The sequence below is a fragment of the Lepidochelys kempii genome, chromosome 8, assembly GCF_965140265.1.
Source record: "Lepidochelys kempii isolate rLepKem1 chromosome 8, rLepKem1.hap2, whole genome shotgun sequence".
Taxonomy (NCBI): Eukaryota; Metazoa; Chordata; order Testudines; family Cheloniidae; genus Lepidochelys; species Lepidochelys kempii.
This window is the reverse complement of record NC_133263.1, coordinates 46,468,175-46,539,078: the sequence shown is the minus strand read 5'-3', so window position 1 is coordinate 46,539,078 and position 70,904 is coordinate 46,468,175. Positions and strand designations below refer to the sequence as shown.

The window sequence follows — 70,904 nt, the reverse complement described above, 5'->3', positions numbered from 1 at the left end:
AGCGAAACAATGTTAAGCGAATCCAATTTCCCCATAAGAATTAGTGTAAATGTGGGGGTTAGGTTCCAGGGAAATTTTTTTTGCCAGACAAAAGGCATTATATACATATACAGTATAAGTTTTAAATCATAGAATCATAGACTATCAGGGTTGGAAGGGACCTCAGGAGGTCATCTAGTCCAACCCCCTGCTCAAAGCAGGACCAATCCCCAACTAAATCATCCCAGCCAAGGCTTTGTCAAGCCTGACCTTAAAAACTTCTAAGGAAGGAGATTCCACCACCTCCCTAGGTAATGCATTCCAGTGTTTCACCACCCTCCTAGTGAAAAACTTTTTCCTAATATCCAACCTAAACCTCACCCACTGCAACTTGAGACCCTTACTCCTTGTTCTGTCATCTGCTACCACTGAGAAGAGTCTAGAGCCATCCTCTTTTGAACCCCCTTTCAGGTAGTTGAAAGCAGCTATCAAATCCCCCCTCATTCTTCTCTTCCGCAGACTAAACAATCCCAGTTCCCTCAGCCTCTCCTCATAAATCATATGTTCCAGTCTCCTAATCATTTTTGTTGCCCTCCGCTGGACTCTTTCCAATTTTTCCACATCCTTCTTGTGGTGTGGGGCCTAAAACTGGACACCGTACTCCAGATGAGGCCTCACCAATGTCGAATAGAGGGGAACGATCACGTCCCTCGATCTGCTGGCAATGCCCCTACTTATACATCCCAAAATGCCATTGGCCTTCTTGGCAACAAGGGCACACTGCTGACTCATATCCAGCTTCTCGTCCACTGTCACCCCTAGGTCCTTTTCTGCAGAACTGCTGCCGAGCCATTTGCTCCCTAGTCTGTAGCGGTGCATGGGATTCTTCCGTCCCAAGTGCAGGACTCTGCACTTGTCCTTGTTAAACCTCATCGGATTTCTTTTGGCCCAATCCTCTAATTTGTCTAGGGCCCTCTGTATCCTATCCCTACCCTCCAACATATCTACCTCTCCTCCCATTTAGTGTCATCTGCAAACTTGCTGAGAGTGCAATCCACACCATCCTCCAGATCATTTATGAAGATATTAAACAAAACCGGCCCGAGGACCAACCCTTGAGGCACTCCACTTGATACCGGCTGCCAACTAGACATGGAACCATTGATCACTACCTGTTGAGCCTGACAATCTAGCCAGCTTTCTATCCACCTTATAGTCCTTATAGCATGTCTACTTGTTGCCATTCCTCCTGAGCTTACTTTGTTCCCTTCCGGAGTTCCCGTTTCTCATGCAGCGACAATGAGTTGCTGCCTTGCGCTGCCCAGGCATTGCAGCTAATTTGTTAAGCATGCCAGCTGAGATTGCCACTTTCCTTGCCGGTATGAACGAATTGAAAGGCACCTACTTTCACGGCCAGGGATGCAAGAACCCAGAAGGGTTTCTGGGGAAGAAAGGCCTTGTGGTTGGAGAGGGGAACCCTGGAGCAGATATTGCTGTAGAGCTAAGTCAGAGAGGTGAGCAGATACAATTCCTGACATTGCTTACGAATTACTGGAGAGAGGTAATGTTTATATGCTGGTGCATTCATCTATTGCCAAACCAAGCACCAAAACATCATTATACTGGGAGAGCTTTTATTGAGGCTGGGACTAATGACCCAACAGGTCTTTCCCATAGTTTTTCTGACCGCAGCCCAGATTTGGGATCAGGAGTTGCCATCATCAAACAGCCAGCAGATCTATATGACGTAGTTGGTGGTCTCAGTCCATATTTTAATGGTCAGATGTCCGACTCCCATAAACCATCACCATGTTTGGCCCCCTCCCAAAGCAATCTGCGGAAGCGTGGCCAAATGGGCATGGAAAATCAGCTACCCAGTTGTCTCCTGTCTTCCCTTCCCCTTCCATTCAGGATTGACACACCATGACAGAGCAGGGAGGGTTACACTTGGACAGGCTGTTCCTGTGCTGTGCCTGTCTTCAGGGCTGTCATTCCAGAACCCTCTGGGGACTCCAAATTCACTCTAAAAATTGAACCCTAAGAATACAATCATAGAATATCAGGGTTGGAAGGGACCCCAGAAGGCCATCTAGTCCAACCCCCTGCTCAAAGCAGGACCAATTCCCAGTTAAATCATCCCAGCCAGGGCTTTGTCAAGCCTGACCTTAAAAACCTCTAAGGAAGGAGATTCTACCACCTCCCTAGGTAACGCATTCCAGTGTTTCACCACCCTCTTAGTGAAAAAGTTTTTCCTAATATCCAATCTAAACCTCCCCCACTGCAACTTGAGACCATTACTCCTCGTTCTGTCATCTGCTACCATTGAGAACACTCTAGAGCCATCCTCTTTGGAACCCCTTTCAGGTAGTTGAAAGCAGCTATCAAATCCCCCCTCATTCTTCTCTTCTGCAGGCTAAACAATCCCAGCTCCCTCAGCCTCTCCTCATAACTCATGTGTTCCAGTCCCCTAATCATTTTTGTTGCCCTTCGCTGGACTCTCTCCAATTTATCCACATCCTTCTTGAAGTGTGGGGCCCAAAACTGGACACAGTACTCCAGATGAGGCCTCACCAATGTCGAATAGAGGGGAACGATCACGTCCCTCGATCTGCTCGCTATGCCCCTACTTATACAGCCCAAAATGCCATTGGCCTTCTTGGCAACAAGGGCACACTGCTGACTCATATCCAGCTTCTCGTCCACTGTCACCCCTAGGTCCTTTTCCGCAGAACTGCTGCCTAGCCATTCGGTCCCTAGTCTGTAGCTGTTCATTGGGTTCTTCCGTCCCAAGTGCAGGACCCTGCACTTATCCTTATTGAACCTCATCAGATTTCTTTTGGCCCAATCCTCCAATTTGTCTAGGTCCTTCTGTATCCTATCCCTCCCCTCCAGCGTATCTACCACTCCTCCTAGTTTAGTATCATCCGCAAATTTGCTGAGAGTGCAATCCACACCATCCTCCAGATCATTTATGAAGATATTGAACAAAACTGGCCCCAGGACCGACCCTTGGGGTACTCCACTTGATACTGGCTGCCAACTAGATATGGAGCCATTGATCACTACCCGTTGAGCCCGACAATCTAGCCAGCTTTCTACCCACCTTGTAGTGCATTCATCCAGCCCATACTTCCTTAACTTGCTGACAAGAATACTGTGGGAGACCGTGTCAAAAGCTTTGCTAAAGTCAAGAAACAATACATCCACTGCTTTCCCTTCATCCACAGAACCAGTAATCTCATCATAAAAGGCGATTAGATTAGTCAGGCATGACCTTCCCTTGGTGAATCCATGCTGGCTGTTCCTGATCACTTTCCTCTCATGCAAGTGCTTCAGGATTGATTCTTTGAGGACCTGCTCCATGATTTTTCCAGGGACTGAAGTGAGGCTGACTGGCCTGTAGTTCCCAGGATCCTCCTTCTTCCCTTTTTTAAAGATTGGCACTACATTAGCCTTTTTCCAGTCATCCGGGACCTCCCCGGTTCGCCACAAGTTTTCAAAGATAATGGCCAATGGCTCTGCAATCACAGCCGCCAATTCCTTCAGCACTCTCGGATGCAACTCGTCCGGCCCCATGGACTTGTGCACGTCCAGCTTTTCTAAATAGTCCCTAACCACCTCTATCTCCACAGAGGGCTGGCCATCTCTTCCCCATTTTGTGATGCCCAGCGCAGCAGTCTGGGAGCTGACCTTGTTAGTGAAAACAGAGGCAAAAAAAGCATTGAGTACATTAGCTTTTTCCACATCCTCTGTCACTAGGTTGCCTCCCTCATTCAGTAAGGGGCCCACACGTTCCTTGGCTTTCTTCTTGTTGCCAACATACCTGAAGAAACCCTTCTTGTTACTCTTAACATCTCTGGCTAGCTGCAGCTCCAGGTGCGATTTGGCCCTCCTGATAACATTCCTACATGCCCGAGCAATATTTTTATACTCTTCCCTGGTCATATGTCCAACCTTCCACTTCTTGTAAACTTCTTTTTTATGTTTAAGATCCGCTAGGATTTCACCATTAAGCCAAGCTGGTCGCCTGCCATATTTACTATTCTTTCGACTCATCGGGATGGTTTGTCCCTGTAACCTCAACAGGGATTCCTTGAAATACAGCCAGCTCTCCTGGACTCCTTTCCCCTTCAAGTTAGTCCCCCAGGGGATCCTGGCCATCCGTTCCCTGAGGGAGTCGAAGTCTGCTTTCCTGAAGTCCAGGGTCCGTATCCTGCTGCTTATCTTTCTTCCCTGCGTCAGGATCCTGAACTCAACCAACTCATGGTCACTGCCTCCCAGATTCCCATCCACTTTTGCTTCCCCCACTAATTCTACCCGGTTTGTGAGCAGCAGGTCAAGAAAAGCGCCCCCCCTAGTTGGCTCCTCTAGCACTTGCGCCAGGAAATTGTCCCCTACGCTTTCCAAAAACTTCCTGGATTGTCTATGCACCGCTGTATTGCTCTCCCAGCAGATATCAGGAAAATTAAAGTCACCCATGAGAATCAGGGCATGCGATCTAGTAGCTTCCGTGAGCTGCCGGAAGAAAGTCTCATCTACCTCATCCCCCTGGTCCGGTGGTCTATAGCAGACTCCCACCACTACATCACTCTTGTTGCACACACTTCTAAACTTAATCCAGAGACACTCAGGTTTTTCTGCAGTTTCGTACCGGAGCTCTGAGCAGTCATACTGCTCCCTTACATACAGTGCTACTCCCCCACCTTTTCTGCCCTGCCTGTCCTTCCTGAACAGTTTATAACCATCCATGACAGTACTCCAGTCATGTGAGTTATCCCACCAAGTCTCTGTTATTCCGATCACGTCATAGTTCCTTGACATCACCAGGACCTCCAGTATACCTCAAAGTATAACCGGAGGGCAGCTTCTGAACAGAGACAGCAACAGGTGCAAGCGGAGCATGAGCTCGGACCAGATGTTGCCAGCCCAGTAGGGGTGGTGTCTTCTTTTGTCAGTCTCATCCATAAGTCTCCAAACAGCATCATCAAAGATCCGAAGAGCGGCATTGTCCTCTGAGAGGAGCGTTTGGAGATGACAGAGGTTTGCTTCCTTTCACTTAGTTTCACATTGGGGTGAATCTGGGTGAGAGAATTACACTCACTGTTGGAAGCTGAATTCTAGCTTGGCTTTCAGGTGTTTCTCAGCACCACCAGGGGCTCTGGAGTGATGAGCCACATTTCTGAGCATGGCAACCCCACAGAGATGATGTACAATACCCACCTGACTGATGTCATCAGGAATACTCTCTCTTTCCCCCCTTTCAGCTGGATGAATGAGAAGATGAATCAATGATTTAGCCATGGAAACTTACAGCTTGGTGCCCCAAGACAGCTATTTTCCACAAGCCTGGCCAGCAGGCCCACTGGGCAACTGGGGAAGGGCTAGATAATGGACTGTGCCAAATATTGGGCCATTTCTGCAATATGTTTATGTTCAGTTTTTCATAACCTAATCTTTGGCCAAAGGATATTTTGGTGGAGCCGTGCAGAGGTGAATCTGAAGGTGGAAGACCTCTTTCTCCAAGTACAGTGTTCTCCCTGTAACTTGGCCTTCTGAATCGGAAATTACAAGGCAGAGAGTGGGGGGAAATCATAACTAAATATCCAGAAGGGGACCTGTTGCTTCCCACATAATGGGAGTACATTCTACAAAGCACTGTTTCCGGTGGCTAGAGCATTGGCCTGAGCCTCAGAAAAGCCAGGTTCTAATCCCAGGTCTGCCATTGTCCTGCTGGGTGACCTTCAGCAAGTCTCTGTGCCTCAGTTTCTCCATCTGTAAAATGGGGGGTGATGATCCTGGCCCCTTTTGAGATCTAATGGCTGACAAGTGCAATGTAAGAGCTAGGGATGATGATTAACATCATCATCCTTTAGGCTTCACTTTAGTAAAGCTCCTTCACTACAGCCATTTGTGCAGCCTGTGTACACAGCAGGATTTTTCCAGCAACCATGGGTAGTCTCTCTGCAAAGTACTTCCTTCAGGATGCCCCCTTCACCAGCCATCAAGCAGCCTGGTGGACTAAAGAATGCCTGCAGATGACTGCTCGGTTTGGAATTCATGATCCTGGCAATAGCTGGATGCCATTTACTCTGCTCCCTCTTCAAAGAAAAATGATTGCAGGGAATAGACCTGTTTCGTGACTTGTTCTGTCCAACTCCCATTGGCTAACGGGTTGTCCTCTTGTCTCACTTTGCCTCTGTACTGCAGAACCAAGAGCCAAGGGTCAGCAATGACCGTCCCAGCCATATCCTCTGTGGTGGCATGGTGGTGGAGCCCAATGTGAAGGAGTTCACCGGAACTTCCGCCATCTTAGAAGATGGGACTGTGGAGGAGAAGGTGGATATTGCCATCTTCACCACAGGACACCACTCCTCTTTGCCCTTGCTGGAGGAGACAACAACACCAGGTCTCACTGTATAAATACCTCTTCCCTCAAATTGGAGAAATCAACACTGGCAGTTGTTGGCCTCACACAGCCAATCGGTCTATCCTGTGGGGACAGGAGACTATGAACCTTACCTCTTTGAGAGCACAGAGAGCCCCAGTCACTTGAAGTATTGTGGGGGGTAATCCCTGAGCCCAGTTTCACTCCCACCTCTGAAAAAGCATCAGACGTGCAAATATGCAAAGGGGCAGAGAAAAGATTATCATCCCCTGTTTCTCCCTCAGGGAGTGCAGCATGGTGGCTAAATCCAGAAAAGCTAAGTCATGAGAAGGCTAGGGGATAGGGATAAGGATCTGAGGAGAGATGGGGAAGGAGGGAGAATGGGTCAAGGAAAGGGAATTGGTGGGGACAGGAAGTAGGAGACAAAAGGATGGAGCTGTGCTGAAATGATGGGAGAGGGAGACTGGGACTGGGTCAAGGAGATAGGGACTAGGCTGGAGCAGAAAGGGTCAGTCTTGGGTGGGGCAGGAGCAGAAAGGTCTGTAACATGCTTTGTTCAGAGCCTGAACTAGAACCCAGGATTCCTGGGCAGGCAGCACATAGCTGTGCAACCCACATGATGACAACTTACTATTGCTACCAGTTAACTCTGTTAGCTCATGGCAGAGGCATGTGCAGTGAAGCTAAAGATTCTAACCCCACTGTTGAAATAGGTAGCAGTCAATATGGTTCCATGTGATGGAATTTCTGTTTGTATGCTCAGATATTGCATAAAACAAACCACATTAAAAGAAAATAAAGACTTCATAATCAAGCATTCAAGAGTTAGGAAATGCCAGAATTATGGTTGCCCATGCCAATAAAATTTCTCTTCAGAATGAGTTACAGTGAGTTTACACTAGATTGCATCACAGCTTAGGGACGAGTTAATTTTATTTTTCAGGGTTATGTACGTTGCCTTCCAAGCACAGCATGATGGCTGCCATTCTCAAGAAAAAGGAAACCAAGATGACATCTTACAGAATGGAATGTATATTCCTGTTTTTGTGTCTTTTTATAACTTAAGGTTTTGACTAGAGGGATTCTCTATGTTTTGACTCTGATTACGCTGTAAGGTATTTACCATCCTGATTTTATGGAGGTGATTCTTTTACTTTTTCTTCAATTAAAATTCTTCCTTTAAGATGCTGATTGCTTTTTCATTGTTCTGAAGATCCAAGGGTTTGGGTCTGTGTTCACCTATGCAAATTGGTGAGGATTTTTATCAAGCCTTCCCCAGGAAAGGGGGTGTAAGGTTTGGGAGGATTTGGGGGCGAAAGACGTTTCCAAGCGGGCTCTTTCCCTGTTATATATTTGTTAGACGCTTAGTGGTGGCAGCAATAAAGTCTAAGGGCAAAAGGTAAAATAGTTTGTACCTTGGGGAAGCTTTAACCTATGCTGGTAAAAATAAGCTTAGGGGGGGTTTCATGCAGGTCCCCACATCTGTACCCTAGAGTTCAGAGTGGGGAAGGAACCTTGACAGGGTCAAACGAAGGGAACCTGATGGGGGCACCGAGCAGAGAACCCTGGACAGCGCCCACTGCTCCTCGAAAGCATAAAGGGAGCCAGTGGACACCGCCCAGAGGAACTCTGCCCGGATGCATGAACAGACAGAGGATCGGAAATAGGCCCCACAGTCAAAGGAGACCCCCTCGGCCAACCTCCTCTCCCTGGGTTTATAGATGGCCATTTTAGCCAGGGCTAGGAGGAGTTTGAGGAGGAGGTCCTGTGACTTTGTGGAGCCATGGATAGCGAGTGCATAGATAAGAAGGTGAGGAGGAAAGTGCAACCAAAAATGTAACAGGATGTCTAAGAGCAGCCAGCATAGGGGCTGCAACCTGGCGTACTCCAGGTAAATGTGAGCCAGGGTCTCCCTCACGCCGCAAAAGGAGCAGGTGTCCGGGACGCCCGTGCACACAGCTCATTGAAGGAGCCGCCAACTGATATCCCCGGCAGGCCTCAGGACCAGGGTGGAATATAGGCTGGCCCACCGGGACTCCTCACCCTCCAGAGGTGGCAGGAGGTCCCGCCACTTTGTGTCAGCGTGGAATGCGAGGGTGAGGATGTGAAGGGTGTGGAGCACAAGCGCGTATAGATGTTTTCTCGGCGCAGTCTGGAAACAAACCGGCTGCAAATCATGCAGCCGACTCACGGAGAAGGGGCTCGGGGTGGGGCTGGTCAGGTCCACGGGGTAGGGGCCCGATGAAAAGGTCCGGAGGGTCTGGGGTGGAGGGTGGGTGGGGCGTGCCCTCTCGCAGGACCCAGTCGAGGTAGGCCCAAACAGCAGGCGGTAAAGCGGCCCACATCTGAAGTACGCACCGGGGAGTACGAGATCTGGAGAGCCCCACGCGCCAAGCAAGCATCAGGGGATCCAGGCAGTCTCCCCGGACATAGTCCAGGAGGTCTCCGACTCTGGTGACTTCTGCCAGGACCAACCTCTGGTGCACTGAGGGGGACTCTGCCACCTGCACACAGAGCTGGGAGTTGTGTATCAGGGGCTCCTCGAGGAGATCTCCCCCCTCAGTAGCCACCACGGACCTGGTCACTGAAAACAGTTTCCAGGTAATGAGGAGGTCCTGGTAGAAGATCGGCAGCCTGGAGAGGTCTCACAGAAGACCTCTTGGATGGAGATAAAGGAGCTGCTGGTCGTATCGGAGCACTCAGAAGTGGCACAGGAAGGCATGCGCCAGTACTCTCCACGCCAGACTACGGGCACCATAAAGGAGCCTCTGCAGGGCCTGGAGGTGGAATACATGGACCTGAGTGCGTAGGCACTTCAGGCCCTGCCTTCCCTCCTCCAGGGGCAGGTGGAGGACCCCTGCAGAGACCCAGTGCACTCTTGGCCAAAGGAACTCCAGAATCGTCGTCCGGAGGTTGGTCAGGAAGCCCGGGGCTGGGACCAGGGTGTTGAGCCAGTACCAGAGCATGGACAGGACTAGTTGATTGAGCACCAGTGCCCTCCCTCGAATGGAGAGGCACTGGAGTAGTCCTGTCCATTTCCGGAGCCGCTCTGTCACCCTGCCCTCTAAACCATGCCAGTTCTCCAGCAGAGACAGATGCATGGCAGAAAGGTAAACGCCGAGATAGAACAGCGGACCTGCACTCCACCAGATGGCCTGAAACACAGGTGGGAGGGAAGAAGAAAAGGAGTACTTGTGGCACCTTGCCTGCTACCCGTCCCCGACCACCAGGCCAGAGTTCTTGACCCAGTTGTCAGGACGGAGGAGGCTGCCAAGTAGACGACCTGGCAAGCCTCCACACACGCCAAGTCGCCCGGGTCCTGGACCACGAGGAGCACATCATCGGTGTACACCAACAGGACCAGCCACAGCACCAACCCCATCAGCATCCAACAGAGGAGACAGAGGAAGGGCTCGATCGCCAGAGCGTACAGCTGGCCTGAGAACGGGCACCCCTGCCTTACTCCCCGCCCGAAGCTGAACGGTTCAGTCAGGGTCCAGTTGAGCCTGACCAGACACTCTGAGGAAGCGTACAGCACCTGGAGAAAGCCCACAAACTGGGTTCCAAAGCTTAACGTTTGCAGAGTGCCCACGAGGTACCCATGGTCTACCCTGTCGAACACCTTCTCCTGATCCAGGGACAGGAGGGCGAACGACAAACCATCCCTACACCCAAGCTCCAGGAGATCCTGGACCAGATACAGGTTATCAAAGATGGTACAGCCTGGGACAGTGTAGGTCTGGTCCAGATGGACCACGTTCACCAGCACGGACCCCAGCCGCAACGAGATGGCCTTCACTATGACTTTGTAGTCCATGCTGAGGAGCGAGACGGGACACCAATTCCGTAAGTCGTGGAGGTCCCCCTTCTTCGGCGAAAAGGCGAGCATGGCTTGCCTGCAGGAGAGAGGGAGGACCCCACTCACCAAAGACTCGGCCCAGATGGTGACTTCTGGGCTGAGGACGTCCTAGAACACGCGGTAGAACTCCACGGTCAGCCCATCCATGCCCGGAGATTTATTGGTGGGCATGCAGCGGAGGGCTTCCGAGAACTTGACCAGAGTGAGAGGCAGCTCTAGCCGGTCTCAGTTGCCCACACTGACCATCAGGAGTCCATCCCAGAGCACTCTGCAATCGTTAGGATCGGTCGGATCCAAGGAGAAAAGGCCTGCGTAGAAGGTCCTGGCCCTCCCGCACATCTCTGCCGGATCCGTGATGGGGGTGCTGCCCTCTGCCAGAAGGCAGGTGACGTGCTTCTTGGCCCCCCTCCTTTTCTCCAGGGCGTAGAAGAAGCAGGAGCCACGATCCATCTCCCGAAGGAGGCGGATGCGGGATCGAACAAAGGCACCCCGGGCCCAATGGTCTTCGAGAGCCCGGAGCTCCTCCTGCTTCTCCCGGCACGCTCCGCAGAGGGATGGATCCTCAGGGCTGGCAGGCAGACACCTCTCCAGTGCTAAGACCTCCCATTTCAACTGCTCTATCACCGCATCCCTCCATTGGCTGGCGCCCCAGGTCTAGTCGCGGCAGAAGAGCAGGGCGCGCACCTTCCCCACGTCCCACCACTGCTGTGCCAAGGGAAAGGCACATCTCTGCCCTCGCCAGGCCAGCCAGAACTCCCGGAAGGACACCACGAAGCCCACATCCTCCAACAAGCTGTCATTGAAATGCCAATAGGCTGGCCCCGGCCTCTCCACACAGAGAGAAGCTGTCGCAGGGCTAGATCATGATCCAAAAACAGGGCCAGCCGGATGCTGGAGGAGTGGGCCTGTGAAAGGTGGAAACACGACAAGTAGATGCGGTCCAACCAGGAGTGGTGCGACTGATGGGCCTCCACCCAGACAAAGGTGAACTTTGAGACATCGTCCGGGTGGTGGTCGCGCCAGACGTCCACCAGGTAGTGATGGTCGACTATCTCCCGAAGGACGTCCGCAGCGGCTGGGCACTGCTCGGTCCCTGAGCGGTCCCGCTCCTCGAGGGTGGTGTTAAAGTCCCCGCCCAGGACCAGGCACTCACGAGGATCCAAGGAAGGCGGACGCCTGCTGAGGAAGGCGGACGCCTGCTGATAGAAATGCAGCCACTCCGGGCCCAATGTCGGGGCATAAACATTAATGAGGTTGACCACAAGCCCCTCCATGTGGACCCGGAAGTGCAGCAGGCAGCCCGGCACAGCCTCAGCCAGCCCCAGCACCTCGGGGGAGAACAGAGTAACCACTCCAGCTGTACGAACTGTGAGATGGCTAAAGTAGACCCTGTCCCGCCACCCCAGCTGCCAGCTGTCTTCGGTGGCGGGATCCGTATGGGTCTCCTGCAGGAAAACCACAGAGGAAGGAGAGCACCTGGCACCTGCACAGACCATCCTACAGCCTCAGGTGTTCAATGTTGCAAAGATGATGGGTGCCATGAGGAGGGCTGGGAGGGATCCTCACCGGCAGGGTCGCTCACAGTCCCCATTGGGCCACGCAGCAAAGCGTGACCTACCCCGTAGGTGAGCAATAAGTCACGGAAGCCGCGGACCCGCTGGTAGGAAGTAGCGGCCTGCTTCCTGGTCCTTTCACCCTCCCCCATAAGGGCCCTCACGGCCCGGAGGATTTGATGAAAATCCCCCCATCGCTGGAGAGCGAGCTGCACCATGTTGCGGGAGCCACGGACGTCTTCTAGAAACTCCCACAGCTCTTCTCTCAGCGTATGGGGTGCCAGGGTCACTGGCCTCTGGCCTCCCTCTGGAGGGGCTCCTGGCACAGCCCGTGGCCCACCAAAATGGGCAAGCAAAGGGCAGACCCCCGACATGGCGCCCAATAGGCTGGCGCCACATGGCCCACCTCAGACCCTGGCTCATTGCTGAGCAGTGGAGGTAAGATAGCAGCCCCTAGTGGGTCGGGACAGGGGAACATGAAGGCCGCTCCCTGGGGGCCATCCTCTGGGAAAGGGAAGGAGACAGCCTCAGGGGCGGCAATGGCATCACAGGAGGTGGAGGGGATAGGGACAGGGTTGGCATCAGGGGCAGGGAAGGTGTCAGGAGTAGGGCCAGGGCAAGGGTCAGGAACAGGGTCGGGGAGGGGGCAGAGGCGGGATCCTGGGTCCCAGTAGCCGGGCCACTGGGAGGTGGCCCCTCTGGGTCTGGCTCAGAGGTCTGGGGGGTGGGAAGGGGCCCTCCGTGATGCCGGGCTCAGGCTCTATGGCGGGTGTGACAGCCATGGCATCAGGAGGTGGACGATCTGCGGTGGGGCCACTGCCCGGGAAGGAGGTCAGTTGCCCCACACCATTGAGGGATGCCCCTGGTGACTCAGGTCCCGGCCGCGAGGCACCAGCCGTCACCTCAGTAGGCTCGGCGGCTGTCAGCGGGATGCCACCTGTGGCCGGGCAGATGGAAGAATCCAGGGGACCCTCAGAGGCGGGAGCGGAAGAAGGGTTAGGGGGAGGAAGCATGGAGAAAGGGGGGCAGGGGTGAGATCGCGCAGATCAAGGCCCGCTGGCAGAGGGTCGTCCTCCCCCCGAGTGACCGGGGTCAGTCCCAGGGCCTCGATCTCCTCGTAGATGGAAGGGAGATTGCCTTCCACCACCCCGGAGTTCTCCCCGCCAGCACCCAAAGCATCGCTCGCCTCGGGGCTTGCAGGGGCTTCAGATGGTACCGGGGCAGGAGGGGCTCCATTGGAGGCCTCCATGGGAAGGGACTCCAGTGGAGGGGTGGCGCTTCTCTCCGGTGCTGCCACGTCTTCCCCAGCCGGCACCGGTGGATGGAATAAACCCGTGGGCAAGGCAGAAGGCTCAGCATCAGTGCCCCCCTTCCTGGTCGTCCAGGGGGCTTCCGCATCGGATGGAAGGAGCGGAGCTCGAGCCTTCCGCTTGCCCTGCCTCCCCTGTACTAGGGCCCAGCCCTCCATGGTATCATCTGGGGGCTGGCTAACAGGGGTCAGGTTGGAGGGCAGGGGCGATGGCTCAGGGATTCGGGGCAGTAATGGTGGGGCAGCACGAGGGAGGGAAGATTCCTTCTGGGGCGGGCCCTCTCCTATGCCCAGCGGTATCCCTGCCGCACCCTCCTCAACAGGTCCTGCCAGATTGCAGGCAGCTGGCAATCAAAGGGAGAGATATTGGTCCCAGGTTAAGCAGGTCACTTTTCCCTGGGTAAGGTAACAGGCGCAGTTTTTTGTTTTTTTTTTGTTTTTTGTTTTTTTTTTTAAACAGAAAGGAAATTTATTTGTAACAATTACAGAGAATACAAAAGGAGAAAAAAAAACTTAGTAACAAAACAACGCAATCAAGAGGTATAACACAACAGCTTTCAGGAGGGAGAGGTGTTCAGGTTAGCCCGTGCCCAGAGCGGGGGGGCTTCCTCGGCACTCGTGGTCTTCCACCCTCCTGAGTTACCTGGTGGCCTAGAGCGGGGGGGCTTCCTCGACACTCGTGGTCTTCCACCCTCTCGAGGTACCTAGTGCCGCGCCCAGGGTCACCGACCCTCCCTCTCCTGAGAGTGCCCAACAAAATGGGCACGGCTGCGGGGTGGGTGGTTGGGAGGGAGGGGGGGTACACCCATGTATTATAGGACCCCTCCTAGAAAACAATAATGATGGTATTCACAGCAACTAACGGCTGTGACTGGCGGCTCTCGCTCTTTCCCTCAATCAGAGGGTCAGACGGAGAGAACCGGACGGGGTCACCGAGCAGAGAACCCCGGACAGCGCCCACCGCTCCTCGAAGGTGTCAAGGGAGTCGGTGGACGCTGCCCAGAGGAACTCCGCCCGGATACGTGAATGTACTGAGAGCCGGAAAACGGCCTCGCAATTAACAGGCGCAGTTTTGTTTTTTTTTTTTTTGTTTTGTTTTTTTTTTTGAAACAGAAAGGAAATTTATTTGTAACAATTACAAAGAATACAAAAGGATAAAGAAAAACTTAGCAACAAAACAACGCAATCAGAAGGTATACAACAGCTTTCAGGAGGGAGAGGTGTTCAGGTTAGCCCAGGCCCAGAGCGGGGGGGCTTCCTCGACACTCGTGGTCTTCCACCCTCCTGAGTTACCTGGTGGCCTAGAGCGGGGGGGCTTCCTCGACACTCGTGGTCTTCCACCCTCTCGAGGTACCTAGTGCCGCGCCCAGGGTCACCGACCCTCCCTCTCCTGAGAGTGCCCAACAAAATGGGCACGGCTGCGGGGTGGGTGGTTGGGAGGGAGGGGGGGTACACCCATGTATTATAGGACCCCTCCTAGAAAACAATAATGATGGTATTCACAGCAACTAACGGCTGTGACTGGCGGCTCTCGCTCTTTCCCTCAATCAGAGGGTCAGACGGAGAGAACCGGACGGGGTCACCGAGCAGAGAACCCCGGACAGCGCCCACCGCTCCTCGAAGGTGTCAAGGGAGTCGGTGGACGCTGCCCAGAGGAACTCCGCCCGGATACGTGAATGTACTGAGAGCCGGAAAACGGCCTCGCAATTAACAGGCGCAGTTTTGTTTTTTTTTTTTTTTTTTTTTTTTTTTTTTGAAACAGAAAGGAAATTTATTTGTAACAATTACAAAGAATACAAAAGGATAAAGAAAAACTTAGCAACAAAACAACGCAATCAGAAGGTATACAACAGCTTTCAGGAGGGAGAGGTGTTCAGGTTAGCCCAGGCCCAGAGCGGGGGGGCTTCCTCGACACTCGTGGTCTTCCACCCTCCTGAGTTACCTGGTGGCCTAGAGCGGGGGGGCTTCCTCGACACTCGTGGTCTTCCACCCTCTCGAGGTACCTAGTGCCGCGCCCAGGGTCACCGACCCTCCCTCTCCTGAGAGTGCCCAACAAAATGGGCACGGCTGCGGGGTGGGTGGTTGGGAGGGAGGGGGGGTACACCCATGTATTATAGGACCCCTCCTAGAAAACAATAATGATGGTATTCACAGCAACTAACGGCTGTGACTGGCGGCTCTCGCTCTTTCCCTCAATCAGAGGGTCAGACGGAGAGAACCGGACGGGGTCACCGAGCAGAGAACCCCGGACAGCGCCCACCGCTCCTCGAAGGTGTCAAGGGAGTCGGTGGACGCTGCCCAGAGGAACTCCGCCCGGATACGTGAATGTACTGAGAGCCGGAAAACGGCCTCGCAATTAACAGGCGCAGTTCCAGAACGATCAGGAAGTTGCTGGAACCAATTAAGGCAGGCTAATTAGGACACCTGGAGCCAATTAAGAAGTTACCAGAATCATTTAGGACAGGCAGGTTAATCAGGGCACCTGGTTTAAAAAGGACCTCACTTCAGTTAGTGAGGTTTGTGCGAGGAGCTGGGAGCAAGAGGTGTGAGAAGGTGTACTGCTGGAGGACTGAGGCGTACAAGTGTTATCAGACATCAGGAGGAAGGTCCTGTGGTGAGGATAAAGAAGGAGTTGGGAGGAAGCCATAGGGAAGTAGCCCAAGGAGTTGTAGCTGTCACGTAGCTGTTACAAGAGCCACTGTAGACAGCTGCAATCCACAGGGCCCTGGGCTGGAATCCGGAGTAGAGGGCGGGCCCGGGTTCCCCCCATCCCCCCTCATCTCCCTATTTGATACAAGAGGAGGTGACCTGGACTGTGGGTCCCACAAGAGGGGAAGGTCCCTGGCCTATCCCCTGACCCACTAGGTGGGTCAGCAGAGACTGCGGGGATTGTTCTTCTCCCTTTCCCCACGCTGGCCAACAATGAGGTTAGCTGAGTGAACGGCAGGTTTGAGCCACTAGCAAAAGTGGCCAAACTGAGGGCTGCCATGAATCTCTGAGGCGAGCAAATCCGCGAATAGGTGCAGGACCCACCAAGGCACAGGAGGAACTTTGTCACAGTGGCTACTGTGCAGAACCATCCAATTCTCCAGCCAGCAGCCATGGTCCTGTTGCCCCTTCAGTTCTGGCTGACCGCTGCAGATCCAGCAGAGATCACGCATTGGAAAGTTGCTTCCCCAGATTATGCTAAAATAGGCAAGTTTCTCCCACTGTCGCTACCACAGCTAGCAATGGTGGGAATGCTAGAGGAGCTCAGCTGCCAGCAATGTTATCACTTTGTCTAACCCTGTTGAGAGTAGGTCTAGATGACATGTGATGGCTAAAATGCTAGCATCCTTCAGGAGCCCACCTCCAGGGGCTCAGGGAAGGGAACTATTGTAATGCTCTTCAAACTCAGAGCCTGTTCTTTGAAGGCACAGGATTCTGTATTACTTCTGAGAGTACAAACACCTGTAGTGCAGAGCAGAGAGAGGCTCAGGGGGCCTGGATGAAAGAGTTCAAACTAAAATCTCTCAAACACAGTTTAACACGGCTCAACAACTCGACTCAGTAGCACCACAGTGGGCAACATGGTTTAAACTCTTCTACTCCTGTACAGTACGTAGTGGTCAAGACCAGGCCTAACACAGAGTAAAACAGTTGCAACTTATTTTCTGTAATCACCATATTCCAAGTACTTTGAACTATTTTATATTTAAGCAATAGACGTTTTAGACCTCTGTGCCGGGGTGTCCACCCACACAAGACTGGGAAGGGTTATGGTGGCCAGGGGTGGGCAGGGAAGAGGAGCCAGGGAGCGGGGATTGGTTAAATGAGGCTCAGGTGGACAGGAACAAGAGGGGCCTGTATAAAGCCAGGGAGCTGATAGCAGAGAGGGGTTGCAGGGAAGGAGTCTGCAGTCACTTCCTGGGAGAAGGGAGATGTGTTCAGGCTATAGAGACAAGTACCTGACAGTTGCCCTCTGGGAGGAGGGAGTTGTAGGGCTGGCAAACCCAGAGCGAGGGAGAGCCAGAAAAGTAGGAAAGGCTCAGGGGAAAGCAGCAAGGCATAAGATAGTGCAGACCTAGGCTGCTGATCAGCAAGCCCCTGGGCTGGAACCCAGAGTAGAGGGTGGGCCTGGGTTCCCTTACCTGCCACTGGGGAAGTGGCACAGACCAGGCAGTGGAGAGTGGACTGCCTGGGACAGTTTGCCCCAAAAGACTGCCCTACCCCAGAAGGGGAAACCACAGAGTGATCTGGCCGGAGGGCCAAATCACAAAGAAGGAGGTTGCAATTCCTGGTGCACGAGAAGGCCTGCAGAGGGAGAAAGTGATGGAGTGTGACCACAGGAAGGGGTGTTGGCCTGACGGAGCTAATCCCCAGAACTGCCAGGAGGTGGTGCTGTCCAGCGGTGAGTAGAGCACCCTATCACAACCTCTTTAAAGACTCAGGGGTCTGGATGGACCAGGGCTCAACTTAACTGCCTGCCCCATACTATGACAACCCCAGCCAGCCAGGGTCTCAAACTGACAATCTGAGGGAACACAGCAGGGGAGGGGAGTCCAAAAAGTTCAACCGTTGTGAAAACGTCAGTTATGAATTTGAGATCCTAGCACTTCCTTTTGTGTACGCTGTACACTGTGCCTTACAGTGAAAATGGGACTTAAGCATATAAGTCATTTTGGTGCTTTTGAGAATTATACACTGAATATAACATGCTGGCATGCAACCAATTGACATAAATAGCGCCAAGACCAGCCAGAGCAATGCAAATCATCAAGATTTCTTATTACATTTCCTTGTAATCGTCAATTATCAGTCCTTTAGCATCTATATCATCACACTTCCAGTACTTCTGCAAGGCGTGAGGCTGCACTTACCTTAAGGCGCTCTTAGGAATGTGATCCCTGCTTGTTCTAATGTTTGGTATGGAAGAAACAAGTTTAAAACATCAAAAACAATTGCTTAAAGTTATTGTTCCCAGTTCTCTTGTGCCAATGTACTTGGACTTACGAAGGAGAAGATGCAGATAGCAGTAGTCCATTAAAATCCGTAATATGTTTTCTTGGTCTCTTGCTAGAAAGACAGCTGATTCTACAAGGGGACTTTCCTATACTGATTTGAATTAACAGAGAGAAATACAGTCCCTGAAATGAGTCTTGCCACCTCTCAGGCCTAGAAGCTCTTGGAGAGTCTGTCCACATGTCTGGTGGCATTTCTGGGTTCTGCAGCTTTTGTGGTTCAGCAAATTCTTCTGAGCCTGTGGCCCTGAAGGTGGCAAGAGACTGTCCATGTGGGTTAAGCACACTCTGACCCTCACCATGCTGACCTCGGTTTATATACCCTGTTTGGGGTCCGGTGGAAGAGGTCAATCCTCTTGTTTCTATTGCCAACTTGCTGAATGTGCTCTCAGATTTCCACGCTCCTGGTTTCTCAGTGGCTTTTGTTGATAGTGTTGACGTGTAACAAATTTCTTCGATGCTTTTCATATCTTTGCATTTTAAGAATTGTATTTCTCTATTAATGTCTGCTATTAACTGGAATTCCTCCCCTTCCTGCTTGTCAAGCAATTTCATTTAATATTTCAAAAGTTGCTTATGTCTTTCAATGGTCTTTTTTCCTCCTTCTGTTAAAGAAGTCCAATAATTTTAAGAGTGCAGCAATCATTTAGAAAGAAAATCAGCAAGAATCCATTATAGAGGACCTAGTTCATACATTTATATAACCAAAGAATGTATAAAGCATTGCACATCCTTTAGGGCTTGCAATAAAATAAGAGACACATCCTGTTTTTATGTTCTGTTTCCTATCTGAGGATTTGGAGGTTTCTTCGACAATATGTCTTGTAGTTTGGGAAGTGGGTGTTGATCTCTCATTGTCTTAAGTTCCTTTAGCAGGAGATAACGTGGAATAGGCAAAGAGGTGATTACTGAAACCCTCCTTGTGGACAGGAGAATAGAGGGATTGCTTCCTGATGGAAGGGGCAGAGAGAGAGAGACATAAGCCCAGAACTTCAATGAGAGTTAGATGCCTAGTTCTCATTGATTTCAATGGGAGTTAGGTGCCTAAATACACATGAGGAACTAGGCCCTAGTAATTCACTACCAAAATATTCAATGCATATTAGACATCTGTACATCTGTGACAAACATGGGAATTGTCTGTAATATTTTAATGAACTATCTGCGTAACTAGTCTGGACTTATCACTGGTGTCACTACCCAGTGAGGGGCAAGAATTGATTTCCTCCCTAGGGCCATGTCTACAAACTGTGGTCAACCCAAGTTATCACAACACATAGTCACCAAAGCTTGGACGTTGCTCAAGCACGTGCATACTTGGCTGCTTGCATCAGCACTGCAGGTAGTCCCGAGAAGTGCCTCTATTGATATGAAGTGTGGTGCACCACGAATAGGTATACTGTATGCCATGCGTTGCCATCGGTGCAATGTCTTTTGGGAAATTTTCTCAGTGGGCTGGGGGCTAGAAGGGACTAGCCCAGGGATCTCTGACTGCGGGGCCAAGTTCCCACCATGCAACTTTTTCCATCCCATAATGCCATCCATATCCCATAATTTTGGCACCTCTTTTTAAGAATCCCACAAACCCAGGTAGCGTGCACACACACAGACACGCATGCACAGAGAGAACGACACATCGTGATTGGAACTGGCTGAAGGACATCAAACAAAGAACTGAGGATGGGATAAAGTGACCAGCCTGGCAGAGAAGAGGGGTCACTCTTCCCCGCTCCAAGGCCTGATATGCTACAGTGACCAAGAGAGACTGTGATGGAGCACCTGCCCCACTCTGGGCTCTAAGGGAAGAGCTCTAGCGAAGCTGCACAGGATGCAGCCAATCAGGGCCAAGCAAGCCCATTTTAACAGGGAGCTGCAGAGCAGAGGAAGGCAGTTCTCTGCTGGGAGCCCAGGGAGGAAGGACTGTGTCTCTGGAGGGCAGAGAACTGCCAGCACCCTGGACAGAGCCGTGCTGCTAGCCGGGATCAGGAGAGTGAGAGACAATTCCTGGCTGGCTGCTGGTGTTTTCAGGCTGAGACCCTGACGCAAGAACAAAGAGGATGCTAGGGCCATGAAGAAGTGGTCAGACAATTCGCTGCAGTAGCCACTAAGGGAAGTGGCTGAATAGCGGACTGCAGGTCCCCCGGAAGCGGGGAGCACAGTGTGTGGCGTGGCCAGAGGGCTGTGTCGCTGAAGTGGACGCTGCGGTCCTTCGAGAGACGTGGGTCCTAGCGCAGGAGTGATGGCAGTGAGGAACCACTAACACAGGGCTAATTCCTAAGACAGCCAGCAGGAGGAGCTAAAGTGGTGAGTGAACCCCATTACAGGGACATATTCTGCAGCAAGGGTTTCAAGGACTTTGGAGCTTGCCAAGGTGTCCATGTGGCAGATGAGTGACACGTGGTCAGATAGCTTTGCATGGAAGCTGTTTATTGTTTCCAATATATGTTCTCTCCATTGTGCTTTTGTCCTGACTAAATAATACCTTTCATCATGAGAGCTGGTTAACCCTGTCCTTGCCCCTGCGACAACAGGACAGCAGGTGCTGAACTACACTCTGACTTGATCACGGTAAATTGCAGCATAAGTCACCAGTCTGGAGGAACCTGAGAAAGGTGATGACTAGCAGCTGGACACCTTAGTGGGGTGCCCTCAGAGGCCAAGAAGGAGGGCCAGTGCAGTTACCTCGGGAACCACGTGCAACAGAGATGACTATTTTCTGCAGTGTCTTTGTGAGATCTTACTGCATTAGCTTTATGTACCATGGGCCAGGGATTGCATATAATTCCATAGGGGAGAGGAACTGAGAATGGTGGAGGTGATTAGGCAAATTCACACAGGTTGTAACACCTCCAAGGAGATGTCACCATGCAGAGAATCTCACCTAAACTGGTTCAACTGGATTCTCCAGAGACTAACGGGCAAAGACAAGACTTTTACAATAATAGCCTGAGTTTAAACTGACGCCAGTGCAGATCCTGCAAACAGACAGGACCTTCTGGCCAAGGGGGCACCCAATCCTTCTTGGGAAGTGTTGGAAGGACTTTTGTCTGAGACTCCATAAGACTGAGGGGTGACTTCTGGTAACCTTTGCATATATATGTGTGTATAGCACATGTATAGTAACTCTTAATGTTTTTGTATGTTTTCTCTGTCATGCTTTCACCTTAAGGATAAAAGTGCTTGCTTAGAGTTGGGTGGGAACTTGTGACTGCTGGCGATTACAGCCATTCAGAGCCCACAGAGAGAAAGCAACGTGAAGATGCTGGCCTCGTCAGGCAGTCTGGCTTACAGGGGATATTGCACTGTAGGCAGGGAACTGTACAACATGGGAAAGACCCCTGTCGGAATGGGGAGAGATGCAAGTCTCTGCACAAGAGGTGACGGCTGAGGAGTCAGGGGGCTAGAGTAGGTGCCCTCAAGGGATCAGGGAGGGGAAACACAGGGGCAATTGCCCTGAACTGTGATACCATGACAATAGGGTTTCATTTGGGGGGCTGCCTTAGACAGGCAAAAGGGCTAGAGACTTAGGGGCTGTATTGTGATGGAAAATCCAACCACTTCATCCACTCCAGTAGTGGCACACAGTCAACATAAGGGATCTGGGCCTCCTGTTACACCCCACGGCATAGCAAACACACAGGGACATGATCTGCTGTAGCCAGGCTCCTGTCAGCTGCCCAGATGGCCTCTTGGGGCCATAGGCAGCCCTGTGTAAGTTACAGCGGCCCTGAAGGTGCTGTAATGTAAACCAGGGGCCTGGTCTGCAATCCGGGAGGCACAAGGTGAGTCTCCTCAGCCTTCTACTGCTGCCCCACATTTCGTACCCTGAGCAGGCTCAGCCAAAACAGAAAATCAGAACCTCTCTTCCTTTTGGAAACAAAAGCCCAGCTTCTCCTTTGCAGGGCCCAGTGTCATCAGTAGCACGGAGCTTGCCCAAAGCCCTTTAGCTCCTCAATGCAATGCAGGCTGTGGAACCAGTTTGCAAGTCAGCATCCCTTCCTGCCAAATTCATGTCTTGCTGTGATTAGGGAACTATTTACCTATTTCCACCTAACAGCAATAAGCCCTTGCTGTCTCTGGGTCTCCATCTAGTCCCACAGCTCAGATTGCATGGGTCCCTTGTTTGCTGGTTTTGAAAAGCAATCAGACAGCCTCCCACATCTGAGAACTTTGCTCCTGCCAATGCCAGCAAGGATCAGTTATGTAACTGCCAAGGGAAAGGGGGCAGTTCCACATTAAGAGAACTCCCCGCACATATTGTTGTGTGTCCAATATTCTTCCAGTGCTGTGGAAGTTGAATTACTGCGAGTGATGCTTTCCCTAGCTGCCCAGACACCCTTGTGAAGGGACGTGGCTTCCACAAACAAGACACATATGTGAGGTAAGGGAACTAAATCAATCTATGCACACAGAAGGTAAAGTGGGACCACATGATAGGGACACAGTTAATAGGCACAGCTCTTTAACTAGTACAGATGACTGGGGATGGTTTTCCCGCAATGCATTTGGTTTACTTTAGAATCACCTCTGCAACTTTACGTTGACTAATAGACCAGCTGGAAGCAGATATAGATAGATTAGATATAGAATTATATAGATATAGATTTTCATGCACAGCTGAACTTCTATGACAGGCAAGCCGAAAAGCACTTGAGACAATAGAAGCTAGGATGTGCCTTATGCAAACTTTGTTCAGTTTTGACACGTGTGTATTCGTTTCATAGCAGATGGCTTTAGAGAGTCCTTAATAAATACAAATGGATGCAAAAAGGTGCAATTACTGGGCAGAAAAAGTGCTAATTTAATAAACAAGAGCAGGTAAACAGGATGTGTTTCTGTAGTGTACGCTCCAACTTCTGTGCTAGGAGGTAGGAACCGAAGCAACAGAGCTGGTCAGGAAATGATCTTTTTTTCCTAAAAAAAGTCAGTGAAAACAAGCAAAATCCCCCCAAACCTCATGGCTGTTGAAATTTTTCCATGAAAAAATTGGGTTTTCACCAAAAATTGAAAACGTGAACGGGAAAAAAATCCGTTTTCTCCTAAAACTTGAACTTATTAACAGAAAACTCATCGTCAGAGAAAGACGTAAGACATTCCAGTGGCTGGGAGCTGATGCTAGAAACATTCAAACTGGCAATAAGTTGCACATTTTTAACAGTGAGGGTAATTAACTATTGGAATAACTTACCAAACTGTGTGCTGGAGGCTTTATCACTTGAATTCTTTCAATGAAGCCTCCATGTCCTTCTAAAAGAGAGGTCCTGGATCAGCCACAAGATATTGGGCACAATGCAGAGGAATTATTGGATAAAATTATAAATTCTGTGTTTATGCAGGAGGTCAGGCTAGATCATGATAGTGATCACTTCTGGCCTTAAATGTTTGTTAGCTATTTTTATGCAGGGTAATTCTGTTGAAAAACACATATTCTTGTTGCAATATTCGATTTAATAGGACCATGTCTCTGTCTTTGGAGGAGAACTCTATCACTGCAATGTTCAGTGATCACTTAGTACTTGCAAGAGGGACTTGAGGCTGTGTCTCTTGCCAATTTCGGTTGGACATATTCCTGGAGATTTAATCACGTGACTTAATCTTTAAAGATTAATGTTTAGTTCCTGGAGGCTCCCGGACAATCCTGGAGGGTTGGCAACCTTTAGTCTGGCCCCAAATGGCTGTGCATAACAACAAGAGATTCACAGTGCCCCCGCTCAAGCTCTCTGTCTGGGAAGCTCAGCCCATAAAGGCACAGTCCCCAGTATCACAAATACTAACTGAATTCTGTTGCTCTTTAACCACACATGAGCATCTGCTACTTAAGATCATCCAACCCCCTTTGTATAATGAACAGGAATGGCAGATGTGCCTGTTGAATCTGAGAGGCAAACTGGTAATTACTTTCTCCATAACACTGTCCTCTTTGTTTATAATATAAATTGCTGATTCTTTTCACTGAAGTGATACCAACTCTATGCCCTGAATTCTACCCACCAGCAAGACTGCATGATCTCCCCCCAGTAAAGGGCAGCCACGGTGAAGAGAGTTGCAATTATCGGAGCTGGTGTGAGTGGACTGACCTCCATTAAGTGCTGCCTGGATGAGGAGCTGGAGCCCACCTGCTTTGAGAGAAGCGACGACATCGGAGGTATCTGGAGATTCACAGTAAGTGGGGCGGTTCATTGCCTGTGGAGTAAGCTGTTTACATGTCACTAGCTACACCTGTGCGTCCCAGGCCAGTAACCAGAAGACACTTTTCATTAACCAAGAAATGAAGTCAATCTAGCTCAACAGCCTTAAACAGAACTAGTTTGTTCAAAGAATGGCAGTGTCCCATTCGAACACTGGGGTGTGGCAGTCACAAGCCTCTGTATTGGATGCAACGTTTGGATCCCGCATGCTCCCCAGGCCCCTAGGTTTGAGCAGCGTTCAGACACAGTGCCAGGATGCAAACTCTCTGGCTGGCACCCTCCATGCTGCCCTCAGCCTCAAGACCAGTGCTGGCCCCCCTCAAGTAGCTTATGCCCACTCTCACCAGAGCTCCACACACATGGGCACTTGGAGTTTAATCCTTCGGGGACACGTAACAGATAAAGCGAGGAATTCAGCCCTTGCGAAGGAACACCTTAAGCACGTACACTTTACTCTCAGGGTATCTCTACACTGGAGCTGGAACTGTTATTTCCAGCTTGGGCAGACATACCTGCCCTCGCTCTGGGAGAGCTGGCATACTAAAAATAGCAATGGAGAGATGGTGGCATGAGCCATGAGCAGAGCTAGTCACCTAAGTACGTACCTAGGGTCATGGATGGTTTCATACTTGGGGTGGCTAGCCCCTGTCCTCACTTCTGCCACCATGGCTAGACTGCTGTAATTCATGTGCTAGCTCAATCTAAGCTAGCATGGGTATGGGGATTACGTTCCCTGCCCCAGTGTAGACATACTTTTCGAACACATATGAGATACAGATCTATGGGAAAACAAGGAACACCTGAATGTAAGACCCTGCCTTGGCGACCAAACCCCAAAGGGAGTGGCGAGATCAGTGTCCTTCAGGGCATAGAGCCCTCCAGCCTGCCCCTCCTCCTGCTCAGTTTTCTGCTTCTAGCAATGGGCTCTTGCTTTCTTGTTAGGGAACGTGTCTCTTTTAAAAGCAGGGTCTAACACTTCTTCCTGCTTCTCTTCTCACCCTGGGGCTTTTGCATTCCCTCTTTCAGATCTGTATTGTACCACAACAAAAGTTTTATTCCACACTGAGGGTTAGAGTAGAAAATGGAGTTCATAGAATCAAATGGAATTCTGAAACTTACACAGACATATTCCCAGCACTGTCGGGGGGGGGGGGGGAGAGAGGTATTACATTAAGTAGGTCCTAAGTCCCTGCATCCCAGTCTATCCCTATTGTACAATGATACTTAGCATCTTCAAACTGCTGTACTGGTAACTAATTAATCCTCAGAAGCCCCTGCGAGTTAGACGCCACAGCTGATGTCGGTCATTAGCAACTACTCATTTACCAGCAAAAAGCAGTTTATTGGCAACCTTTGAATAATGGCCAAAGTCCCATGCAAGCTGTGACAGCAGAAGCTGGGGCTTTCTGCAAGGGTGGGGCTGCACAGTACTTCCTCCTTCTCTCTTTGCCCTGCACCCTGCCCTGGCATCAGGGACCTGGGCTCAGCATGTCCCAGTGCTTCCTTCCCTGGCTGCAGCCCACAAATCTGCCTGCAGCCAGGGTTTTCCATGGACAGTAGGAGGCCGTGGGGGTCCACAGGGCTGCACAGTTTCTCCCACCAGCTGTCTGGGCTGCAGACTCAAAGCCAGCAAATTCATTACAAGGGGAATGTCTCTTCCAAAAGAATAGTCAATAAGCAACAAGCCAGTTGCTAATATCTGAAAGCCGTTAACATTAAGGTCAAGGGGATGGGATCAGTTCTCAGGGAAAATGTTGCTAATAACCACAAGTTGCCTTTATTAAGCTTGCTAATGATTGGCATCCACTATATTATTAACCCCACCTGATGGGTGGAGAAACTGAGGCACAGAGAAGTCAAAATGTGCCCAAGGTCATACCAGTAAATTAGTTGGCAGCTGAGGAACAGAATTTTAAGAGCCCTGACTCCCTTGTCCCATGTCTGTTCTTCTAATCCACACCCCGTCCTGGAAGTTCTTCCTAAAAAATGACTGGAGTTGGCAAAATATCTTCAGAGCGGCCTAGTAATTGGCCTGAGCAGCTCATGTGACAAAGTGCCACGCAATGCATAAGAATTCAGCTGTGCAAGCCTAAGTGAAAACATCAGCAACAAATTCCCCAGTATTTGAGTCCATTGTCTTTCACGCTGTCCCTGTGTGAGAAGGGGAAAATCAGTGCTTTAATTCACAGGGAGTGCAGAAAACACTTCAGATCCTGGCAGACTCCTCTCTGTCTGGTGAAGCCGCCTCCTTGAAAGCCCATGGGGACAAGAAAGGGAAGGTGGGAAGGACAGGAGTCACAGATGTCCGTCCCTCACATAGTCTCAGGGACTTGATTATGTGGAACATGCTCAAATGCTCCCTCAGGATGTGTCTATGCTGCAGTCACACACTGGTGGCTGGCCAGTGTCATCTGACTCTGGCTCACGGGGCTCAAGCTAAGGGGCTGTTTGATTGCAGTGTAGACAGGCTCAGGCTGGAGCCCACGCTCTGGAACCCTCCCCTCTCATGGGGCCCCAGAGCCCGATCTTGAGCCCAAAGATCTACACACCCCCTTAGCCAGAGCCCCCCCCAAGTCCAAATCAGCTGGCACGGGCCAGCCATGGGTTTTCAATTGCAGTGTAGACATACCCTCGGTGCCCCAGAGAAAGGGGAAACGGCCCTAAAGGTTGCTGCCAATGTGCCACGATGGAACGTTCCTTCCCAACATCAAGGCTCGGGTGGTAGATGCTGCAGCCACAGCGGCAGTAGGACGGCGGGGACATGCATTCTGGAGGAGGCATTCCGCCCACGGAGTGGTGACGCAGGCAGAGTGCTGCCATGGACACAGCTATCATAAAAGGCTGTAGAATGGCCTCCTATCAGAGTGCTAGCTGATGTGGAGGGGAAGAGGGCCCTGGCCTCAGATGACTCCTGAGGCAGTGCTCCCTCTGGAGTGTCTAGTGCTTCCCTCCACACTGGATCCTTAGGGAATGCCAGTGTGGACATTCCCCCTGCCCTCTTTGCGGCTGCACACGGCAGAGGAAAGGGGCCCTGCTGTTCCCCCTCCGTGACATTTGTGCAGAGATCAGCGGTGATCAGTTTAATTCTGTTGTGAGTGCAACAGCCTGGGCCAAATTCTAATTCCTAATCTCGTCTGTGTCCCGCCTTGAGTGGAAACCAAACGCTGTGAACAAAAAGGGGTTGGTAGGCGTATGCTCTCCCGGGCTGCATGCATAGAATGCATTCACCCTTCCCTGTGACACTGTGCCGATAGGAACATGTTGAAGATGGGAGGCCCAGCCTTTATAAATCCATGGTCAGTAACACCTGCAAGGAGATGTCGGCCTTCACAGACTTCCTGTATCCTGAGGATTTTCCAGTCTTTCTGTCCAACTCCCAAGTCCTGGAGTATCTCAGGATGTGTGCCAAGCAGTTTGGCCTTCTGAAGCACAGCCAGTTCAAGATGAGTTATAAAATGTAGCGGCTGGTCCACATGAGAAGATAACAATCTACCAGAACTGCCAGCTGACGGAGGAACTTCTTCAGGTAAGCAGTCTAGGCTCATGCCTTTGGCGCCGAAAGTGCTGAGCTTGGATGGGGTCAGACAAGGATCACAGGAATCAGACACCTCTCTGAGTCAGGCTATTTATTATGTATAACTTGTATTGTGGTGCTTATGAGCCCCCATCCAGACCAGGGGCCAGATTTCTAAAGGTATTTAGGTGCCTAAAGATGCAAAAAGGCATCTAATGGGATTTTTCTAAAGCATCATGGTACCTAACTCCCACTGAAATCAACAGGAGTTAGGCACTTCTGAAAACCCCACGAGGTGCCAATCTGAATCCTCAGGTGCCTAAATACCCTTGAAAATGTGATCCAGGGCCCTGCTGTGATAGGCACTGTGCAAATATACAACACAAAGACAGTCCCTGCCCCAAGAAACTTACAATCAGAGCTGGCTGCAAAATGGAAGGCCCTCACAAAAAATGTGGTGATTTTCGGGAGGGGGGGAAAGTCCCAAACTGGGACAAAATGTCAGAAATGCAGGTTTTTTATGTTGTGGGAAGAGTTTTCAAGAAAAAACATCCACCTCGGAACTGAAACCTTTGCAGCTTCCCTGGGGATGTCAGAGAGGCAGAGAACCCAGCCACTCAGACTCCATCTCTGGCTCCCAGAGCTGTGGGGTGGGGGAGAGGCAGGGAGGCCTCTGCAGCCTTCAAGGAAAGCTTGTCTCTTTCATTGGCAGAAGGTTAAATTGATAAGAGCATTCCAGGCGAGCAGCCAGGAGGCTGTCATAAACATTTTCCCGTCAGAAATTCAATTTTTTTTCTGCAAAATGGAAACTTTCTCGTGGACAACTCTGGTTTTGCAGAAGTGGCAAACTTTGACCAGCTCTACTCATGATTTAAATAAATCTTCCTACAGGCCAAAGTCAGGGCTGTCCCCCTCCCTATCTGGAAAATGGTCCAGAAAATTTTCCTAAGCACACATTTTCGTAGACTGTTTACTTATATTTGTTACACTCATATCTCATGCTGATGGACGATATTTGTTTGGTTCAATGATTCAGACCACAGTCATCAGTGTAAGGAAATGCCCAGATTTCTCTGCCACTGGCCAGTGGGCTATTGTCACGGAGTTTCATGGGAAGCAGGAGTCAGCTGTCTTTGATGCTGTTATGGTTTGCATTGGCTATCTCTCTGATCCATCTCTACTGCTGGAGTCTTTTCCTGGTACAGGATGTCTAGTGTTTACTATTAAGTATTTGCGTGTGTTTGGCAAGAAGACTAACAAATCCACAGATGGAAACATTTTTGTTTCCATGTTCTAATTTCCTGGATCTGGCAACTGCCATCATATTGACATGCATAATTAGGGAAAAGCTTTTGTTTTCCAGCTATCCCTTTTTCAGGTCTGGCTAATTGATAGGCATGCTTCCAAGGGACATGATTATTTCTCTTAAGAAGGCTGTTCAGAGAAGCTGGCTGCACTAACAAGTTAGAAAGCGTTATTGGTGTGGGTTAGGGCAACAAAAATAGCGCGGGGCCAAATTAATCTGTGGTGAAAGCAGACAAAGCTTCTGTGGAATTGCACCTGATTACAGCCGCATTTGAATTTGGCACATAATCACCAAACAGAAGTTGTAGGCCTTTCCCTAATCTTTCTCCACCATTTAACTTTGTCAAGTGCTTCTCAAGAATGAGGACGAAAGATTCACAGCAGGTTTTGCTGGTTTTTGGTTTTTTTTTTAAATAACCTGCATTCTCCCAATTGGTGTGTTAAACACAGCCATCTCTCTGGACCACCAGGAGGAACTGGGTGTTGCTCTGTGCTACCATCAGTTTTTAAACACTGGCTGCAGTTGCATTATCTCAGATTTTCTAACCACAGAGCTCACTTTGGAGGGGGAGGAATGGACAACAAAGTTTCCAGTGGTACATTCCTAAGCGGGTTGCAGTGGGACTAGGGTCCTGTCACCAAATCCATTGCTGACCATGGATTAGAATGTCTTGTTTATTTCTGAACCAGTTGCCCTTACAAACGTAGATCGACAGTAGGTCTAGTTTCAGAGTAGCAGCCGTGTTAGTCTGTATCCGCAAAAAGAAAAGGAGTACTTGTGGCACCTTAGAGACTATCAAATGTATTTGAGCATAAGCTTTCATGAGCTACAGTAGGTCCAGTGTGATTATCCAGAATAATGTAGTGCTGTCGGGTCTCTACTGTAGCACTTTTTTAACGGTATAGTAACTCCAGCGTTGTTAGTTACACACACCCACTCAAAGCCATAGAAATCACTTTAAAACATTTGGGGCCCAATCCTGTTTCCTTTACTTGCTGTTGGGGGCTGAGGGATAAGGAGGTGGTAGTTCCTTCTCTCCCCTGCTCCAGTCATAGATTCCCTGACCAGAAGGGTCCATTGTGATAATCTAGCCTGACCTCCTGTATAGCACTGGCATAATTCCCCAACATAATTCCTAAGGAAACATCCAATCTTGATTTAAAAACTGCCAGTGACGGAGACTCCACCATGACCCTTGGCGATTCTCCTAGTTCTGGTTTCTGTGGGAGGAGAAGCGAGACAGGGACAGTTCTATCTGCTTTCTCCTCCCTGGCTCTGCTGATCACCATGTCTGCAGGGCAATCACTTTTCATTGATTCCAAGACCTCCTGCATAATACAGGCCATGGAACCTCTCCCAGACACTGTCTGCATCCAGCCCATCACTTGAACTGGAGCTAGAGCCTCCCTTTTAGAAAGGCATCCAGTGTGCATAGGAAGGTTCCAAGTATGGGAGAATCTACCATATCCCTAAAGAAGTCGCTCCATTTCTCTGGAAGGGCCTTAGGACTTAGGCCCCCTCCCCTCTCCAGGAGCAAGTCTCCAAGAAAGGGCAAAGATTAAGGTTATTAGGACTATTTATCCCCTGAAAAATATAATAGCAACAAGCCAAATCCTGAAGTCATCTGTTTTTTTTTTCTGTCCTCACCACCAAAACACACCTCCCATTAACGCCAACAGACTCCAGAATATGGCCCCAAATTATAATTGACAGTTATTTAAGTGATATTTGCCAGATACCCTAAAGTGCCATTGATCATCCCTCGTGTCAGTGAGACCCTTCCCCTCTTCCTCACAGGGACAGAGACGTTTCAAGGCAAGTACTTTCACAGCCGCCATTACAAGCATCCAGATGTGTCTGAGGGGAAGAGAGTCCTTGTGATTGGCATGGGGAATTCTGGAGTGGATATCACCGTTGAGGCCAGTCATGTGGCTAAAAAGGTACAGTTCTTCCAGTTCCTTTCAAGTCCGCAGGGAGAGTGATGTTAATTTTTGTTATATGCAGTGACAGGCAGCAATGAAGCCATTTAGAAATCACACCGAGCAAACTGTCAGGAGAAAGGAACTGAGAACCTCAAACTGTGGGGGTGCAGAGGAACCTTCGGGTGGGGGCAGAGCAGGGCCTGGGCCGGCCCCCACGGGGGGCGGAGGGGGAGCACTATCCATCCCATCCCTGTCCCCAGCTCTGCTCTGGTCCCACCCACAGCTGTGTCCCAGGCTTCTGGCCCTGCTCCCACCGCAGCCCAACTGCAGCTCCACTCCCACCCCCGCCCCCAGCTTCAGCCCCTGGCCTCTGCTCCAGCCCTGCTCCCGACCCCAGACCCACCCCCAGCTGTGGCCCTAGCCTCAACACCCTTACCCCGTCTGCGTCCCCGAGCCACGGGCTTGCTCCTGGCCCCGAGGGGGGGGGAAATGGGGTAAGGGGGGGGAAGTGACCCTCAACATTTGGCGACCACTGTTCTAGAGGTTATTTGCACAGAATTGGAATATTGCTTTTTCAGAGACCCATGAGGCAATGAAAAGTGCTACCAGACCCAACAGTCTCTAGTCCTTTAACATAATCCAACAGTGTCTTTATGGCATTGTGGCTTCCAAGGTAGCGGCACTTGGACTGAGGAGTCCAATATGGCTTTGTCCTACCCCTACACCTCCCTCACACAATTCTGAGAGACCTCAAAGTCTTTGCTCATTGGTTAGCTGGGTAAAGTCAGGGGACAATCCTTGTCTGGGATTAGTTTCGTAAATGCAAGGAAAGCAATTCACCCTCCAAAGCTTTGCTGCTCTGTCTTCTAGGTGATGATCAGCACTGGCCGAGGTGCGTGGGTGATCAGTTGAGTGTTTGACAATGGTTACCCATGGGACATGGTCTTCCTAACTCATTTCATAAATGTGATCCGGAATTCCCTCCCTGGGCCCAGGTGCAGGAAGGGGCTCTGAGCTGGGGCAGGGGGTTGGGGTGCAGGAGAGGGGATGGGGCAGGCTCAGGGAGGAGACTCTGGGCTGGGGCAGAGAGTGCGGGTGTGAGAATGGGAGCAGGCTCTGGGTGGTGCTGACCTCAGGTTGGGGGGTCCCTGGAAGTGGAGACATGTCCCTTGGCTGCTTGGTGGAGGGGCCAGGCAGCTCTGTGCAGTGCGCGCTGCCTCCGCCCAGAGGCGCCACCCCCACAGCTCCCATTGGCCACGTTTCCCAGCCAATGAGAGCTGCAGAGCCTGTGCTTGGGGAAGGGCGGGGACAGTGCATGGAGCCACCCAGCTGCCCCTCGCCTAGGAGCCGAGGAACATCTCGCCACTTCTGGGAGCTGCACGGCACCAGGTAGGGAGCCTGCCAGCCCCGCCAACCAGACTTCTAATGGCTGAAGTCATCAGGGTCCCTTTTCAACTGGGGTTCTTGTTGAAAACCAGATACCTGGCAACCCTAGATGTAACGTAGGAATGTATAAATCTACACCAGAAGGCAGGGTTCGAGATGTGATCAGCTAGGTTTTCATAGGACAGCTGAAGAAGTGGGTCTCCTGGCCTGCTCTGTGTAGAGGTGTGGAACACTAGCATTGTACAGCCCCAGGCAGGGGTGCTGGAATGGGGTGGGCAGGAGCCATGGCCCTCCCACTTATTACCAGCTATAAGGGAGAGTGATGTGGGGGGAAGGGCGGAGAGGAGTGAGCAGCGCGGTGAGGTCTTGGGGGAAGAGGTAGCATGGGAGTGGGGCCTCAGGAGGAAAGGGCAGTGCACAGGAGCAGGGCCTCAGGGCGGGTAGGGGTGGCGCGTAGGAGCGGGGCCTGAGGGTTGGGGCAGGGGGCAGCACATGGGAGCAGGGCCTCGGGGGAAGGGGCAGCGTACGGGAGCCAGAGCCATGGTTCGGGCACCAGTGGCCCCCCACTTTTAGGGACCTTCTGCCACTCCTGTGGCCAGGAGCTAGTCCTGCCCACTAAGCTTTCATTATGTAGAGACTCATAAAGAGTCAGACAGTTTTTGAAGTGCATTTCTGCTCTGAAAAGTGACTCTGTAAAAGTACTGTGGGCGAACGGACCAGAACCCAGGAGAGCTGACAGTGATGTTTGCGTGAATATAGCAGGTTACAGGAGGGGTGACTTTAAAGACTTCAAGACCCTGGAGTCTCGTTCGGAGTTGGGTGGTAAACAGAACCCTGCTTTCACATTTCTGAGTCTTCCAGGTTGGAGGTCATTCTCCAGCTCGCTGCTGAAGCACATGGGGTTGCCCTGGTTGCCCCAGCATTCTAACTGTTTCTGTTTCAATGCAGAGATGTGATACGGGAGCCTGTGCTGAATGATGACCTTCCAGGCTGTATCATCACTGGAAAAGTCTCAGTAAAACAGTCTGAAGGAGATCAAGGAAAACTCAGTCGTGTTTCAGAATAGCCCCACAGAGGAGCCTGTTGATGTCATCGTCTTTGCCACAGGATACAAGTTCTCCTTCCCTTTCCTTGAGGAATCTCTTGTCAAAGTTGAAAAGAAGCAGGCATCCCTGTACACATATATCTCCCCCCCCCCCCCCCATCTGGAGAAGCCAACCCTGGCCATAGTTGGCCTCATCAAGCCACTTGGCGCAGTCATGCCAGTTGTAGAAATTCAAGCTCACTGGGTCACACGAGTCTTTAAGGGTAGGTGGAGCAGGAAGGTTAGTACGACGTGAGCACTTCCTCAAAGAAAAAGGCAGTGTTTCAGACACAGGTGGTGAGCAAGTGGGTATGTCGCCCCATGGCGATGCAGACCTCAAAGGGATTCATCCAGGACTAGGAAAGGTAGTGCTCATAGACTGGTATCTAAATTGGGTTGCTCCACACTTTACCATCTTATAGAACATTTTACAACCCAGTGGCATCCTTAATACATGAACAAGCAAAATACCCCAAGAATCATCTTGGAAATAGTGAGCTGGATCTGTCTGAATAGAATTGCAGAGCCCTGTTTTATCCTCTAAGATACAGGTAACTCCCCTTGAAGAAAAGGGAAGTTTATTTGTATTCAGTGGTGAGAGAAGAGGGCCCTCTGTTTGTAACAATTGGGAAGCCATGACATGAGCGCTCACGTCAGCTCCTTGTGGATGGTGCAGTGGCCAGACTCACTCAAGAGTTTCAGGAGGCATTGTGTCCCCTTGAGGCCCACCACAGTCCTGGGCCTTAAAGGTACATTCCTGACCCACTGATAGGCAGCTGTATCCCTTTAGGGGCAGGAAAAATGGAAGAGCTTTTGTGTTACCAGGCAGAGCCGGTAATAACCGGGATTCTCCACTGCTGCACTAAGACCAGGCAGAATCCAACAGGCTGGTTCATCCTTTTCTCGTGGAGGGAGGCAGTTTCTCATCACCGGAGAGAACAGTGTTACACTCAGGACAACCTGGGGCCTGATTTTGATCTCACATCCACTGGTTTCACGCCAGTGTTGCTCCTTTGGGGCAGATCCTGATCTCAGTTATATCAGTGTAATTTCAGAGTAAATGTTGTGGACTTTAACAGGGTTACTCCAAAATCACACTGTGTGATTGAAATAATGTTCTGGTCCCTGGTTCCTACAGACGAGGATTCAAATCCCAGTCATCAGAGAAAGAGCCTCCAAAGCAGTGTCTAGACTAGAATAGAGGAGGTTGTTAGAAGGCACTAGCTAACACATTCCAACTAAGATGTTTCAGAAGTCTGGTGCAGACAAAGCCCTGGTGATACCGGTAGTCTGTGGCAATGGTTCTCAACTAGGGGTACGCAGAGATTCTCCAGGGGGTACTCAACTAATCTAAATCAGTGTTTCTTAACCTGGGGGTTGCAACCTTTAGGGGGGCTATAGGATGGGTTTGAGGGGGGGTCACAAGTGCAGGGCCAGCATTAGGAGGTGGCAAGCAGGGCAATTGCCCGGGGCCCCATGCCACAAGGGGCTCCATGAAGCTGAGTTATATGCGTCAGTCCCACCACCTGGGGCTTGGGCGTCAGCCCTGCTGCTTGGGGCTCGACATTAGACAAGGCTCACAAGTGAAAAACACACTGAAATGTAAGTACAATATTTATATTCCAGCTGATTTATTTTATAACTATGGTCAAAATGAGAAAGTGAGCAATTTTTCAGTTATAGGATGCTGTGACACTTTTGTGTTTTTTATGTTTGATTTTGTCAGCAAGCAGTTTTTAAGTGAGGTGAAATTTGGGGGTATGCAAGACAAATCAGCCTCCTGAAAAAGGGACAATAGTCTGGAAAAGTTGAGAGCCACTGGTCTAGGGGGAACCTAAGCTTCAGCCAGTTTAGCTCTTGTAGACAAATCAGTGTAGATTTGAACAGTAGACTTCTCAAACATCTTCACAGATTCAAAGAGTTTAAGGGCAGAAGAGATGTTAGATGAGCCAGTCCAACCTCCTGTATAGCACAGGCCTTAAATTTCACCTCCGCCCCCATATTGAGCTCAATAACTTGTGTTTGGCTAAAGCATCTCTTTCAGATGTGAAGACATCAAGAAACAGAGAAACCACTATTTCTCTTTTGTTTGTTCCAATGATTACTCACCCTCAGTGTTAAAATATTGCCTTATATCTAATTGGAATTTCTCTGGCTTCAGTTTTCTCCCAGAAGGTTAGAGAGCACCTCTTTAAATCCTAGACTAGACAAGGTGTAAGAGAGGATGTGATTTGAGATGGTTCATTAGAACAATTAGGCCACTTGTCCAGCTGACAAGCCATGAGTTCTCTCTCCTTCGGGGAACAGGAGCCAGGGTTTCCAATCTGAGAACAAGCTCCAAATGACTCTGGCACCAGTTTAGCTAAATGGGCACAAACACCTGTGTGGATGCTCTTATTTCTGTGGTTTATTTCAGCATTGTTTAAATCTGCTCATAACTGAAGTAAGCTAAATTGAAATAAGAGCGTCCACACCAGCCTTTTCACCGGTGTAACTAAATTGGTTTAAAATCCCAACTGAAGTTGAACAGGTCCACCACTTCATGACAACAATCCCTTTTCTGGTTTCTAGGCTTGTGTCAGCTGCCTCCAGTGAGCACCATGGTGGAAGAGATCAACGAGGTGAAGAAAAACAAAATTCGCTGGTAAGCCTTGTCACCTAATGCAAAAGACTTTGAGCCAGATTTAGAAACCCCTGAACTTTGGGAGGTTATCAGAATGCAGTTCCAAATTTGGTGGCTGCTCCCTATCTCTTTATTGGGGTGTCCAAAATCTAGATGTGGATTCAATTAGCCTACATCGAGTGTGTTGGAAGTCCATCTTTTAGCTAGGAGCTATGTAATTATACAGGAAGTTTGGAATATCTATTCAAAGAAACCCACTGATGATCAAGCAGATCAAACTGCAAATGAAAAAAAAATGGGACTGAATTTCAATAGCATCTCCTCTGTTTTACCTATTGATCAGAATGACATCCCTTCCCCTTCTTTTCTGATTCGATAAGGTTCAGTTTGTCCTATGACAATATCCTGAAAACTGATTGCCTCGTGTATATTGATGAACTTGCCTCCTTGATCAGCACAAAACCCAATGTGCTGGCTCTGCTCTTCAAAAATCCAATCCTGGCCATGAACATTTTCTTTGGTCCATGCATAGTGTACCAGTACCGCCTGACTGGACCAGGGAAGTGGGATGGAGCCAAAAATGCCATCCTGACCCAATGGGACCGGATAGTGAAGGCCACAAGAACATGAGTTGTAGAGGAGCCTCTAAACTTCTGTTTCAATTTGCTTAAACTAATCGGCCTTTTTGCTCTCTTCGCTGCAATTTTTCTTGGTTTCAAGTAGTCCTGGTGTGATGTACAAGCCTGCATGGATAAATCTTTTCTGGCTAGACAATGTCTCTATATGGGGAAGCAGGAAAGCAAAACAGACAAAGGTCCTGGAAAAACAGAAGGGTTTCTAAAGTTAATCAAACTTTAAGCAATGTCACTAAAACATTTCTCCTCTAACTAAACTATATACCAAGACCTGTCTACCTGAGACCATTGCACAGATTTAACTAAACGTGTGATGGTAAACTGGTGCAGGCCCCTGTGTGGACACTCATTTCTTTTAAAAGTGATTTATTAGGGCTAGCTAAAATCTGTTAGGAATGGGCATCTGGGAAAGAGACGCTTTAGCTCAGCCGGAAGCTGTGGGCATGATTCAGGAATCAGTAGGTGGGATTCTTTGTCCTGTGCTACACAGGAGGTCAGGCTAGGAGACCATAATTGTCTCTTCTCCCCTTACATTGACATTTCTCAGATAAAGGAATGGGAAATTTAAAGTCCCTGGGTTTTAATAATCAGTTGTTAAAATCGCAAGGCCCCTCACCTGCAAGGCGCTGAGATCCCTCAAATCTCTCTGGAGTTAGTTGGCATTGTTAGGGAAAAAGGGTTCCCCTCCCGTCTAGGGTTAGGAGGGTAGCCTTCCCTGGACTTCTGTATTAGCCAAACAAAACACAGAGTCTTGGCTCTTAGATAAAGTGAGGCACTTTATTGCTAGCGAATACGACAGCTGAAGGGCTCACCAATTCCTTTTCAGAGGAAAATGGTGAAGCCCCGAACAAAGAACAGGGATGAGCTTTTATAGCTTGGTTCAACATACATTGTGATATCTCTTCCAGTTCGAACCGGTTAACCCAGTCTGTTTGAAGTTCTGGGGTAGGTAAGAGCATGGAGGCTTATCTGTATAAGGAATTCTCTCCCCAAAAGCAGGGAGTGCAGGTTACACACAGTTCGCATTCTTTCTATCCATAAACAAAGTAGAAAGGACAGATAAGCATAGAAAAAAGACAGCAGCGTAGCTTTACATGATTATAGGGTCGCTTTCTGGGTTTTTTTCCTATCAGCATCAAGGGTGTTCAGCACCTCCCAGGGAAAAATCTTTGGTTATTTGCTTTTGAGGCTGGGCTAGTTACCAGCAGACTCATCCATATGGCAATGATTGCTCCTGTCTGTGGCTGCGCTGCTCTTTCAGGAAGTCTTAGGTCCTGAAGATCTTGTGCAGTTGGCTCAGTTCTGTTCCTTTATTAACAATCTCTTTAAAGTAATAAACATGTCAGCTCTTCCAGAGGGTTTGCTTTGAATTTATTGAGTTGGTTGCCAGTTCTTCTGTGTGCATGCTTTGTGGGAGAACGGATGGTCCTGTGACTAGAGGGCTAGGGTGGTATTTGGGAGACCCAGGCTCAATTCCCTCCTCTGCCTGCTGGATTCAAGGCCCAGGTCCTCCTCAGACTTCCTGTGTGACCTTGGGAAGCCACTCTCTGCCTCAGTTCCCCATCTGTACAATGGAGATAATAACATATCCTGGCCTCACAGGAGTTTGGCGAGGAAAATACATGAAAGACTGTGAAGTGCTCAGATGCAACAGCAATGGAAACCATTTAAGTACCTTAGATTACTACAGGCTGTAGCATTAGCCCTTGAAACTTATGGCTTCTTTGTTTTGTTTTGGCTGCCGTAGACAACCCTTCATAATTTAGACAAGATTGTCATTGTGTTGTCATGCTTTTTGCAGTGTCATAGCTATATTGATCCCAGGATATGAGAGACAAAGCAGGGGAGGTAATATCTTTTATTGCACCAGCTTCTATTGGTGAAAGAGACAAGCTTTCAAGCAACATGGAATTCTTCTCTGTGTAACTTGAAAGCTAGTCTCTACCATCACCAGAAGCTGGTGCAATAAAAGATATTAGCTCACACCTACCTTGTCTTAGTGGTGCTTTAACATGTCTTAGTTCCCACAGTTGTAAGTTCTAGTGTGGACAATACAAAGCCACAAACATTTATGTGATTAAAACTTCAAGGGTGTGGCTGGATAGCTACGTTTCAGCTGTCAAGTGGAGTGTATTTGTGGAGAGGAGCCACACCAAGTGGGAATGACCCAGCCAGAATTCCTCTAGACCATGGTCTTTTTTTCATAGAGGTGGAGTCTATAAATTTTCCTTCCTCTCACCCCCATGCTGATGCAGGTTTGCTGGCCAGTATAGATGGAGGGGGGTCATGGGCCTGCTCTCACCCCAGCTGCAAAGGAGTGAGGGCATGTACATTGTGACTTCACCTTTTCCCTCCCCCCAGCCACAATCTGGCCTTAAATGTTTTGCAGACCCAAGCAACCGCCTGATCTGCCTGCATGGCTCAGTCATCTTGGTTACTATGTGTCAGGGTTCCTTCCCCACTCTGAACTCTAGGGTACAGATGTGGGGACCCGCATAAAAGACCCCCTAAGCTTATTCTTACCAGCTTAGGTTAAAAACTTCCCCAAGGTACAAACTTTGCCTTGTCCTTGAACAGTATACTGCCACCACCAAGCGTTTTAAACAAAGAACAGGGAAAGAGACCACTTGGAGATGTCTTTCCCCAAAATATCCCCCCAAACCCTACACCCCCTTTCCTGGGGAAGGCTTGATAAGAATCCTCACCAATTGGTACAGGTGAATACAGACCCAAACCCTTGGATCTTAAGAGCAATGAAAAATCAATCAGGTTCTTAAAAGAAGAATTTGAATTAAAGAAAAGGTAAAAGAATCACCTCTGTAAAATCAGGATGGAAAATACTTTACAGGGTATTCAGATTCAAAACACAGAGGATCCCCCTCTGGGCAAAACCTTAAAGTTACAGAAAACAGGAATAAACCTCCCTCTTAACACAGGGAAAATCCACATAAAACAAAAGATAAACTAATCCGCCTTGCCTGGCTTACCTATACTGGTTGCAATATTAGAGACTTGGATTAGGATGGGTTGGAGAAGATGAATTTCTGTCTGGCCTCTCTCAGTCCCAAGAGAGAACAAACATGTAAACAAAGAGCACAAACAAAAGCCTCCCCCAGCCCCCACCAAGCTTTGAAAGTATCTTGTTCCTTTATTAGTCCTTTGGGTCAGGTGCCAGCCAGGTTAGCTGAGCTTCTTAACCCTTTACAGGTAACAAGATGTTGCCTCTGGCCAGGAGGGATTTTATAGCACTGTATACAGAAAGGTGGTTACCCTTCCCTTTATATTTATGACACTATGGTTAGCCATTTAGAATTAGTGCATTTTTCCTTTTTTCTTGAGAGCGAATAGGAATGCATTTGAATTTCAATGCTACACAGGGGGAGGGAGGAAGGGTGTAAAGGTCAGAGGAGCTGAGGAGTGAATGAGCTGTAACCATATGGACTTTACTCTCTAATGTAATCTATAACCAGACAAAGTTAACTCAAAACCCAGTCAAATGCAAAACGAAAAAGACACCACAGAACCAGAAAGGTGAGTTTCTTTACTTAGAGTCCTTATTCCTGACTGCATTTTTCATGCTTTCAACAATCAATCCGCAAACTTGGCTGTGTCCAGAACCCCAGGGAGGACTGTGATTGGCAAGTGTGAAAGAAAGGTGTGGTGGGGAAATATTATGCTTTGTTTGACAACTACTCGTTGCACACATACAGAGCAACATTTCTGTATTAATTCCACCATGTGCTGAAGGCACACATCCAGACGTGTACTTTTTGCTACGACTTTGGATAAATGTAAGTAGCTTTTTTTTTCTTCTATTTGTTACTGCTTCTGTCTCATAAGAGACACAAGGTGGGTAAGGCAATATCTTTTATTGCAGCAACTTTTGTAGGTGGAAGGGACAAGCTTTTGAGCTTCATGGAGCTCTTCCGCAGGGCACTTATGTTCTTAAAATGACACTTACTGATATAGTTTATAATACATATGTGTAGCTAAAGTTGTATACAAATTATGGAGTAAAATAAGTCCCATTTTCAAAAGTGACTTGGACACGTAGGAGCCCAAGTTCCATTGACTTTCAATCAGATTTAGGCTCCTAAATACCTACATTCAGTTTGAAAATGGGACTCAATAAAATTGTTCAAAGTGCCCATAGTTCCTATGGAACAAGAAGTAATTAAAGTTGTAGGTAGGTTTCATAGAATCATAGAATATCAGGGTTGGAAGGGACCCCTGAAGGTCATCTAGTCCAACCCCCTGCTCGAAGCAGGACCAATTCCCAGTTAAATCATCCCAGCCAGGGCTTTGTCAAGCCTGACCTTAAAAACCTCTAAGGAAGGAGATTCTACCACCTCCCTAGGTAACGCATTCCAGTGTTTTCACTAAGAGGGTGGTGAAAAGTTTTTCCTAATATCCAATCTAAACCTCCCCCACTGCAACTTGATATGCTCAATTTTTTTAATTGCCTTCTAACTTTCTGGACAGAAAAGTACTAAACGTCCTCCTGAATTTTCTCATGATGTCTCAGATTGGGGAATTTGCTTAGCAAGTGTCAAAGAAATCATTCTACTTCTTATCTCCCTCCAACTGTTGATTGAATTAACCAATTTGTTTGACACCTGGGAAGCTTACAATAGGGTATGAGACTTTGTCTCTTACTGAGCATTTGGAAAGTGCTGGATTAGATATTTATTTGCTACGTAAGCAAAAATTACACGTTTTCCATTTTTTTTTTTTTTGCCCCCACAAGGTCTTTTGCTATTGCTTTATTGGGTGCCTTAACAGAAACCCAAACAGTTGAGAACATGTTAATGTACAGTTTTATTAAATATTAACTCTGAATTTCCTGGGTTTCCAGTGTTTGGGGCTTTTTTGTAATAATGGCAATATTCTTGCCATGTTACTTAACCTTTAAACCTTTAACCATCATTTGCTGTGGCTTAACAGTTTTATTGCCTGGCCTTCACTTAGGTCTCTGGGATGGAGCAGACCCTCTGGGTTAGTCCAGCACTGGGTCAGTATGGCACTATGTGAATCCTTACTTTAAAGATACATGGCCCCATCCTTGGCCATGCTCAAGCAGCAGCACAAAGCAGCCTTAAACCTGGCTTAAAGGGTCAGGGGCTGATTCCTCCAGCATTGGGGAACCTCCAATGGTACAGAGTGGTAACAGCTTCAGTGCTGTCCCTGGTACCTTGGAGCAGAGGGTGTCGCTATGGTAAACAGGAGGGGCTATCCTTGCCAACCAATACAGCTCCTTCGGGGTATGAGTAGGCTTTAGGATATGTTATTTAAATAATGGTTTATTGGGTACGGGGGCGTTTTTTAATGAACAAATTAAAAAATCCAGCAGAATGCTGGGAAAAGGCTTTGGGACTACAGGGCTAATAAAAAAGCTAGGCTATTGCAACCAGGGGCCCTCCACTTCCTGTGCTTTGCACTTTCTTTCACTTCCTCGTACCTGTGTACATAGGCATTCAACTCTCTCAGCCTAAGGCAAGGCATTGTGCTGCAGGAACAGCATCGGGGAACCCCACAAAGGCTTGCTGGTGGCCTACCGGGTGAGAAACACTGTGCTATGGAGTGTAGTCCTAGCAGAAAATTAATAGCTGGGTTTAATGAGAGCTGCAATGAACTGCACTTGCTGCAGGAAAAGTGCTCAGCTACTCAGACAACTCCATCCTGCACAAATTGCTGCAGATGCAGTCAATGAAGCACCAGTAAGGAGCATTATGTTATCAGAAACTCTCCATTTGCTGACCATACCATTAGGTCAAAGATAAGATGAGTCACTATGTTTGGATCCAAATGTCATTTGCCCAAATGTCAGGGGTTAGGTTTGGCCTGTTATAGAGAGGAGTTAGCCATCAAGGTCTGATTCAGATCCAAACTCCAGGCAGATTCAGATGCAGGAGTGCAGCTTATTCCAATCTCAACACATCAGCACAATTTCTATCATCTTCTGAACTCTGCCTTTTCCAATCAACCCTTTCCCAAGCCACGGCTGTCTTCTCTTGATGTCTTCATGCTTCAGTTGTTTACACACACAGCTGATTAAACTTATTAAACTTGGTCACTAGTAAACCACAGAATATCATCTGAGACCATTCTCTCTTGGCACTTTCACCGTAAGTTGCAGTTTCTCTCCAGTTATCAAGTGCAAAACTTGAAAGAGCAAAGGAATTCCCTTTCCCTGACTCTGTGAGTACAAATTATTCATGAAACTGTCTCAACAAAGGCAAGTGAGAAGGCTCAAATGTAAATCCCCAGGATGAAAAAGAGAGAATCAGAACCCCACATTTTCAGGAACGCTGAGGTCCACAGATCCCACTGGCAATCAGGCCACTTCTGTGTAGTTACATGTGACCTTTGCAGCCTCTTTCACCTTTATCTTTCAAGTGCCTGCCGGCAAGCTGTATTTATACAGTGGCCATCAGTGTAGAATCTGAGCACTTCATAATCTTTGTATTCATCCTCACAATACCCTGGGAGGTATTGTGTTCTGTTCTCCCCGCTCTACAGAGAGGGAACTGACACACAGAGTGACAAAGGGAGTCGCACAAGGTCACACAGGAAGCCCATATTAAAAAAAAAAACTTGAACCCAGGTCTCCTAAGTCCTAGACTAGCAACCTAACCACTGGGCTGTTCTTCCTCTCTGCTACTTTTGCCTTTTGCATCTCACTCCTATGTTCCCCGTTCTTTTGGACTGAAATGAGGGGAGGTGCTTATGTTGTTAACTTGCAGGCCTTTGCATGAGGGTCCCTGAGGAGTCCTCTCTCCTCAGACAGAAGACTGTGTAAATTGTCCAAGACAAGCCAGTTGTTCTTTCCTAAAAACAAGTTTTATGTAGAGAGTTACAAGCAGTGATGAGCTGCCAAAATCTTAACAACCGGTTCCCTATAAAAAGTTCTGATTTAAGGGATGTGCCCCAGTATGTATTTTTTGTACCAACAGGGTTACCATATGTCCGTATTTTCCCGGGAGGAATTTAAATCGCCTCCCAGATGGCGATTTAAGAACCAAAAAGCCTGACCTGTCCAGGAAAATATGGATGTATGTTAACCCTGCCTAAAGTTCTTTTTTAAAAAGATGGGCCTGAACTAGAAATGAGCTCCGTTTCACATGTGTGGGTCCCCACCACTCCCTGGGGGTGTGCTAGGGTGACCAGATGCCCCAATTTTATAGGGACAGTCCCAATTTTGGGGTCTTTTTCTTATATAGGCAGGGGGTGCGGGGTGGCTGGAGACAGGGGCTGGCTGCGGGCAGGGCAGGGGGTGCGGCAGGGGCTGGCTGCAGGCAGGGGGTGCGGGGGTGGCTGGAGGCAGGGGCTGGCTGCGGGCAGGGTGGCGGGTACTCACAGGGAGAGCAGCAGGATGCAACCCAGGCCCAGCAGAGCAGCCGGGGACCCACCAGGCAGCATCGGGAGCCCCAGGGCCAGGGGAGCAGCAGCAACAGGGCTTGTGCCCAGGGCCAGGCGGCAGCCCACATGGCTCCTGCAGCGCAGCGCCCCCAGGGCCGGAGGAGGAATTACATCACTTCCCGGCCGGAGCCTATCAAAGCCTCAGCGTCCCCTGCAGGGAAGCAGGTTAACAACTGGTTCTAAAACTGCTTCAAAATTTAACAACAGGTTCACACGAACCGGTGCGAACCAGCTCCAGCTCACCACTGGTTACAAGCAAGAGGACAAACAGAAAACAAACTTAAACACTCAACACTGCTTGGGGTTGCCTGGACCCAAGGCCGCCCCGTGATGGCCTACTTCCAGGGGTCGTTACAGGAACCTTTTCATTCTCTTATAAGCAACGATCCTCCTGTGCCCCACACTGGTCGCAGCTGACAGTCTGTCCTTGCCGGCTTCCTGCTGTGCAAGTGTGTCTTGTTTTAAGTGTAAAATACACCCTGCTATTCCAGTCGGAATCCATTATCCTATTGCCTAATACAGGAGTCCTGGTTAGCTAACGACCTCCTATTATCAAGGCAGGCAAATGCATTCCAGGAGATTACCGCCTACTCCACACGGGTGATAGTTTGAGAGCTAGATAATATCCCAATTACAGGACTGGCTGCCGCTCTTTTACTTTTCTGGTCTCTCCGAGTGCATCCCCTCAGGCACCAGGCTTCCTGCCTTCACCACTCCTGGGGTGGATTCAGCCACTTTACCCACTCTTGAGATTGGGCACTAGGCTACAGCACCCTGTGTGACAACCATGTTTACGCAACAGGACCAACTAGGTTCAGCACCCGGGGTCCTTCCCTTTGGGAATCTGTGACCAGTGTTCGTACAGTCAGAGCATTGGCTTCACCCAAAGCATCGTCTGTTTTGCAGCAGGAACAAAGACCCGAGAGAGAAAGGATTGAAAACAGCCTACGCACGTCCATCTTGGCAGTCTCTCCTACCTATGTGGTGGATGGTAACCTAATGTTGGGGTTGCTGGCCCCCTACTGGAACTTAGTGGATTAGTGAGACTTTGGCTGACCCTCTCCCACACCAGGAGAAAGGGGAAGGGCCAAAGAGGACTCAGGATCCTGAGACTGATAGTCCCCAGGGCCACTGGGGAGAAGCTTGTTCTCCAAATCAGCCAGCTTGACAGGGTGAGCAGGCCAAAGAGTGAGTCAAGAGCCTGGTCCCCCTCCGTGTGAGCTGGGGCTGCCAGAGCAGAGCCAAGGAGATAGCAGCAGCTGGAGCTTGGCTGGAGGCAGCAGCAGCAGTACTGAGCTGTGGGGGCCAGAGCTGAGCTGGAGGCAGAAGTAAGCCAGAGAGGGAGCTAGAGCAGCCAGGAGCTGGGGCAGCACAGACCAGCCACGCCGAGGGTGAGCCAGGGCTGAGCTGCAGTGGGAGCCCCAGAGCCAGAGAGCGGCCACCGGACAGGTCACAAGTAACACTGGAGCGGAGAGAGGCGAGCAGCTGAGGAGGGTGATGGGGGACCCTGGGCAGTGAGGGCCCAGAAGAGGCTGGAGTGCCCAAGAAGCCTTGAGGCTGGAGTCGGAGTGGGGACATGCCCCTGGATGGGAGGGCCGATGCTGGGAAGAAGGATCTCGTTAGAGCCTGAGAGCATGTATCCACCACCAGAGCAGTCTCTGATCTGTGGTATCCCCACAGCACCGCCAGGGCCTGGTAGGGAGTCCTGGGAGGTGTGAGGAATGGACTGAACTTTCCTTATGTCCCAGACACTGCTATTCATGGTGTTCCCAGTGCCCATGAGGGGCCTGCTTCCTTTAACTGTTTCCATTCTTCCAGTTGCTCTTTAATTGTATTTGGTTTAAACTTAGAGCAGTGCTGAGTGTGTCAGGGAAGCAGCCAGTGAGGAGAGAGCACCCTGGCATGGGGACACCGTAGCCCCTATCCTGAGTGACCACGACACAATTGGGGGTCAAGCCCCACAGGAATTCTGGGCCCAGCCTTGTTGGGGTTACGTGGACTCTGCCACACAGGAGAGTGAAAGGGGAGCCCTTGAGGTCAGGCAGGCCTCTGGGTGAAGGGAGTGGGAGCGAGGACTCAGATCCTTTCACTAGCCCATTTCACTGGGGTAGTGCAGAAACCAGGAAAGTTCCCCACAATAGCGAGACCATTACCCCGGTTACACTAGGCAGGCTTCACTTCCTCAGGCACCCCTCAGCGGGTGACTGGCTCTCAGTCAGATTCTCTCAAACAACTACTACTCCAGCCTGGAGAGAAAGTTTCTTTGGTCTTCTGTACTCATGACCCCTTTCCTTTCATGGTCCCAACCAGTTCTATAGGTTGCCAGGAGGCCGAATCTTCAAAGCTAATAGTTTGGGCATTGATTCTAACAGCCCTTAATTGTTTACTGAGGGGTGGCTTATCCTGAGCCATTCTTGCTCTTTCTGCTTGTCTTTTCTGACAGGCCCCTATTAGACTAACCCACTATCTTCCTACAGTGACCATGCCAATAACCAGGTCAACCTACAGCATTCATAAATTATTGCAGAGCAGTTCCAAACTGTCACTGGATCTTAATGTCCATGTCTCACCCCAATGACGACTTCATCCCCTGAGTTGGTGGCTGGGTCTGAAAGTGCCTGGGAAGGTTTTCCTCCACAAAAGAGCTTCCACCCCTTTGCCTTTCGCATGAGTCCTCAAACATAATTTTAGCAATTGGCCATATGGGGCAAAATCCTGGCCCCATTGAAATCAATGGGAGTTTTGCTTTTGACTGCAGTGGGACCAGGATTTCATCCATAAATCTTATTGGGAGTGGACTACATCCACTCTGATCAAACTGGCCCTGTCAACACTGGTTCTCCACTTGTGAGGTAACTCCCTTCTCTTCATGTGTCAGTATATTTGTGTCTGCATCTGTAATTTTCACTCCATGCATTTGAAGAAGTGGGGTTTTTACCAATGAAAGCTTATGCTCAAATAAATCTGTTAGTCTTTAAGGTGCCACCGGACTCCTTGTTGTTTTTGTGGATACGGACTAACACGGCTATCCCTGATACTTGTCATCCATAAATCTTAGTTTGCTGCCGGGCCCACTTACGGATTCAAGAGGCTGACTTCAGGCAAGCCAGACTTGAACATTTTGGTCAGGGTTTAAAAGACACCAGTGCCTGGTGCTGCTGAAAAGCAGGGGTGTTAAGTTAACCACAGTTGTTAGTCACAGATGGGCATTGCCTTTAGTCCTAAGGACATTCTCCCTGCTAGGGCCAGCCTTAGGGGTGGGCCACCTGAGCACAGGGCGCTGTGGTCAGGGGGGTTCCATGCAGCAGTACAGAAGCACAGACTGCTGGCTGGCATGGGAGCGCCACAAACTCAGAGGCAACACATGGGGTGGGGGAGTGCCCGGATTTCTCCCTGCTTCCTCCCCGCGCAATGGGGAGGGAGGACGAGTGGTGATGCACAGATACTGCTCTCCCAACTCCTCCCTAGGTGTCTGAAGGGGGGGAGAGTGAAGAGAAACATCAAGCACTCCATGCATCCAGGTCATTTTCCCCACCTGGGCTGTGCTGTGAAGCGAGCATCAGGAGCTGCTGCCCTCCCCTTATGCAGCCCAGGTGGGGAAAGTAATCTGGATTCAGAGAGCCCTGACATTGCTTCTTGCTCACAGCCCCTTAGGGGGGCACAGAGGAGCAGCATTTGAGGTGGGAGCGAGCAGCAATGCCAGCCATTCTATGTATCCAGGTCAGTTTCCCCACATGGGCGCAGCAGGGGTTAGGGGCTCAGGGGAGCAAAGGAGTTAGGGGCGCAGAAGGAACAGTGCAGCACAAAGTAGGGGTGGCAGTACACCATATACCATGCCACCCTTATTTCTCCACTGCTGCTGACACTTCAGAGCTAGGCGCCCAGCCAGCCGCCACCACTCTCCAGCCACCCAGCCAGTTCTTAATTTGTGCAGGGGCTTGCTGGGGCTGAGTCACGGCACCTCTTCCAATACAAATTAAGCATTGAAGGAGGCAGCAGGGGCCTGGGGGGTGGGGAGCCTACAGGGGTCGGGAGCCCACAGGAGCCAGGGGCAATGGGGCGGAGCACCTTGCCCATGGGGGCCAGGAACACCAAAATACAAGTTCACCCAGGGCGCCATTTTCCTTAAGGCCGGCCCTACTCCCTGCCCTGAAAAATCCCTGTTGTTGCAGCAGCACAGCAATACAAATTTGAACCTATGTATTAACCTTTGTCCTTTACTGAGCTGCAGAAATTCCAGCTACTTAATCATTTATTTCCCTGCTGTACTCCAGCTTAAGCTCTCACAATGCGAGGCACTGTGACATTGACGTTGACACCAACTTGACTCTCTCCTGATACAGCACAGCATGGTCCAGAGGGTGGCAATCATTGGAGCTGGGTCCAGTGGACTGGCCTCCATCAAGTGCTGTCTGGATGAGGGGCTGGAGCCCACCTGCTTTGAGCAAAGTCATGACATCGGGGGCCTCTGGAGGTTCACAGTGAGTGGGATTTCCTTATCCAGTGACTTCTTAACAAGGTGTTTATTTTGGACCAGGCTATGTGTTGTTTTGAATATTACCATAGTTTACATTTGCAGCCAAGGAAGAGACTGTACCCATGGACCTAGGCAAATTTTCAGACCTGACTCATTGGGCTTCCCTTTCTGACTTCACAGGGATAAGGAGATGGAATGACAAGAGCCATAGTCTCTGGCATACATGTATCTACTCTTCCCCAGTAAAGTCAGTACTTACACTGGAGCAATGCACCAGAGTCTGGAAATCAGGTGTATCCAGTCCCTCAGTAACACCATTATAAAGACAGGGATATGAGGAGATTGAGGGCTTGTCTACATGGGGAAATTGACCAGAGTAGCTACTGCAAAAAAAAACCCAAAACATTCTGGAATAGCTCCCCATATGGACACACTTACTCTGGAATAAGCATGTCTGGTTTGTTTTTGTTGTTGGGTTTTTTTTTTTCTGTGTTATCTGAATCCACTTTGAAAGTGGATTAAGCTAAACCAGAAAAGGCACTCTTCTTCCAAAATAAGAGTGTCCACATAGAGTTATTCCAGAACAGCTATAGCCCTTTAAATTCACCCATAGGCGCCAACTTCTCCTGGCGCTAGTGGGTGCTTGACCCCCCCGCCTGCCCCCGCCCCAACTCCACCCCTGCCCCGCCCCCATTCCAACCCCTTCCCCAAAGTCCCTGCCCCAACCCTTCCCCCTCCCTGCCCCCACTGGATTCCTTCCCCAAATCCCCGCCCCAGCCCCACCTCTTCCCCGCCTCCTCCCCTGAGTGTGCTGCATTCCCGCTCCTCCTCTCTCCCTCCCTCTATCCCGGAGCTTTTTACACCATGAAACAGCTGTTTTGTGGCGGCAAGCGCTGGGAGGAGAAGCGGCGATGTGGTGCGCTCAGGGGAGGAGGCGGAGCGGAGGTGAACTGGGGTGGGGGGGGCAGGGCAGGGAGCTTGGCTGCCGGTAGGTGCAGAGCACCCATCAATTTTTCCCTGTGGGCGCTCCAGCCCCGGAGCACCCATGGAGTCGGCACCTATGAATTCACCCCCTACCTTATTCTGGAATAACTTCCCAGTGTAGACAAGTCCTGAGGTGGTGGTGTGGAACCCATGTGTCTGTTCTGTGTACCAGTGGGCTGTTGAACCCTGCTTTGATGACCCAAGTCAAGCAACTCCCTCTCAATCAGTCACTTTTTGACAACATGTTGCGTATTTTGCATTTGACACAGGAAGCTGGGAGGATCAGCGTCTACAGATCGGTGATCACCAACACCTCCAAGGAGATGATGTGTTTCAGCGACTTCCCTTTCCCAGAGGATTTCCCCAACTACATGAACCACTCCAGGCTCCTGGAGTATTTCAGAATGTACGCCGAGCACTTCAGCCTTCTCAGATACATACGTTTCAAGGTAAGAAGGAAGTCAAAGGTTTGTGTGTGTGCAACGCTGCAGTTGACACGCCAGGCCTTCAGGTCTGCCCAAGCTACGTTTGGTGCAGGACCCAAAGAGGTGTGGGGACAAAGACGGCTTAACATTTAATGTCACCTTTGTGCTCCCCCAATCCTGGAGGTAGCTAGGCTGGAAGTCTGACCCCCAGTGCTAGTGAAAGGAGGCTCAAGGCTGCCCTAATCTGTGGTGTCTGGTGACAGGTCACACCCCCCTCAGCTACCCTTTTCAGCTCCTTAGCATTACTGCCCTGGTGCAAAGGGGCTGGAGCAGGGGTCCTGCATACTTACAGAAGAAAGAAATGTCTGTACTTCCAGGCTTACCCGAGCACTGAGGCCCAGATCCTCAAAGGTCTGTAGATGCCTAACTCCCAGTGGAGTTCATAACTCCCAGTGGGATTTAGGAACCCAAATGTCTTTGGGGATCTGGGTCTAACCATTCACACATGGAACCCATTTACCATAAAGAACAATCCATAATGGTGTTTTGATTTTCATGTGGTTTCCTGTAAGACCACAGTTCACAGTGTAAGGAAACGCCCAGATTTCTCCACCACTGGCCAGTGGGATGTTGTCACCGAGACTGATGGGACGGTTGAGTCGGCCATTTTTGACGCTGTTATGGTTTGCAGTGGCCACTATGCAGAGCCCCATTTACCACTGGATTCTTTCCCTGGTAAGTCCTGCATTTACAGCTGAACATATTACAGAAAGCTACATGGCTTGTGGGGTGAAATTCAGCCCTGGCGAAGCAGTCTGTGGCGGGATGAATACCAGCATTAGTGAATAAGGTGAATTCATTAATGGACTGGAATATGACTCCCTGTGTGCTTCCCTGCAGTGCCCTGCCTGTGTCCTTCTGATCTGCCCAGAAGAGATGGTCTCTGTAGTAAGAGGATATTTTATTCCTAATGTCCTTTCAGCCCTTGCCTCGCTAATGAGGCTGCCAATGAGGTTATTAATTAGCCCCAGCTATGAGCGTGGTTTAATGTGACACAGGTGAAGCACAAACTGAAACTGACTGCCTGAGGGATCACCAGGATGACATCGCAGAGTAGAGCTAATACACAGCTTCCCAGATCTACAGGGAGAAAATGTATAGCTTTGCAACTAAGGAGAAAATCAGTCTGACCCATTTTCCGTGAGTTTTCTGCCATGCCTCACTTTGGGAAGCCCCACCTGCAGTGATTAGAATCCACAGGGGGGAAGATGTCATAGCCCCTTAAAGGAACATGCAATTGGCCGCACCTTCTCCCGTGACAAGATGAAAATCTAAAGGGCCAGATCCATAGCTGGTGTAAATTGATGTAGCTATTGAAGTCAATGGAGCTTTGCTGATATATATCAGCTGAGGACCTAGCACAGAATTTGCAAAGATTCTGAGGGATGATGATGGAAAGCACTGATATATATAAGAAAAACAATGAGGAGTCCGGTGGCACCTAAAAGACTAACAGACTTATTTAGGCATAAACTTTCGTGGATTAAAAAACCCCACTTCTTTGATGTAAGTGTGGTTTTTTACCCACAAAAGTTTATGCCTAAATAAATGTGTTAGTCTTTAAGGTGCCACCGGACCCCTTGTTGTTTTTGTGGATAAAGACTAACACGGCTACCCCTCTGATACTAATATATAAGCTAAAACAATTCATTGTTATTACTTCATGATCTCTGTAAACCCCCAGGCCTGAGTTGAACCTACTCCACATGAGAGGAGCATGATGCAAATGAAACATTGATGTCAACGTATTAGCAACTCCAGATTTAAAAAGGTGGCATTACCTTGGCATAGGAATAAAAACCAGGGGGCCCTGAAGGATAGGGTATTGGATCCTTTCAGAGTACTCAGGGCTCCACACATCACCCAGTGAAATCAATGGAAAGACTCCCATTGATCTCAAGTGCACTTGAATCTGACACTTAAGGAAAAATGGTTGGACACGAAGTGGGAAGACTAGCGTCATTCAACAGGAATTAAGGGTCAAAAGCAATACTGTCCAGGCAGAATTGTCTCAGTGTAACAAGCACATTTATCTAATGGCAGGAGATGCTCCCTGCTTTCTTCACAGGTATAGAAAATCGCTTTAGAGGCCAGTATCTCCACAGCTGGGAATACAAAGACTCTGCCAGTTTCCAAGGGAAGAGAGTCCTTGTGCTCGGTGTTGGGAATTCTGGAGGAGATATCGCCGCGGAGATCAGTCGGGTGGCTGCTCAGGTACAACTCTGGGACGGTGTAGAGATTTGGAGTCTGAGTTCTTCATGCGCACACACACTGTCACTTTGGGGTGGCTGTAACAAAAGTCCAGTGGGCCACAAGCAAAGGCCGATCAAATCCTGGGCAGCACCAGCCGTGCTGATCGTGGTTTCTCTCTCGACACTATAACTACAATATCTACTGTTACTACTTGTAGAGTGGGTTGCCCCAAAGACACATGCTACCCTTTTGAAACCAGAATATATGCAATTGGCAAAGAATTCTAAGTAGATCAAAGGTTCCTGGACAGAAAACACCTCTTCCTGTGACCACCAACCATCCCCTCCCTCCCTGACAGTTTTCTTCCTTTAATTCCACCATCCTTTTTTGTCCCATCTCACACCTACCCAGTTCCATCTCCAAAATAGCTTTGCTGTTTCCAGATCAGCCACGTGCAACCTGGCACCTTCAGTCCTAGATGTGCCCCAGAATCCTTTGTGTAGGCTGCGAAGGAGCCTTCTTTGAAAGAAATGGAAAGCAGAATGTTGCAAAGGTTTCACTGAGAGTCCTGCACTCATGAGCAGGGCCTGTGACTATTCTCCCACCCATCCCCCAAGTCAGGAAACCTAGCTAGTATCTTGAGCTCTTCAAAAGCCCTAATTACTGCCCTTGGAAAGTGCCTCAGGAAGGATGCAAGATGATATTAGAATGGCATGAACAAATTAGTAGCCGAGGACATGCCGAGATTAGGCATTGCGAATTGCACGGAGGTTCAGATCAAGGGCTATAAAAAGATATACTTCAATTTCCTGGACCGTTCTGCAAGTCAGTTCAGCAGATAAACTGGTGGTTTTGCAGCCACTAGGAGTCAGAGAGAGACACTGAACTGACTTGTTAATCTGGAGCCTGGTTCCTTACCCCAACCTCCTTATCTTGGGATATTCTGGTTAGCTCTCTACCCTTCCATGCTGAAGACCTCCTAGCAAACATGCAAGATATGATTTGACAGTGAGAACCAAAAAAAAGGAAACCAGATTCCCGGGCAATACATTTCTCAAGCCTCAATTATTTTCCAGGTGTTTCTCAGCACCAGAAGTGGCACATGGGTGATTAGTCGTATTTCAGACCATGGCTTTCCTCTTGACATGATGCTCACCACTCGCTTTCACAACTGTCTCGAAAACTTCCTCCCATTAGCCCTCATGAGACTGCTGAGGATGAAGAAGTTCAATACATGGTTTGACCATGCAAATTATGGTTTGATTCCTCAGAAAAGGTGCTTTCTTTGTTTTCAGTGTAAATCTCCCGTTTCATTTGGGGAATAGTTACAGACTAGCAAAGCCCTACATTGCCGTGCTCATAGGCACTTCTAGTTTAGGGTTTAACACCTATCTGCCAATGGTGGCAATTTTTCACATTTGTTTCCATGTAATACGTTGGTGTGAATCTATCAGATTGACAGCTGCCTCTTCTGGATAACAGTGTAACAGACTCCCATTTGGATCTATAATTTAAGGACTTAGAACATTACCCTACAGAAGGCAGGAGACTGGATAGCTCGGGAGTAGAGTGAGGTGAATATTTTTATGCAAAGTTTTTTCACTGCAAAAATGCAGATTTGGTCAACTGAAACTATTCATTAATGCGGGTCGAATCTGACACATAGTTTTGGCCAAAAAATGAAAAAACTAAATTTTTGGAAAAATCAAAATGTTTTTATTTTAGCATATTCAAATTGAAATGTTTCCACTTTTTAGAAAGTGGTTTTCTTTTGGAATTTATGTCGATTTAATTTTAAAAGAACATTAAAAAACATTTAACATCCCCCCCACCCCAAAACTAAAAACAAAATGAAAACAATTGTTTCAGGTTGAACAAAATGTTTTGTTCAATCCGAAACTGTGTTTTGGGAGCTGTTTTGGGATGAGGGTTGTTTTGTTGAGGGGGAAAAAATGGTTTCAGTTCAACCTGAAAGTATTTTTTTTCCAATTTTTCTGTTCAACCTCCAAACTGAAAAATGAGTGATTTGCCCAACCCTACTCAGGAGGCTGACAAAGACCCTTTGGCATCTAGGTCAGTAGTTCAAATTCAGCCTAGCTCAGTGACAGGAATTTAGGATCACTAAGTTCTGAGTGCTGTTTTGGTTGTCTACAGCAGTGCTTCTCAAGCTATCTGATGTGGGGGACTGGCCATTTTTTTTCCCCAATGTGCGCGCAGACCGGCAGCCGATGGCTCACAGACCGGCACCGGTCCACGGGCCACCGCTTTGAGTAGCACTGGTCTACATAACATGAGTTGCTGGCTCAGCTTTCCACTCAAAGAAACATTACTATTGACATGAAAAACACCATTGTAAGGCTAGATTCTCCTTTGCACAGCCTGAGCAGCATGAAGAAGATGGAATCTGACTACACCTGGCCAGCTGACTCTCAGTGGGCATGAAGCCAGCACAGCCAGCTTCTCCACTGACCACCCCACCCACAACCCAGGTGGGATGAGGGTTGGATGGAGCACAGCTCTGTTCCTCCTGGCCCAGTTGCAGTGCGGTGCCTAGGGATCAGAACCAGCTGTCATAAGTTAGAGCAAAATTAGGCAGCTCTAACTTATGCCACAGCGCCTTGAGGATCAGGAAGCTATACCAGCTCACCAACCGTTCCCCGTCCTCTTCTACATGAAGTACACCTTGGTGCAAAAGAGAATCTAGCTGACAAATGGTAGTCCCAGCTGGTACTGGAGAAACAGATCTGGATTCTGCCTGCTTCTGCTTATCCACAGAACAGGGCAAGTTCCCTCCACATTTCCCCATCTACACACCTCACCCCTGAGCACCTACCTGCTCCATGTCTGGTCTTACCCCATTAGCTCTTCCACACCTCACAATTCATTGTAGTGTAGCCAGAATTCCAACTCTGCTTTGGTTCTTTTCACACCCCATGTCAGAGCAAACACTGCACTGAATCTCTCTCTCTCCCTTCCTTCTATGTGGCAGTCCAAACCTAAGCTTAATTGTGAATGACGAGCTGCCAAGCTGCATCCTCTGCGGTGCTGTTGTGGTAAAACCAAATGTGAAGGAGTTTACAGAAAGCTCAGCTGTCTTTGAAGATGGGACCGTAGAGGAGAACATCGACGTGGTGGTCTTTGCGACCGGATACACTTTCTCTTTTCCCTTCCTTGAAGAGTCTGTTCGCAACATCTGCAGAAGCAAGTATGCCCTTTACAAATACATCTTCCCACCCGCTCTGGAAAAGCCGACTCTGGTTGTCCTTGGCCTTATACAGCTAAGTGGCTCCATCATGGCAGGAACGGAACTCCAGGCTCGTTGGGCCACAAGGGTCTTTAAAGGTAGGCAGACTGAGGGTTTGTCTGTACTGCAGCTGTACTTCCTAGCTCGCACAGACATACACACGCTAGCTTTGATCTAGCTGGTGCGCTTCAAATAGCAGCGTAACCATGGCAGTGTGAGCTGGCCACCTGTGTACAGTCCCAGCTAGCCCCTCCCACTAGCTGTGGTGCCATTAGTAGAATGTGACCCTAGACACAGCATAATTCCACAAAGAATCAACACACTAGCTTCTCTGTGACACATGACTTCGAGCCTCAGCTGTGTAAACTCACCTAGCTCTGCTTGTTTCAGTGGAGCGGTGTTGATTTGCACCAGCTGAGGATCTGGCTCCTAATACTTAGCTCAGCTCTTGCTAAATATGTCCAGCCTCCGATGTAATCAGTGAAGGAGCTCAGAGTGGACTGACTGGTTTGAGGACTTCGGGATCATCTGTGAAAAATGCTAGTATGTTCTCTGGTTTCTCTTATGTTCCCAGGGTTGAACCAGCTTCCTACTGCCAGCAGGCTGATGGCTGAAGTTGCCAAGAAGCAGCAGCATCTAATCAAACAGTACAAAATGCTACTTATTCTATTCCATATTCAAGGCATGATGCTCCAGTCAGTAACATCACTGCTGAACAGGGGGAGGTAGCCCCTCTATCTATCCCTGTCACCAGAGCCTCTGAGTGCCTTGCAGTATTTTGCTGTATTTATCATCACAACAATGCTGTGAGGCAAGGCAATGCTGTTATCCCAATTTTACAGATGGGGAAATTGAGGCACCTCAGCTAGAGCTTTCAGGAAGTGAGGAGCCTAAATACCTTTGAGGATCTGGGCCCTCAAGACCAAGTGACTTGCCCAAAGTCACATGGAAAGTGTGTGGAGGAGCAGAGACTCAGGTCTCTCAAGTTCTAGACCCGGGGTTGGCAACCTATGGCACGCGTGCCAAAGACGGCATGCGAGCCAATTTTTAATAGCACACTGCTGCTTGCCGGGTCCCAGCCGCCGGCCCCACTCAGCCCGCTGCCGAACCCAGCGGGCTGAGCGGGGCCGGGGCCAGGACCCCGGCAGGCAGCAGCCTGCCATTAAAAATCCTGCCTGCCCCGGCCCACTCGTCTCTGCCACCCCCGCAGGCTGAAGAAGCTTGGTCCGCAGCTGCTGCTGCAGGGCAGGCAAGCTCCCCCTTCCCCCAGCGTGCTGGGTTCCTGCCCCTCCTCCTCCTCCTCCTCCCTCCCTGCCGCTGATCAGCTGATGGCCCTTGTGAGGGAGGGGGCGAAGCGGAGCCGCAGCGCACTTGCGGCTCTGGGGAGGAGGCAGAGAAGAAGTAGGGACACGGGGCCTTGGAGAAGGGGGGTGGAATCAGGGCATATCCCCTCCAGCCCCCTGCCGTGAGCCGCTCTGGGCAGGGGGATGGGAGCACCCCCACGACCCCTGCACCCCCCCCCCCCCCCCCCCCACACACACACACACACACACTACCAGCCCTCTGCCCTGACCCCTTCACCCCCGCAGGACCCCAGCCCTGGCTCCAGCACCCCCCACACCCCATGCCCTGATTCTTGCACCCCCCACATTCCCACCCCCATCCTGAGCACCAAACGGGAGCTCCTGCGCACACACACCCCCACATTCCCACCCCCACCCTGAGCACTAAATGGGAGCTGCCCAAGTAAGCGCTCCACATCCCAACCTCCTGCCCCAACCCTGAGCCCCCTCCCTCATTCTAGCTCTTGGCCAGGCCCTACACCCCAACCCCCAGTCTACTCCTCCACCCCCAGCCCTATGTTCAGTGCACTCCCACCCTCAGCTCAGTGCAGAGAGAGAGAGGAAGAGAGGGGGCTAGAACCAGGGAGAAGGTAGGTACCCACTGTATGTGGGCAGGGACGGTATCCCAGATCGGCAGCGGGCTGAATGGCAACGGGCTGAGCCACTCAGCCCACCTCCAGTTTGGGGTCCCGGCCACTGGCCCCACTCAGCCCACTGCTGGTCTGGGGTTCTGGCTGCCGGCCCCTGGCCAGCCGGGGTCCCAGCCGCAGGCCCCACTCAGGCCACTGCCGGCCTAGGTGAATGGAACACCAGGCTGGCAGCAGGCTGAGCAGGCCAGCAGTGTAAGATCAGCATTTTAATTTAATTTTAAATGAAGCTTCTTAAACATTTTGAAAACCTTGTTTACTTTACATATGACAATAGTTTAGTTATATAATATATAGACGTATAGAGAGAGACCTTCTAAAAAATGTTAAAATGTATTACTGGTACGTGAAACCTTAAATTAAAGTGAATAAATGAAGACTCAGCACACCACTTCTCAAAGGTTGCCCAACCCCTGTTCTAGACAAACACTCTGACCACTGGACCCTCCTTCCACCGACTAGCTAGATTAATAGAAAAACTTTTTTAGTGCAATTTTTTCCCTATCTGTTTGGGTTTTGGCTTTTAATTCTCCTTCTGTGGAACCAAACAGGTGACGAAGAGAGTCAGGGGAAACTCTTCTGACAGAGGCTATGTCTCCACTGCAGTCAGAGGTGTGACTACAGGACATGTAGACATACCGTGTTAGCTGTAATCTGCTGCAGCAGCACAGCTTAGCCTCCCAAGTAGGTAGCCAGGGTGCCAGGTGGGCTTGTACAGGCCACACTGAAGCCCACGCTGCCACAGCTGGACTGCTACTGGTACCAGCTAGCTCGGGTGTGTCCACACATCCTGCACTGATGCCTCCGATTGCAGGGAGACATGCATTTCTGTGGCTAACAGGACCCTAGAATGCCATTAACCAATGCTCCTGAATAGAGTGGGGTTGGACTCGCAGGAGTTCATTTGAAACATTTCTTTTGTTTCATTCATGCCCTCCTCCAAGTTTTTGAAACTGAATGAAACTGAGTTTCACACAGATTCAAAATCACCCAGAAATGGTACCAGTTTGGCACAGTAGCACTCAAAATAGATCCATTTCTATTGGGAACCAGATCTGAGTGAGCTCAAAGGGATCACAAACTTCTTGACAGACCTGGACCAAGGCTCGAGTTGCAACAGAACAAAACAGGAGAGCTTTGAACAGTTTGGGATTTATTTGATCCGGCTCTAACCCTGCTACAGACTAACACAGCGACCACTCTGAAACCTGAAGTTAATGTTTTCCTCTAGAGCAGTGGCACCATCTTGTGGCTAGGAAGAAATGGCAGCTGGTTCCTGTGCCTGGATTCCCCTTCTTTCTAGTTCAGGAAAAACAGGAGTGAGAGTCAACCACTGACTGTAAAACTGAAAGAGTTCTCATTGCAGCCCAGTCTGATGAGGCTGCTGGTAGAGCAGCGTGTGCAGCATCCTACACTAGTGCCTGTTAAAACGATGCCCGCCAGGATTGGAGGGGCATCCTCTGGCAATTACAACACTGCGTACAAAGTGTCCCTCTAGTAACCACACCATAGTTCTGGGGGGGGTCCTATCTGCTGACCCCATTTAAGTTGCAAAAGAATTTCCTTTCATGACCACGCTGGAGCTCCAGGAGGCCCACTCTCGTCCTCGTGCTTTCCTGGCTGTGTTGCAATTCTCACTGCTTCCCTCTCTGTACCTGGAATCCAGCTCAGGGAGAAAGTGGCAGGGAAGACATGACAACAAAAATCTTCTCATGGGCTTAAACCATGGGCAGTGGGTATAATAGGCCAGGGGAACCTAAGCCTCCCCAAACAGGATGTGGCGTGCCTCCCTCTGGAGGCATGCCACTAGTCTACTGCCTTTGGAGTTTCAGAGTCGCAGCCGTGTTAGTCTGTATTCACAAAAAGAAAAGGAGGACTTGTGGCACCTTAGAGACTAACCAATTTATTTGAGCATAAGCTTTCGTGAGCTACAGCTCACTTCATCAGATGCATAACAGTGGAAAACGCAGTGAGGATGTTTTTATATACACAGATCATGAAAAAATGGGTGTTTATCACTTCAAAAGGTTTTCTCTCCCCCCACCCCACTCTCCTGCTGGTAACAGCTTATCTAAAGTGATCACTCTCCTTACAATGTGTATGATAATCTAGATGGGCCATTTCCAGCACAAATCCAGAACGATTAACAAGAACGTCTGAGGAACAGGAGTGCCACCACCAAAAGGGCACCCGGGCCATGGCCCTGCCCACACTCCACCTAAGGCCCTGCTCCCGCATCCCACTCTTACCCCATGGCCCTGCCCACACTGCTCCTCTTCCCATCCCCGCTCCACCACTTCCCACCCTCCCGCTTCTCGTGCCTCTTCTCCCCTATCCTCATGGTCCCCCCCACCCACCGTTCATGCCTCTTCACCCCCTGAGAGACAGAGAGGCTCGGGGGAGGAGGCAGACAGTGGCGCGAGCAGCGGGGGGGGGGCCTTTGAAGGAGGGGGCAGAAAGACGTGAGTGGCGGGGGAGGGCTTGGAGGAGGGGGGCCGAGCAGGAGCAGGGCCTGGGGCCCAGTGGGGGTGGAGTGTTGGCGAGACCTGGGGGGAGGATGCCAAGTGGGGTGAGCCTCGGGGCGGAGCAGGAGGTGGAGCCATGGTCCAGGCACCAGTGGCCCACCCAGTGCTTCCGGCACTCAGGCCCAGCCTCCCCAAATCCAGGAGTCATGCGCCACCCATGGCTTAGAGAGAACCATAAAATATGGAACTGTCCAGGACACTGAGAATGATCTTTAAAGATCCATTTGCTTGGGCATTATAGACTTTGATCTATGACCTTCAAAACCCATCATCTCAACAATTGCCTCCCTTTCACAAGGACTGAGGCCTTGTCTTCACTACAAAAAAAGGTGTGTTCTTAACTCAAGCAAGAGCTAACTCAAGGCAAAATCCTAGTGAAGATAAAAACAATATTAGAATTGGAAAAGGTACAAAGAAGGGCAACAAAAATGATCAGTTTCCATCTGAGGAGAAATTAATAAGACTGGGACTTTTCAACTTGGAAAAGAAATGACTAAGGGGGAATATGATACAGGTCTATAAAATGATGACTGGTGTGGAGAAAGTGATAAGGAAGTGTTATTTACTCCTCAGAACACAAGAACCATGGTCACCCAATGAAATTAATAGGTTTAAAACAAACAAAAGGAAGTATTTCTTCACACAATGCACAGTCAACCTGTGGAACTTGTTGCCAGGGCATGTTGTGAAGGCCAGAACTATAACAGGGGATTCAAAAAAGAATTAGATAAGTTCCTGGATGGTAGGTCCATTAGTGGCTATTAGTCATGCTTGGGGTGTTCCTAACCTCTGACTGCCAGAAGCTGAGAGTGGCCAACAGGGGATGATCACTCGATGATTGCCTGTTCTGTTCATTCCCTCTGAAGCACCTGGCAATGGCCATTGTCAGAAGACAAGATACTGGGCTGGACTGACCATTGGTCTGACCCAGTATGGCCTTTATGTTCTTATAAGGAAGTCTGTAGTTTTCACATGAGTTGGCAGGTCGAGCTATACTTAAAATCTAGACTTTAATTCGATCTGCTGCCACATGTGAAAACTAAAACCTGCCTTGTCCTCACTAGCATTTCCCCTTGAATTAGAGTATGTCTTCACGGCAGAGTTATCTGCATTGGAGTTACTCTTTTTCAAGTTAGCCTGGCTTACGTGAGAGCAGCCACACAGAAATAACCCACCAGCTGCTGTCTCACATTGGCTCTGTGCTCAGCAATTGTAACCCCCCTTCTGGGGCACCCCTGATCTCCAAAGGCAGTGGAGGGCTTGGTTCCTCCCTCCTTCGGTACTCTTTGACACACACCCCTTTGGGACCAATGGGATCTGGTTCCTGATGAATGGTGTCTCCACCTATTGGCTGGTGGTACAGGTGGCCACGCTGCTAGGACCTCTAGGAATAAGTTAACTAGTGTAGTAACTATGCCCAGATAAGAATTACAACTGTTCATTTCCTGGAACAGGAAAAGGGGGAATTAAGGAAGGAGAGGAGATCAGGAGACACACTTGGGGGTGGCACTAAAATGGATCCCTGGCCTGTGTTACAACAATGGCCATTCCCAGGGTCTCCTTGGGCCCAATTTGCGCAGTGTGGCTGGAGATCAAGGGGCAGGCTGGCATCGCTGTGGGTAATTTCACAGTTGGCTGGTTGGTGTCTCAAGTGAATCAAGCCATGGCTGATTCCTGGCCTCCAGTGCAGAAGGGGCCTGTGGGCATTGTTGTCTTCCAGCTCTTAGAGTTGCCACAGCTTCTGGATGTTTAGGCTTCCTGGAGAAGTGCGGGGCCTCTGAGTCAGCTTCAGGCTTCTGACCAGGAGAGTCAGAAAATGGCTTCCCCTCCATGCAACCAAAGAGAATACATCCCTTCCCCTCCCTCCCCACCTGCCCCGCAGGGTTGCTCCATCTCTGAAGTCACATAGAGGCCAGTCCGGCATGTTCATGAAACTTCTGGCTAGGCCCTCCAGCACAAGCCAGTAGGAAGGCAGCCTCAGTCTCCACACTGTGCTGCTCCCTGCGCTGCAGCACTAGACTGGCAGAGTCTACATCCATACATGGCACAATGACTTCTGGGAACATATCCCATGATTCTTTGTGCTGCAGTAAACTGAGTTGCTCTGTGAATTGTGGGAGAACTTGTCTGTCCTGTCTGAACACACGGGGGAATTGTGGGAAGGCACTGGACTGTTGGCATTCGAGGGGAGCTAGCCTGCGTCCACACCACAGAGTAGTTGTGTTAGCAGATGGCAAATTGTGCCAAGGTGAGTTTTAGCCTATAGGGACTAACCAACTCAAGTTAAAAGCATCGCAGCACTTTCTGCATGAATGGGACTCAAGTGAGGAGCAACACTTGAGTAATAACTCAAGTGAACTTTGCAATGAAGACAAGCTCTTCACTAACTCCAGTGAGCTAACACACCTCTTTTTTTATATCGTGACAACAAGACCTAATGCAGAAAGAGTGAGGATGTGTTCCAAATCCCAGTGACTCACACCTACTCATGAAATAACTTGTGTAGATTTCATTACCTGGGCTCTGGTTCAAATTAAGATCAAGTTAGTGATCAAGATAAAAAATCACCTAACTAATGGCTGACGGTGAACTCTTGTGAGATGAGCAGATGATCTCAGTCTAGCTCTTAATGAACTGGTGACAAATGACCTGAGCAGAGCAAAACAGGCAGACAGAGGTGGGAGGATATGGTCCCTTATGTTTTTAACTCTCCTCAGAGGGGAACCCTCTTAACTTTCATAGCCCTTCTCTGGATCTTTTTTATTTCTGCTACTCCCTTTTTCAGATAGGGTGGCCAAAACTGAACCAAGATGAAGGGTATAAAATTGATGTATATGATGGCATTACGTTTTCAGTGTTATTCTATAGCCATGTCTTTAATGGTTTGCATGTCTGACCATTTGCTCTGCACGGAGCTTTGTATGAATCAGGGAAATGGGAAGGAGTTTCAGTCACGCATTTTTTATATACCCAGAAATACAATAACCTCTTTATTTTATTTCCTAATGAAGGGGTCTTTCCAACAAGCAGAGCAAAATCATATCGAGTTACATTGGCTACATGGATGAAATTGCATCATGTGTTGGTGTAAAACCCAACATACTGCTGCTATTCCTGAAGGATCCCAAGCTGGCCCTGGAAGTTTTCTTTGGGCCGTGCACCCCTTGCCAGTATCGCCTGGCTGGACCAGGAAAATGGGTAGGAGCCAGAAACACCATCCTGACCCAGTGGCACCGGACTCTGAAGCCCCTGAGAACTCGAGTCATTGATGATTCTTCCAATCACTCTTCCGTTTTCCATTTGCTTACAATTCTTGGCCTTCCTGCACTCCTTTGTGCTGGTTTATTTATTTGTAAATATTCCCCTCAACTGTGGTTCCCTGGGGTAAGATTAGGTGCTATTCCCATATGTAAAATGGGCTTTATGAAAGGAGGGCTCTGAGTAGCTGGTGAAGGTTCTAAAATGTGCTGCTAGAAGACAATAACTTCAATGACTGGAACCATTCACCAGTTTCCAGAAAAATTCAGACTCTTCCGCCCAGCTCATCCCAATCAGATTGACACCGGAAACCACCTCTGGCCTTGACACTTTGAGAATATACACCCTTGCTCTCCAGCTAATGTGAAGTTGGTCCTGAGATCAACCACTGGCTGAGGAAGCCCTGACAATGCAGAACCAGAGAGCAACAGAGACTATAGAGATTACCAACTCAATCAATGCCTCAGATTATTACAGCTGAGATGTCAGATGTTTCATTTGTCTTTCACCATTGACCCTACCTGTTTACTGATTGCATATTGTTTGTCTTGGATTATGAAAATAGACTAGTCAGCTGCTCTTTTGTACAGAGAGAAGTTGTATAGACAAGTTTCTAATCACTTTCATTTTCTGATTCTTTCCCATTTTGTGCTTGCTAGCGGGTGTAGTGCTTACCTTAGCAGATGAGCCACACTTCCTGGTGCCCTGCACCTTATGTAGTTATTTCCAACAAATAATTATCTTGACTCAGACCCCACTCACCGTCAACCTGGGTTTGATTTACCGCAAAGGCAATGGAGCCTTCTGAATTGGTTTTGTACCGGACATGGAATTTGTGCTGCAGCGGAATTTCGGTGGCATTTTAGAGACAGTCCATTATGTCAATATGGGCATCCACAAACCATGATATATATTGTTTAGGACTGCCAAATGACTCAACTTCCTGGAGGTCTTCGTGCCTTGAACATCATCAATAAGAACACTGTGGCTTGGCTCAATCAGATTGCATATGCAAAATAATTAAATAAATAAAATTTCCAACAATACAAAGAGGATGAAAATCTTTAGCATTCTGATTTTAGTAGCATTTTACACTAATTTGGACAGAGGCAGAACTAAGAATTATCTAGACCATCCCTGAGAGGTGTTTTTCTAACCTGTTCTTAAAAACCTCCAGCGGTGGAGATTCCATATCCTCCTTAGGTAATTTATTTCAGTGCTTAACCACTGTCAAAGTTTGACTCAGACTCACAATTTATCAGACCACTCTGTTTTATTAGCAAAGCTGCTCTGCTAATACATTTAGAAGTGAGCCCCCCGAGTGGGGCTTGTGTCTCTTAATTTATACAGCTTGCTGGAGAACAAGTTACAGAGAAGTTACAGACAAAAGAAGAAAAAGATTTTAGTCACCACCCTTCGAGATCCCTGAGACCAGTCACGTATCTTCAATTACCTGCCACCCTTAACAATCTCCTTTAACAGCTTCCAGTTAACTGAACTAATTGCCCTTCACACCTTCCATTCTGATGCCTGCTTCTTAGACGTGCTGGCTCTATCTTAATTGCTTCTCCATTCAAAAGCTAACTGTCCCTACGTGTGCACCCTCAGATACTTTGTAACATGTTTTGGCATGCACTCTCATATACAATGTATCCAGCATGTCCCCTTATACAACGTTATACTTATACAATGTTATACTTCCACACCACCCTGACAGTTAAGAAGTTTTTCCTAAATCTTCCTTGCTGCATTTTAAGCCCATTGCTTTTAGTCCTGATTTCAGTGGTTAAGGAAAACAATTTATCACCCTCCTCTTTAACAACCTTTTACATACTTGAAGACTAATATGTTCCTCCTCAGTCTTCTCTTCTCCAGACTAAACAAGCCCATTTTTTTTTCAATCTTTCCTCGTAGGTTGTGTTTCCTAGACCTTTAATCATTTTTGTTCCTCTCCTCTGGACTTTCTCCAATTTGTCCATGTAGTGATTCTGTGGCTGTCCCTCCCCATCAGGCTCAGAGGGAGGCTACTCTGTCTCACTATGTCAGTAAAGGAGTCAATTAGCAGGCTAGGGCTCTGAACCTCTGGGCGGGCAAAGCAACAAGCAGTCTGTAGCCCAAAGCCTCCTGGCTTGGGAACTCAGCCATTGACAGTCTAAAAACTCTGACCCTTTAGCTACAACCTTCATGCTGGAGCAGGCAGCAAACACCATCTGGGGCTCTGGGTGGGCAGAGCAATAGGCAGTCTTTAGCCTACGTGAGTAGGCCTGCTAGCCTCAGGTGACTAAGCCACCATCCCCCCTAGGAGTGGGAGGACTTGGGCCCATCCTACACCACCAGGTCCCAGCCCAGGCCTCTAACAGTGGTGGGTGGTCCCACCACTTGGTCAGCAGGGCAGTCACTGAAAAACACTGACTCATTTTCTGGCCACATAACCGGACTAATATCTGGTTTCTGTTGGCTGCTTCCTACCCCTGCCTGTAGGGCTCCGTTGCTCGTGGATGCTCAATTTCCTTGAGGTAATCGTCTGGCAGCAGTCCTGGCAGCTCCTCGGGATACTCATCTGGTGACAGTTTCGGCAGCTCTCCTCCTTCAGGGTTCTCCTCTGGGACAGAGATTGGCACAGCTCGGTCCTTGGTCTGGGACTGGCCACAAGGCAGAGGCATCTGACTCCTTCCCTGGCTTTGGCCCACCTGAGCTAGAGACCGCACCTCTTATACTTCCTGTTCCTCCCCTCTGCCTCTGGCATGGAGGCGGGACTTGCCTAACTCTGCCCAACAGGGGGTGGAGAGTGGTTCCTCTCCGTCAGGCTCAGAAGGAGGCCACTCTGCTTCACTACAATCCAGAACAGGACACAATTCTATAGCTGAGGCCTTATCTGTGCTGAATGGAGTGGAAGAATTTCTTCTCATGTCTTGCTTATAACACTCCTGCTAATACAGCCCACAATGATGCTTGCTTTTTTTTTTTTTTTGCAACAGTATTACATTGTTGACTCACGTTTAGTTTGTGATCCACTATAATTGCCAGATCCTTTTCTGCAGTATTCCTTTCTAGGCAGACATTTCCTATTGTGTATTTGTGCAAATGATTATTCCTTTCAAGTGGAGTACTTTGCATTTGTCCTTACTGAATTTCATTCTATTTAATTCAGACCATTTTGTCAGAATCATTCTGAATTCTAATTCTATCCTCTAAAGAACTTGCGACCCCTCCCAGTTTAGCATCATCCACAAACTTTATCAGTGTACTCTCTATGCCATTATCTAAATCATTTTATAAAGATATTGACTAGAACCAAACCCAGGACAGAAATCAGCAGGACCCAACACGATATGCCCTTTCAGCTCAATTGTGAACCATTGATAACTACTCTCTGAGTACAGTTTTCCAGCCAGTTCTGTACCAACCTTATAGTAGGTTTGTCTAGGCTATATTTCTCTAGTTTGCTTATGAGAAGGTCATGTGAAACAGTATCAAAATCTTTCTGGAAGTCAAGATATGACATCTACTACTTCCCTCCATCCACAAGGCTTGTTACCTTGTCAAAGAAGGATATTAGGTCAGTTTGACATGATCTGTTCTTAACAAATCCATGTTGACTGTTATTTATTATCTTATTTTCTTCTCGGTGCTTACAAATTGATTGTTTATTTGCTTCATTATTTCTGTGGGTAAGAAGTTAAGATGACTGATCTATAATTCCCTGGGTTGTCCTGATTCCCCATTTTATATATTAGGACATGGGATTGGTTCCCAGGGGACCAAGGGGAAGGGATTGGTGGACCATTAAACAATGACTGTTGTTGCTGGGTGTGGCTGGGCATTTTCATTGCAGTCACCTGGTGTTAGCAAAACATAAGGTAAGCTAAATCTACTCCTGCCTTCTCCCTCAGGTTTGGTGGCTGCTTCATGGTGTGGCAGGTCTGAAGGGTGTGAATGTGAAGCATGTTAAGGAGGAAACTTGCAGTTCACACTCTGTAAAATCTCCAGGGAAGACCATGTCTATGAGAAGTAGTAAACTTCGTTCCTGGCAGTAAATATCTGTGTAAACCCCTGGTCAGTGTGTGGAATGGATCCTGATCCACAGAGGATATGGATCTGTTACAGCTCTCAGTTAAAGAACCTGGCTCTTTAGCTCAAGGACGAAGCTGTAGACATTTATGTTTTCAGTTCTGGAGATCCTTAGTGTCAGTCAAGATGGTGGCCCTCAAATCTGCATGATTGAGCCCTAGCAGAATGAATACCTTTTTTGTTTGTTTGTTTGTTTGTTTGTTTTGGAATAGCTGTAATACTTTAGTTCCTGATCTCTTTAAAGAGACCAGCTTTCCTGTGGCGGTTTCCTTCAACAACATAAAAGAAACAGCAGAGATTCATAGTTTGTAAGGCCAGAAGAGTCTTCTGTGATCATCTAGCCTGACCTCTTGCACAACACTGCCCATAAAACGTCACTGGACTAATTCTTGTTTGAACTAGAGCATATCTTCTAAACATCTAATCTTGATTTAAAAATCACCAGTGATGGAGAGAATCCACCTCAGCCCTTGGTAAATTGTTCCAGTGGTTAATCACCTTCATTGTTAAAAATGTGTGCCTTATTTCCAGTCTGAATTTGTCTAGTTTCAACTTCCAGCCATTGGATCTTGACTTCTGGCCATCGAATCTTGATATCATAATGCCGCCTCCAACAAAGCCCTTGAGGAGAGCTAGCTAGGCTCAAGAACAGCTTTCAATGGACACTTAAAAGGTTTTGCCCTCCTCCCTGCCATGCATACTGACTTTGATTTTTGAAATGGTTTCCTAGAACTGTTGAGTCAATTTCTGGACATGTGAGTATTTATAGTGTGGGTGGAGCCACCGTCCTCAGTAGCATATACAGGATGAGAATTCCAGGTCACCCAGCTCCCTCTCCCATCTACATGAGTAAAAATAAGCAAAACAAATAAAACCAAGATATGTGGTTTTTTGAAATGTATTTTTTGTCTGGTGGGAAATACACATATGAGCATGTATGGGACCCCAGGGTTTTTGATGCATGTTTATTGGCAAATTATTTAGAATTCCTCAACATATTATTTTCTTGCTTTTAGATTGTAAGTTCTCTGAGCAGTGCCTGTGTCTTCCTCTCTTTAGAAAGGATCTCACACACATTGGTGCTGCCTCAGTCTAAATAATGAAAATATTGCTCTTATTCATATTCATTATTTTATGGCATCAAAATGTGATTTAGGTGCTTCTCAGAAGACATGGTAAGTCACGGTCCCTGCCCTAAAGAGCTTACAGTTGAATCATAGAATCATAGAATCACAGAATATCAGGGTTGGAAGGGACCTCAGGAGGTCATCTAGTCCAACCCCCTGCTCAAAGCAGGACCAATCCCCAATTAAATCATCCCAGCCAGGGCTTTGTCAAGCCTGACCTTAAAAACTTCTAAGGAAGGAGATTCTACCACCTCCCTAGGTAACACATTCCAGTGTTTCACCACCCTCCTCGTAAAAAAGTTTTTCCTAATATCCAACCTAAACCTCCCCCACTGCAACTTGAGACCGTTACTCCTTGTTCTGTCCTCTTCTACCACTGAGAATAGTCTAGAACCATCCTCTCTGGAACCACCTCTCAGGTAGTTGAAAGCAGCTATCAAATCCCCCCTCATTCTTCTCTTCTGCAGACTAAACAATCCCAGTTCCCTCAGCCTCTCCTCAGAAGTCATGTGTTCCAGACCCCTAATCGTTTTTATTGCCCTTCACTGGACTCTCTCCAATTTATCCACATCCTTCTTGTAGTGTGGGGCCCAAAACTGGACACAGTACTCCAGATGAGGCCTCACCAATGTCGAATAGAGGGGGACGATCACGTCCCTCTATCTGCTCGCTATGCCCCTACTTATACATCCCAAAATGCCATTGGCCTTCTTGGCAACAAGGGCACACTGCTGACTCATATCCAGCTTCTCGTCCACTGTCACCCCTAGGTCCTTTTCCGCAGAACTGCTGCCTAGCCATTCGGTCCCTAGTCTGTAGCTGTGCATTGGGTTCTTCCGTCCTAAGTGCAGGACCCTGCACTTATCCTTATTGAACCTCATCAGATTTCTTTTGAAGACCCTGATTCTGCAAAAGTATTACACAGAGAGACTCCTGCACCCATGTGATCCTAAAAGTTCCCCAGTGACAGCTGGCACATTGTTGTCATGATATTTACCCAAAAGGTGGCATGTAATATACCACTGGAAAACTAATAACTCAGCGATCATTAATATTTTTCCATGATGCATGTATGGTACATCCCCAAAAGACTTTATAGACATATGCTGGAAATATGTGACTAAAATATTTTTAAACCAGGCAGGTTAGGGGAATTGATAAACAGGTTCTCTCCAGACAAAGGAAAAAGGCCAACATCTGAAACCAGGTGTGGCCAAATTCAGTGGGCTATTCATTTGTACTGGAGGTTACGGGAAGAGATAATTTGCATTGTAAAAATCATCAGTGGGGGAGAAGAGACAGCATTAAGTCTATACCAGACAGCATGGCATCCACACCTAGCAGGGAAAGGAACTTTATCTGGAGATATGTTTCAGAAGAATACATTTCCAATGTTTACTGGCCTACAAAAAGAGGGGGAGCAAGCCCCTAAGTTATCCTGAGGAGTCAAAGAAGCCCAGTGCTTTGAGCTCTGTGTGTAGGGTCCTGGACAGAGGGTCTGGTTAACCATGGTGGAAAAGAGACTTGGTGAAAAACACTTCTTTGTACAAGATACCCTACTTTGTTAAAGCAGGTTTTAGTCTTAGATGTATATTTTTACTTCTGTTTGCTCGTAACCCTTTCTATCTTTATTCCTTATACTTGGTATCATATAAACCTATAGCTTTTTGTTTAATGACCTTGTTTTAATTTTCCTATAAACCAGCTCAGTGCTGTGATTGAAATAGAGTGTTTGTCAAACTCCAGTTAAATTAATAAGCTGCAGTGCATTGTCTCTTTAAAGGAGCAACAAACTTCGTAACTTTTGTAAGTGGTCAGTGAGAGAGGTGGACATTGCAGGGAGACAATTTTGGGGACATTCGGGGCTGGGAGGGTGGTGGGATGACTCTGTAACAAGTAACTGGGTTGTGGAATCCAAGGTATGCTTCTTCCCCAGGGTCTGGTAAATCAAAATGAGGTTGATCAGGAGGTCTCACAACTTTGTGGGGCCACAGATCTCCATGCCGTCTAGTGGATAGAAGAGTAGACTGGTAGTCAGGAGACCTAGGATGAAATCTTGCCTGTATTGAAGTCAATGGAGATTTTGCCATTCAATGAAGCCTGGATTTCACTCCGGGTTCTATTCTTGGCTTTGCCACTGATTGCTGTATGAGCTTAGGCAAGTCACTTCACCTGTTTGTGCTTCTGTTTCCCTTCCCACCCTTTGTCTGTCTTGTCCATGTAGATCGCAAGCTGTTGAGGGCAGGGACCATCTCTCACTATGTGTTTTTACAGTGCTAGAACAATGGGGCCTGAATCTCTAGCTGAGACCTCCAAGCACTACCATAATTCAAATAATAATTAGTAAGAAAAATGCTGCAGGGTTTCTTCCTTTTATGTAAATGACTC

At 48.8% G+C, this 70,904-nt stretch overlaps 2 protein-coding genes across 6 annotated transcripts; both read left to right on the top strand.

Moving 5' to 3' along the window:
• Positions 1–12,520: 12,520 nt before the first annotated feature.
• LOC140916451 (flavin-containing monooxygenase 1-like) lies at positions 12,521–36,738 on the top strand. Its single transcript, XM_073358098.1, is given in 10 exon segments — positions 12,521–12,771; positions 24,109–24,247; positions 27,528–27,740; positions 28,824–28,986; positions 30,891–31,033; positions 31,886–32,010; positions 33,350–33,421; positions 33,423–33,709; positions 36,057–36,129; positions 36,489–36,738. Coding segments are annotated over 10 exon segments (1,716 nt in total).
• Positions 36,105–70,244, top strand: LOC140915855 (dimethylaniline monooxygenase [N-oxide-forming] 4-like). 5 transcript variants are annotated; one of them, XM_073356356.1, is made up of 9 exons: positions 36,105–36,129; positions 48,506–48,643; positions 49,893–50,072; positions 50,621–50,783; positions 52,177–52,322; positions 53,378–53,577; positions 55,291–55,502; positions 56,120–56,192; positions 63,072–70,244. In XM_073356356.1, exons 2-9 carry the CDS (start codon positions 48,512–48,514, stop codon positions 63,499–63,501), a joined length of 1,536 nt encoding a protein of 511 aa, XP_073212457.1. In that variant the 5' UTR covers positions 36,105–36,129; positions 48,506–48,511; the 3' UTR covers positions 63,502–70,244. The 5 variants fall into 5 exon arrangements, with proteins under 5 accessions (XP_073212457.1, XP_073212455.1, XP_073212456.1 ...); XM_073356354.1 differs by lacking the exon at positions 36,105–36,129 and adding an exon at positions 40,181–40,274 and having other exon boundaries at positions 55,291–55,643; XM_073356355.1 differs by lacking the exon at positions 36,105–36,129 and adding an exon at positions 40,281–40,534 and having other exon boundaries at positions 55,291–55,643.
• Positions 70,245–70,904: the final 660 nt, after the last annotated feature.

Bases quoted from the DNA above. Each gene is read 5' to 3' on its own strand.
- LOC140915855 (XM_073356354.1), top strand. From the start codon at position 48,512: ATGGTCCAGAGGGTGGCAATCATTGGAGCTGGGTCCAGTGGACTGGCC. The intron at 50,073-50,620 runs GTAAGAAGGAAG...GTTTCCTGTAAG, and splicing joins TCAGATACATACGTTTCAAG to ACCACAGTTCACAGTGTAAG. The intron at 50,784-52,176 runs GTAAGTCCTGCA...CTTTCTTCACAG, and splicing joins ACCACTGGATTCTTTCCCTG to GTATAGAAAATCGCTTTAGA.